The sequence below is a fragment of the Lepisma saccharinum genome, chromosome 2 (genome assembly GCF_977018435.1).
Source record: "Lepisma saccharinum chromosome 2, izLepSacc3.1, whole genome shotgun sequence".
Classification (NCBI taxonomy): domain Eukaryota; kingdom Metazoa; phylum Arthropoda; class Insecta; order Zygentoma; family Lepismatidae; genus Lepisma; species Lepisma saccharinum.
In genome coordinates this window covers 118,896,495-118,968,583 of record NC_139230.1, presented here as the reverse complement: position 1 = coordinate 118,968,583, position 72,089 = coordinate 118,896,495, and positions in this window count along the sequence as shown.

The window sequence follows — 72,089 nt, the reverse complement described above, 5'->3', positions numbered from 1 at the left end:
TAGCATTTTTGAATTCGTTATTACGAAAAACTGAATCGGATTCAAAACTTTTTAAAGGTTGTTCAAAACTATACAAAACCCATAGATCATCCTGGCATAGGAATTTTTCGAATTCAAAACAAGTGCTGCTATAGTAGCATTTTTGAATTTGAATTTGTTGAAGTAGTCCTTCGGATTCAAAACTTTCTGAAGGTTGTTGAAAACGATACATAACCTTGACTACGAAATGGCATCGTTTCCGTTGAATTTGGTGAAAGTGCTACTGAGGCGTCAACCTGTAGTAGCATTTTTGAATTCGTTATTACGAAAAACTGAATCGGATTCAAAACTTTTTAAAGGTTGTTCAAAACTATACAAAACCCATAGATCATCCTGGCATAGGAATTTTTCGAATTCAAAACAAGTGCTGCTATAGTAGCATTTTTGAATTTGAATTTTTGAAGTTGTCCTTCGGATTCAAAACTTTCTGAAGGTTGTTGAAAACGATACATAACCTAGACTACGAAATGGCATCGTTTCCGTTGAATTTGGTGAAAGTGCTACTGAGGCGTCAACCTGTAGTAGCATTTTTGAATTCGTTATTACGAAAAACTGAATCGGATTCAAAACTTTTTAAAGGTTGTTCAAAACTATACAAAACCCATAGATCATCCTGGCATAGGAATTTTTCGAATTCAAAACAAGTGCTGCTATAGTAGCATTTTTGAATTTGAATTTTTGAAGTTGTCCTTCGGATTCAAAACTTTCTGAAGGTTGTTGAAAACGATACATAACCTAGACTACGAAATGGCATCGTTTCCGTTGAATTTGGTGAAAGTGCTACTGAGGCGTCAACCTGTAGTAGCATTTTTGAATTCGTTATTACGAAAAACTGAATCGGATTCAAAACTTTTTAAAGGTTGTTCAAAACTATACAAAACCCATAGATCATCCTGGCATAGGAATTTTTCGAATTCAAAACAAGTGCTGCTATAGTAGCATTTTTGAATTTGAATTTTTGAAGTTGTCCTTCGGATTCAAAACTTTCTGAAGGTTGTTGAAAACGATACATAACCTAGACTACGAAATGGCATCGTTTCCGTTGAATTTGGTGAAAGTGCTACTGAGGCGTCAACCTGTAGTAGCATTTTTGAATTCGTTATTACGAAAAACTGAATCGGATTCAAAACTTTTTCAAGGTTGTTCAAAACTATACAAAACCCATAGATCATCCTGGCATAGGAATTTTTCGAATTCAAAACAAGTGCTGCTATAGTAGCATTTTTGAATTTGAATTTTTGAAGTTGTCCTTCGGATTCAAAACTTTCTGAAGGTTGTTCAAAACGATACCTAACCTAGACTACGAAATGGCATCGTTTCCGTTGAATTTGGTGAAAGTGCTACTGAGGCGTGAACCTGTAGTAGCATTTTTGAATTCGTTATTACGAAAAACTGAATCGGATTCAAAACTTGGCATCGTTTCCGTTGAATTTGGTGAAAGTGCTACTGAGGCGTCAACCTGTAGTAGCATTTTTGAATTCGTTATTACGAAAAACTGAATCGGATTCAAAACTTTTTAAAGGTTGTTCAAAACTATACAAAACCCATAGATCATCCTGGCATAGGAATTTTTCGAATTCAAAACAAGTGCTGCTATAGTAGCATTTTTGAATTTGAATTTGTTGAAGTAGTCCTTCGGATTCAAAACTTTCTGAAGGTTGTTCAAAACGATACATATCCTACACTACGAAATGGCATCGTTTCCGTTGAATTTGGTGAAAGTGCTACTGAGGCGTCAACCTGTAGTAGCATTTTTGAATTCGTTATTACGAAAAACTGAATCGGATTCAAAACTTTTTCAAGGTTGTTCAAAACTATACAAAACCCATAGATCATCCTGGCATAGGAATTTTTCGAATTCAAAACAAGTGCTGCTATAGTAGCATTTTTGAATTTGAATTTTTGAAGTTGTCCTTCGGATTCAAAACTTTCTGAAGGTTGTTCAAAACGATACATAACCTAGACTACGAATGGCATCGTTTCCGTTGAATTTGGTGAAAGTGCTACTGAGGCGTGAACCTGTAGTAGCAATTTTGAATTCGTTATTACGAAAAACTGAATCGGATTCAAAACTTTTTAAAGGTTGTTCAAAACTATACAAAACCCATAGATCATCCTGGCATAGGAATTTTTCGAATTCAAAACAAGTGCTGCTATAGTAGCATTTTTGAATTTGAATTTTTGAAGTTGTCCTTCGGATTCAAAACTTTCTGAAGGTTGTTCAAAACGATACATAACCTAGACTACGAAATGGCATCGTTTCCGTTGAATTTGGTGAAAGTGCTACTGAGGCGTCAACCTGTAGTAGCATTTTTGAATTCGTTATTACGAAAAACTGAATCGGATTCAAAACTTTTTAAAGGTTGTTCAAAACTATACAAAACCCATAGATCATCCTGGCATAGGAATTTTTCGAATTCAAAACAAGTGCTGCTATAGTAGCATTTTTGAATTTGAATTTTTGAAGTTGTCCTTCGGATTCAAAACTTTCTGAAGGTTGTTCAAAACGATACATAACCTAGACTACGAAATGGCATCGTTTCCGTTGAATTTGGTGAAAGTGCTACTGAGGCGTCAACCTGTAGTAGCATTTTTGAATTCGTTATTACGAAAAACTGAATCGGATTCAAAACTTTTTAAAGGTTGTTCAAAACTATACAAAACCCATAGATCATCCTGGCATAGGAATTTTTCGAATTCAAAACAAGTGCTGCTATAGTAGCATTTTTGAATTTGAATTTGTTGAAGTAGTCCTTCGGATTCAAAACTTTCTGAAGGTTGTTCAAAACGATACATAACCTAGACTACGAAATGGCATCGTTTCCGTTGAATTTGGTGAAAGTGCTACTGAGGCGTCAACCTGTAGTAGCATTTTTGAATTCGTTATTACGAAAAACTGAATCGGATTCAAAACTTTTTAAAGGTTGTTCAAAACTATACAAAACCCATAGATCATCCTGGCATAGGAATTTTTCGAATTCAAAACAAGTGCTGGTATAGTAGCATTTTTGAATTTGAATTTTTGAAGTTGTCCTTCGGATTCAAAACTTTCTGAAGGTTGTTCAAAACGATACATAACCTAGACTACGAAATGGCATCGTTTCCGTTGAATTTGGTGAAAGTGCTACTGAGGCGTCAACCTGTAGTAGCATTTTTGAATTCGTTATTACGAAAAACTGAATCGGATTCAAAACTTTTTAAAGGTTGTTCAAAACTATACAAAACCCATAGATCATCCTGGCATAGGAATTTTTCGAATTCAAAACAAGTGCTGCTATAGTAGCATTTTTGAATTTGAATTTGTTGAAGTAGTCCTTCGGATTCAAAACTTTCTGAAGGTTGTTGAAAACGATACATAACCTTGACTACGAAATGGCATCGTTTCCGTTGAATTTGGTGAAAGTGCTACTGAGGCGTCAACCTGTAGTAGCATTTTTGAATTCGTTATTACGAAAAACTGAATCGGATTCAAAACTTTTTAAAGGTTGTTCAAAACTATACAAAACCCATAGATCATCCTGGCATAGGAATTTTTCGAATTCAAAACAAGTGCTGCTATAGTAGCATTTTTGAATTTGAATTTTTGAAGTTGTCCTTCGGATTCAAAACTTTCTGAAGGTTGTTGAAAACGATACATAACCTAGACTACGAAATGGCATCGTTTCCGTTGAATTTGGTGAAAGTGCTACTGAGGCGTCAACCTGTAGTAGCATTTTTGAATTCGTTATTACGAAAAACTGAATCGGATTCAAAACTTTTTAAAGGTTGTTCAAAACTATACAAAACCCATAGATCATCCTGGCATAGGAATTTTTCGAATTCAAAACAAGTGCTGCTATAGTAGCATTTTTGAATTTGAATTTTTGAAGTTGTCCTTCGGATTCAAAACTTTCTGAAGGTTGTTGAAAACGATACATAACCTAGACTACGAAATGGCATCGTTTCCGTTGAATTTGGTGAAAGTGCTACTGAGGCGTCAACCTGTAGTAGCATTTTTGAATTCGTTATTACGAAAAACTGAATCGGATTCAAAACTTTTTAAAGGTTGTTCAAAACTATACAAAACCCATAGATCATCCTGGCATAGGAATTTTTCGAATTCAAAACAAGTGCTGCTATAGTAGCATTTTTGAATTTGAATTTTTGAAGTTGTCCTTCGGATTCAAAACTTTCTGAAGGTTGTTGAAAACGATACATAACCTAGACTACGAAATGGCATCGTTTCCGTTGAATTTGGTGAAAGTGCTACTGAGGCGTCAACCTGTAGTAGCATTTTTGAATTCGTTATTACGAAAAACTGAATCGGATTCAAAACTTTTTCAAGGTTGTTCAAAACTATACAAAACCCATAGATCATCCTGGCATAGGAATTTTTCGAATTCAAAACAAGTGCTGCTATAGTAGCATTTTTGAATTTGAATTTTTGAAGTTGTCCTTCGGATTCAAAACTTTCTGAAGGTTGTTCAAAACGATACCTAACCTAGACTACGAAATGGCATCGTTTCCGTTGAATTTGGTGAAAGTGCTACTGAGGCGTGAACCTGTAGTAGCATTTTTGAATTCGTTATTACGAAAAACTGAATCGGATTCAAAACTTGGCATCGTTTCCGTTGAATTTGGTGAAAGTGCTACTGAGGCGTCAACCTGTAGTAGCATTTTTGAATTCGTTATTACGAAAAACTGAATCGGATTCAAAACTTTTTAAAGGTTGTTCAAAACTATACAAAACCCATAGATCATCCTGGCATAGGAATTTTTCGAATTCAAAACAAGTGCTGCTATAGTAGCATTTTTGAATTTGAATTTGTTGAAGTAGTCCTTCGGATTCAAAACTTTCTGAAGGTTGTTCAAAACGATACATATCCTACACTACGAAATGGCATCGTTTCCGTTGAATTTGGTGAAAGTGCTACTGAGGCGTCAACCTGTAGTAGCATTTTTGAATTCGTTATTACGAAAAACTGAATCGGATTCAAAACTTTTTCAAGGTTGTTCAAAACTATACAAAACCCATAGATCATCCTGGCATAGGAATTTTTCGAATTCAAAACAAGTGCTGCTATAGTAGCATTTTTGAATTTGAATTTGTTGAAGTAGTCCTTCGGATTCAAAACTTTCTGAAGGTTGTTCAAAACGATACATAACCTAGACTACGAAATGGCATCGTTTCCGTTGAATTTGGTGAAAGTGCTACTGAGGCGTCAACCTGTAGTAGCATTTTTGAATTCGTTATTACGAAAAACTGAATCGGATTCAAAACTTTTTAAAGGTTGTTCAAAACTATACAAAACCCATAGATCATCCTGGCATAGGAATTTTTCGAATTCAAAACAAGTGCTGGTATAGTAGCATTTTTGAATTTGAATTTTTGAAGTTGTCCTTCGGATTCAAAACTTTCTGAAGGTTGTTCAAAACGATACATAACCTAGACTACGAAATGGCATCGTTTCCGTTGAATTTGGTGAAAGTGCTACTGAGGCGTCAACCTGTAGTAGCATTTTTGAATTCGTTATTACGAAAAACTGAATCGGATTCAAAACTTTTTAAAGGTTGTTCAAAACTATACAAAACCCATAGATCATCCTGGCATAGGAATTTTTCGAATTCAAAACAAGTGCTGCTATAGTAGCATTTTTGAATTTGAATTTGTTGAAGTAGTCCTTCGGATTCAAAACTTTCTGAAGGTTGTTGAAAACGATACATAACCTTGACTACGAAATGGCATCGTTTCCGTTGAATTTGGTGAAAGTGCTACTGAGGCGTCAACCTGTAGTAGCATTTTTGAATTCGTTATTACGAAAAACTGAATCGGATTCAAAACTTTTTAAAGGTTGTTCAAAACTATACAAAACCCATAGATCATCCTGGCATAGGAATTTTTCGAATTCAAAACAAGTGCTGCTATAGTAGCATTTTTGAATTTGAATTTTTGAAGTTGTCCTTCGGATTCAAAACTTTCTGAAGGTTGTTGAAAACGATACATAACCTAGACTACGAAATGGCATCGTTTCCGTTGAATTTGGTGAAAGTGCTACTGAGGCGTCAACCTGTAGTAGCATTTTTGAATTCGTTATTACGAAAAACTGAATCGGATTCAAAACTTTTTAAAGGTTGTTCAAAACTATACAAAACCCATAGATCATCCTGGCATAGGAATTTTTCGAATTCAAAACAAGTGCTGCTATAGTAGCATTTTTGAATTTGAATTTTTGAAGTTGTCCTTCGGATTCAAAACTTTCTGAAGGTTGTTGAAAACGATACATAACCTAGACTACGAAATGGCATCGTTTCCGTTGAATTTGGTGAAAGTGCTACTGAGGCGTCAACCTGTAGTAGCATTTTTGAATTCGTTATTACGAAAAACTGAATCGGATTCAAAACTTTTTAAAGGTTGTTCAAAACTATACAAAACCCATAGATCATCCTGGCATAGGAATTTTTCGAATTCAAAACAAGTGCTGCTATAGTAGCATTTTTGAATTTGAATTTTTGAAGTTGTCCTTCGGATTCAAAACTTTCTGAAGGTTGTTGAAAACGATACATAACCTAGACTACGAAATGGCATCGTTTCCGTTGAATTTGGTGAAAGTGCTACTGAGGCGTCAACCTGTAGTAGCATTTTTGAATTCGTTATTACGAAAAACTGAATCGGATTCAAAACTTTTTCAAGGTTGTTCAAAACTATACAAAACCCATAGATCATCCTGGCATAGGAATTTTTCGAATTCAAAACAAGTGCTGCTATAGTAGCATTTTTGAATTTGAATTTTTGAAGTTGTCCTTCGGATTCAAAACTTTCTGAAGGTTGTTCAAAACGATACCTAACCTAGACTACGAAATGGCATCGTTTCCGTTGAATTTGGTGAAAGTGCTACTGAGGCGTGAACCTGTAGTAGCATTTTTGAATTCGTTATTACGAAAAACTGAATCGGATTCAAAACTTGGCATCGTTTCCGTTGAATTTGGTGAAAGTGCTACTGAGGCGTCAACCTGTAGTAGCATTTTTGAATTCGTTATTACGAAAAACTGAATCGGATTCAAAACTTTTTAAAGGTTGTTCAAAACTATACAAAACCCATAGATCATCCTGGCATAGGAATTTTTCGAATTCAAAACAAGTGCTGCTATAGTAGCATTTTTGAATTTGAATTTGTTGAAGTAGTCCTTCGGATTCAAAACTTTCTGAAGGTTGTTCAAAACGATACATATCCTACACTACGAAATGGCATCGTTTCCGTTGAATTTGGTGAAAGTGCTACTGAGGCGTCAACCTGTAGTAGCATTTTTGAATTCGTTATTACGAAAAACTGAATCGGATTCAAAACTTTTTCAAGGTTGTTCAAAACTATACAAAACCCATAGATCATCCTGGCATAGGAATTTTTCGAATTCAAAACAAGTGCTGCTATAGTAGCATTTTTGAATTTGAATTTTTGAAGTTGTCCTTCGGATTCAAAACTTTCTGAAGGTTGTTCAAAACGATACATAACCTAGACTACGAATGGCATCGTTTCCGTTGAATTTGGTGAAAGTGCTACTGAGGCGTGAACCTGTAGTAGCAATTTTGAATTCGTTATTACGAAAAACTGAATCGGATTCAAAACTTTTTAAAGGTTGTTCAAAACTATACAAAACCCATAGATCATCCTGGCATAGGAATTTTTCGAATTCAAAACAAGTGCTGCTATAGTAGCATTTTTGAATTTGAATTTTTGAAGTTGTCCTTCGGATTCAAAACTTTCTGAAGATTGTTCAAAACGATACATAACCTAGACTACGAAATGGCATCGTTTCCGTTGAATTTGGTGAAAGTGCTACTGAGGCGTCAACCTGTAGTAGCATTTTTGAATTCGTTATTACGAAAAACTGAATCGGATTCAAAACTTTTTAAAGGTTGTTCAAAACTATACAAAACCCATAGATCATCCTGGCATAGGAATTTTTCGAATTCAAAACAAGTGCTGCTATAGTAGCATTTTTGAATTTGAATTTTTGAAGTTGTCCTTCGGATTCAAAACTTTCTGAAGGTTGTTCAAAACGATACATAACCTAGACTACGAAATGGCATCGTTTCCGTTGAATTTGGTGAAAGTGCTACTGAGGCGTCAACCTGTAGTAGCATTTTTGAATTCGTTATTACGAAAAACTGAATCGGATTCAAAACTTTTTAAGGGTTGTTCAAAACTATACAAAACCCATAGATCATCATGGCATAGGAATTTTTTGAATTCAAAATGGTGCTACTACAGGTTGACAGACATGCGTGCCAGTGCTGGCAGCGAACTAGGTCTTCAGCTAAATCCCGTTACTGCTTGAACATGTTATAAAACATTAGGTAATGAAACTGGTGTCTGACAAGTACTTTTTTTTGCAACTAGATGGCGAGTATTTACACATACATACTTCTATTTGTTAGTAACCCCCCTTTTTTTCTTCTCTCCCTCTTCTCGAAAAGTGTAATATGCAAGTGTATGTACACTTCGCAACATCTTATTTGACCGCCCTCAAAAATTTCAAAGTCCAGAATTCGTAAATTTGGCAGCATAGCGCTTCAGAGCCAACTAAGAGTAGCCAACTTTCCAACATTTCTTCTTCCTAAATGAAAACGCTTGTGATTTTTTTTTCATTCTTTCACATTCCATAAAGTAAAGATACCCTAAAGCAGTTATAAAATATATGAGTAGACAAAAAAATGTTAAGTAGAAATACGAATGTTGAAAATATTTCGGTAAATGTTTACTATCTTTCGGACACCTATAACTTCTGAGTTTCGTCAATTTTTGACATTTGTACTTACCTATCTGCTTCGCGGATCATTTTTTAACGTGTATTCACGTTTTTTTTTATCATTTTTTTTAAAAAAAAGTGTTATTGTAACTGAAGAAACGTACGTTTCCGCAAATGGTTTGTGGGGCTATGTCAATAGTTCGTGGGGCTATGCGAGAATGGTGTGTGGGGCTATGCGTGAATGGTGTGTGGGGCTATGCGAGAATCGTGTGTGGGGCTACGCATATTTTTTTTTCGAAACCAATTTTTAACTATTGTAACCTATTGTGACCCTACCTAACCTAACTTTACCGGAAATGGTTCGTGGGGCTATGTACCAATGGTTCGTGGGGCTATGCGTCAATGGTTGAATTTCCGCTATGAAACATTCCCACATCACACAAAACACCTTCCAGATGTTAGACAATACTACAGGAACTTATTACGGTAAGTAGTTTCTTCTGTAGAAATGAAGAAATCTGTCCGAAGGATAGTAAACTATTACCAAATTTTTAGTAAAGATAGCTTGCACAACACCAAACGATTCTCCAAAGTGTATTTTTTTCTTGGTTCTTTGCGAAAAATGGTTCGAAACTCCGGCACAATGTTGCTTCAACTGAGATTAACGTGTTTTACTGAGCTTTCTCTTTTCTTTACTGTTTTCATCAAGATCGAAACATCGTAGGTTCAAATCCCACCCTTTCCTTATTATTTTTTCCTTTTTATTTACCGAGTACGAAGTGTTCTAATAACGGAATATAATATTATATGATATTACTGTAAATATTTATGCGATGCATGCTCAGTGGCGGCGATTGGGTTTCAAAACAGACGGGGCAAGGTGGGGGAGGGGGAGAGGGAGGGCAAGGACAGTTTCTTTCCTTGGTAGATAATGTTTAGCATAGTGCTGGGTCATCTGCCCCTCCACACTTCATAATCGTCACCACTGTGCATGCCTCAAGTAATGCTCTACTAATGTTTTTAATCTTTCAGTGATTGGCAGGATTTAAAAAAATACTTTTCCTTTCATTCAGCTGTTATAAGTTAACACATATTAAGAACTTACATGTCAACTTTCTCCATACGGAAATGCTGGACATAAATCGCAAAAATATCCACGGAAATATCCAAGAAACGTAGATAAGCATTCTCGTCCAAAGCCGTTTACTTCCCGAAAAAGATTTTGCAAAGAAGTAAGTTTGAACCCATGACCTTTCATTCCATAAGCAAACGATTACCCTACACCACACGGTTCACGTTATTTTATGCACTCGGTTCGGATCCCACTTTAAACTGTAGGTCCAGTCCCGATTAGCCTTACTATGTATAAAGTTCACTTAAAACACCAAATCAACCAATTAGTCTCCTTTCAGAGTGGGCTTCTATGATACTGTAGTCGGCCAGCATCCGAAAATACAGTTCAGCTTCGCATATACCAGAGTGTAATTGCATTTAATATTGTGACTAAATTTGACTTTAAAACTACAGATTAAAGCGATAATAGTGTCCAGAAAAGAACCTCAAAGTAGATCTTCACACAAAGTATTTTAATCCATTGCCAAACATTTCAGTTAAGAATAATATTATGCTTTTCCATTCACCGTATTTTCGATTCATAGTGAATTTGCTAAAAGGACCATGTCAAGAAATCTAAATATGTAAATTTTACTAGTAAATGCATTTAAAATTCACGAAACAACAGGGGAGGAGAAAAACAAACCTCAAAAATAAGTAAAAATGCAACAAAAACTGTTAACAATACCGACAAATAAAATAAAAAGCAAAAAAAGCCCGGAAAATGCAAAAAAAAAAAAATGTAAAATATAAAGTGTTTTCCGGCTCTAACTGAAGGGAAACGGACATGATATGAGGTTTAGCATTGTTTTTAAGGGTCAGAAGAAATGTTGATTTTTCATCAACTTCCGGACCCTAATTAGTATTTATGACCATTGAAAGAGTTGGAGGTAGCTTACTTAAAATTTTCTTGCTGAGGGATCGTATCGTCCCATATCTCCATTTCATAATAAAGAAAAACATCAAGTTCATATTTTGAAAATGACTTGGAGTTTTCCACCACGAAAATATGTTTTGCATAGTTTGAAGTTCGTTAGTATTATCTTTCAAGGTTTCTATTGTTTTAATTTCACACATATTTTATATATCAAATGTTCCTCTCTCTTTTCATAGAGTCTTTGGAAAAAAGCTGAAGTTTCTTGTCAAACGGGGTCTGGTTCAAATGACTCCTTTTCGATCTCCTGTTCCTACTTTAAAAAAACAACATAATACTTCGTAACTAAACGATTGCTTGTTCAAAACACGGAATTTTTACACAATTTACAAAATATGACAAAACGCCAATAGACATGTTCATCATTTTTCCCTTTGAGCGTTTCTCGATTTTTTCTGTATTCCTTTCCTCATGAATATTGCCATGAGGAAAATATAGATATGACATTATGTGTGAATTGGTTTCTTCAAACTGGTAGCAAATTTTAACATGACCTACCTGGAAAAGAGGTAGCGTGCTTGATTCTTACGACGGAGGTCGTAGGTTCGATTCTCCACCTAGGCAGGATTTTTTTCCGGAGTACAGGAGTATATCGTTGGGTGTAAAATTTATCCACCGTGCTAAGAAATTAACATTGGTCTCTGTATTTCACGAGAAGAAAGGAAATAGTAAGAGAAAGTTATTTCGATGATAGGAGGAAGTCACATTACAAGTGGAATGCGCAGAATCAAGTTACATAGAGCTAAGTCTGTAATGGTGGTTTCGAATATTGCAAAGTTAGTGCGGAAAGTTTGTTATATCTGATACTCGTACTTTCTGTTCAAAGAAGACAAACAATTTAGATACAAAGCAGTGACGAATTAACGATCATAATGAGGTTTTGTATTTTTTGTTTGTCACTCACTATATAAATACTTATTAGTAGGGACATGGAATTTTCGCGAAGAGCGAAATGTGAAAAAAAGATGCAATTTTGAACATTCTGCACGTAACTACACCCCCAATGATGAAATATGCATGAGTTTTATTCGCGAAGTAATGCGAAATGTGTGCTTTCCACGAAATGAAAGCTTTTTCGCGAAATAACCGTGAAATATCATCAAGTTAAGTAGAAATCATGCAAAAACCGGCAATCGAGGTTGCGCGCAAACTGTCGATTTATAACGAAACGTTTGCCTAAAGTTTCTTACCACTTGCTGCTGAAGAACGTTTTATCTTCGATCACATCAGGAAGACGCTGCAAATTGGGATTTCCCATGCACATAATCTCAGTTCGAAAACTTCGCTCCCTGTCAAGCTGCATTCCTCTCTTCCCCCGAATATGCATTTCAGAAATGAAGTGATTTTCTGTTGATGTTTTAGTTTGGTTGGACGGCTAAGTACTTGTGTATGTGTACAGTATATAAAAATGAAGAAATAGTTTATCAATTTATAGCTCTTTGTATGTTGTTTCCTCTCGTGATGAAAAAGTGTGTGCAAATTTTTTTTTCCACCGCTGGTATATGCAGCTGATCTAACATTTTATTTACCGCTCTCCTCAGTTTTTACCTGCAGGTTCGTACCTGCATAGCGTGCTCCTAAGAGAGTCACGTAGTCGCTCAGTGTCCTAAGCGTCGATCCTCTGGAAACCAGCCCCGCAAGGGGCCGGTTAATATACCCGCTGACAATGTACCGATGGTATATGAACCAACTGTGCTACCCTTACGGACTAAACCAAGAGATTCAGTTCCACCAGTTGCAGAAGTCCCTGCGTCAGGAGATAACAACGGAGAGAACACGGATAGCCCCAGAATCATCGACGAGGAGACAGGTACCAGACAGGAAGTTAGTGTGAAGAATGCACCAACAGGAAGGGAAGAGATGGAGCAGCCAACATTGACCACTTCGGAGGAGATGCATCACATACCCCCGCCCCCACCCCCAAGTTACCTCTCCTAGGAAATCACGGTCAAGATCTGTATCAAGGTTACGGTCAGTGGCGGAAGAGTTCATGGTGCTACGTAGAAAGAAGAAGAAAAATAATGAATGCGTAAGTTCCACAATAGTTCATAACGAATTTAGAGTAGAACCTGGTACCCCAAAACAAGATGTTTCAAAGGTTAGTTTAACAAGTAATTCAGGGAATGCAACTAAAGAGAAACCTTCGACGAGTAACAAACTTACCCCAGATTTATTTAGTGGAAAGCATAGTTAATGCATTCTAGGCAGAAATCAGAGTTTAGTAATGTTGAAGAATGTAAGTAAGTTTAGTTTTCTTTTGTGGACAGTTATAATCATGCAAACATATACCTTGGCATCTATAAATTTGAATCAAATGCAAAGTAAGACCAAAATAATTGCTCTCAATGACTTTCTCATTAAATCGTCTATTGATGTGGCCCTCTTACAAGATGTAGCCATAGACGATTTTTCTGTACTGAGCATGTTTAAAGTATACAACAATTTTACTCCCTTTGCACAAGGGACTGCCATAGCATGTAGGCGACACTTGGATTTACGTAATGTAGTGCCCCATCCCACGGGCAGACAAATAAGTGCCAAATTAGGCTCAGTGTTTCTCTGTAATGTGTATGCTCCGTCAGGAAACCAAAACAGACGGGAAAGAGAAGATTTTTTTTCAACAGTTGTAGGGAACGAGTTGACATCCCACACACTAGACACTATACTAGTGGGAGATTTTAACTGCGTAATTCGTTCACAAGATCAAAATCCAGGATACAACTTCTCACGTGCGCTCTATGAATTAACGCAGGGGTTACAACTGCGTGACGCTTGGATACACACCAATGGCGAAAGTCAAGGTTACACACATATCACCTCCAATAGTGCGTCAAGGATCGATAGGTTTTATGTCGCACCAAGATGTCAGGAATATATAATTAGGTTTCAAAATTTTCCAGTATGCTTTAGTGATCATAGTGTCCCAATTCTCAAAATAAATTTAGATTTGATCAAACCCCGACAAGGTAGCGGATACTGGCTTTTAAATAACACATTATTACGCAATGGTAGTTATGTCCAGCTAATCAGGGAAACGTGGAACGAACTCAAGGCCTCTCGGCCAGTGCAAAAGACCCTAATCGAGTGGTGGGAAACTCGAGCTAAGCCTAATTTCGTCAGGTCAGTAAATTCTTCAGTGCAGAGGTTAGTAGAGATCAAAGAAACAAATATAATTTTTTGTATGCAGTCTTGAATGATCTCCATCGTTTAACACTGCAAGGTAATTTCGATCGTCCCTATGCAAATGAAATAAAAGCGCAATTACTTGCTATACATAGGAAACGAAAATCTGCAGCAATAATAAAGAGCAAGATTCTTCCTATAGACCCAGACGAGCAAGCCACAATAAGTCACATTCTTCAAGAACATAAACACGCCAGGAGTCACGTTATTCATAAATTAACTTTAGATTCCGGTGAAGTTGTCACCAGCGCTCATAGTATACACCACAGGTTTTTGCAATACTATAAAAATCTTCTTGGTCAAGCCTTTAATCCAACAGAAACGCAATGCAATTTTTTGAACTACCTCCCTGCGTCACTGACAGAAAATGAAAGAACTGAGCTCACACAACCGTTTAGTAAAAAGGAGGTTCATGATGCAGTATTCAAAGCTCCGAGGAATAAAACTACAGCCGAAGATGGATTACCATCAGAATTCTATCAATGTTTCTGGGATCTAATAGGAGACGAATTAACGGAATGGGTCAACGAAGTGTTGACAACAGGGACCATAGGGAAGACCAGTAGCACGGGAGTTATAGTGTTAGTTCCCAAAAAGGCAAATCCAAAGTTCGTCACAGATTTTAGGCCAATTTCCATATTGAGCAGTGACATCAAACTTATAAGTAGGTGCATAAATCAGCGTTTAAAAAAAATATATGGTTAAACTTATTGGCAATTTACAGTTCGCTTGTAATACGTCCCAAAGTATACATCACTTGCTACAAACGATAAGAGACGTAATTATTACCAAACAAAATAAGAATGCATCAGAGGCAATTCTATCTTTAGATTTTTCTCAAGCATTTGACAGAGTGAGCCACGAATATCTGTACAAAGTCTTAGAAGCATATGGCTTCGGAGACACTTTTCTTAATTGGATAAAAACATTATATAATCATATGCTGCTAAAACTCAAAATGAATGGTTTCTTGACAACAAGTTTTAAAATGCGACGAGGTGTACTACAAGGTAGTCCCTTGAGTAGCACATTGTACGTCCTCACAATAGCCCCCTTTTTGTTTAGTATCCAGCATCATTTACAGGGCATTTCTATGGCTTCCACCACAATACAAGTTGGCAGTTTCATGGACGACGTCACGATTTTTCTCAAGGATGAAAGAGATCTGTGCAGTGTTAAAAGCCAAATACATACTTTTGAGCTCACATCAGGAGCAAAACTAAACAATCGAAAGTCATTCCTAATGCCCCTTGGCAAGGAGAATCCTTTCACAAACAATACGGAGATCCCTGTAGATAAGAAAATAAAAGTTTTAGGTATAAACTTCTATGCAAATATCGATGAAACGATCGAAGCCAATAGTAAACTCACGTGCGAGAGGGCAATCTACGTCCTCAGAGTGAACAAGATGCGCTCTCTGAGTTTAAAAGCACGAGTAGGATTTATCAACGTTTTTGCTCTCTCTAAACTTTGGTATGTAGCAAAAATCTTGCCCTTCAAAACACAGCACTTAGCCAAGGTCAACAAAGCTGTTGGCTGCTTCTTGTGGCACGATACAATTTTCCGGGTGGCAATAGATGAGGTCACGTTACCAGAGAAGACAGGTGGGGGTTGGCACTAATACACGCGAACACACAGGCAAGAGCATTGTTTGTACAGACTGGCCTTCAAACAGCTTTCTCACTGCACGAGTCAACGACCCAAGCATGTATACAGACGATAATACGGAACATTCCATTAGAAGCTCCCATCGATATCCACAGTATCCCCAAAGGTTTTTTTTTTTATAAGGACATCGCTTTACAGGCATGCTACCAGTTATTACGACATGAGACAATTACACCATCTGTTAAAATGTTATATAGTGAAATCAATAGTTTCAAGCACACAGTACCACGAATAGTCAGGGATTTCAATACACATAATTGGCCACAAATATGGGAAAATGTCTCCGCCAAACACCTTTCAAAAACTGGCCAATCAATATGGTATAAAGTGGTTCATCGTGTTATAGGACATACCAATGAGATATAGAGATAGGACATACCAATATGGAATCAGTGACTCTCCTAACTGTATATCATGCAACGTGCCTGACTCTTTAGCCCACAAGATAACAAAGTGTCGCAACTCCTCCACGGCATGGAACAAACAACGAGCAGTACAATGGCTGATAACAGAATACTTATTATATATATTTCACAATGACGAGAGCAGTTTTCAGAAATAATTCAGTATATTCTTGCAAGAACAATATGAAAAAATTCCTCTCCAAGCAAGGAAGTAATGGTATGCAAATTTCTTATTAGTGCTTTATACTTAATTTAGGTGAAACAAAAATGTAAAGGATAACCAGATAGAAATACAAATTGTAATAGCAGTAATACACTTATGTCAAGAACAATGTAATTCCATAACTTGTATATCTGAATGAGACAATAAAAAAAAAGCGGGTTAAGGCGTTCACTCGTCTTAATATCGTTCGCTGCGGGACGGCGTAGGTTCGAATCCGGCTCTGGTCGGAATTTATTCGGCCTACGTATAGGGCCGGTGGCAACCCACCATCGTGAGGAAATTAGGAAGCTCCGAGTGAGTGAGCGTAACCCGGTCAAGAAGACCTACAACAACGGCTTGGGGTTCGTCGGGCTGATCACCCGTCACCCCAATACTAAGACCTCCACGCTATTACAGGTGACGGAGGAATAGTGTGGGAGGAGACCAGCAGTCGGTAGGTAAGCCAAGGCCCGCCATGGGCTGTAGCGCTGTGGGGTTATTATGTTATGAACAATAACTAAAAAGAAAAGTTTTAACTTTAAAACCTGGAAATCTCAAACTTCTAAGGGAAAATATGCGCAGAAGGGACGCCCCTCAAGTGTGCATCGGATTCATTTTTTAAATATTCTAATATCAGCGGCAACTGTTCAGCAAACAAAAAAGAAAAAGAAAAAAAAGAAAGAGGAGAGTGTGGGATTTTAAACCGCGACGATTTGATGGAAAATAAGGATAGCACTGTCTAACCAACTGCTCTACGTTAATGTAATAACGTTATGCGCTTAAAAAACATGTTGACGTTTATGAACATTCCCACCTTTTTGTGTTTCAAGCACATTTTCTCGACAAGTCGTATAAAATATATGTTTTTGAGAACTGTTCGATATTATTCAAGGTATTGTAAATAATAGTCCTCCTTCGTAGCCGAGCGGGGTGAGTTCCGTGGAAGCCTTCAGAGAGAGCGGACGCGGAAACTAGTTGCTCCATGAAGGTCAGTGAAAAGTTGCCTTCAGGAAACAACGAGCGGGAGTGCCGTGTGCGTGTTGCTTGTGGCGTTTGGTGCAGTTGGCTGGCGAGTAAGTAGAATTGGAAAAGTACTTTAGAATAGTAAAAAGATGAATATTATTAGACAAAATACCATCCAGATACGTTTTCCGTTCGGGGCACCGAAGCCGTCGGCGCGAGAAATTCATGACTTTATTCATGGACAATTTCAACTCCACGTAGATGAGATCTTGGGAATACAAATACCTACGCATTTTCGATGTGTTTTCGTAAAATGTATCAGAGAAGTTATAATGACGCGAATATTAGAGAAATGTGGTCCGGAAACAAACTTTTGTTATGATAATGGTGAAACTGTAAAAGTGCTTTTGAGTGATGCGGGGAGGGAAAGAAAAGCGGTAAGAGTGTTTAACTTACCACTAGAACTAGATGATGACTGTGTGAAAGAAAAAATGACGGAATTTGGGAAGGTGGAATGTATAGACAAAGAAACGTGGTCTGAAAACTTTAAATATCAAGTTTACAACGGGGTGAGAATAGTAAAATTGGAACTGAAAAAACCGATTCCGTCGTTCATTACAGTAAAATCTCATCAATGCCATGTGATATACGACGGACAGCCGAGAACGTGCAGGGTGTGTGGAAAAGAAGGACACGATAGCTGGCAATGTGATAGTCGTCAGATAACAACGCTTCGTGTGAATAAAAACCGAGAGAGAAATTATAGTGATATAGTAGTGGAAAGGGGGAGTTCCTCGAACGTGAAAAATCAGTTCCAATCAGATAATAATCAAAACAGGTCGGAAGGTCTACAAAATGTGATAAAAGAACAAATGAAAGATAAGGGGATAAAGAATGTGCCAAGTGACACCCGCCCGGTGGAAATGTTCCCACCGGTAAATACGGAGACTACAAAGGAAGAACACAACCAGAAAATATTACCGATGGACACAAAACAACCGGGAACTTCCCACCTAGACAAACAAGAGGAAAAAGGAAGTGAAGAAATGCAGGATGACCAGATGCAGGACGAAGGAAACTCAGTTGATCTTCCTCCCATCCCAGCTGCAAAGGACAACGTCCCAAAAGAGGAGGACAAGGGACCATCAAAAGACTGTGAGCTGGAAAGTGAATTGAATACAGAAGAAGAAAGTGACGAAAGTGTGACTTCAGTGTCAAAGTGGAAAAAATCTCAGCAGGTGGGTGCAAAAAAACGGACGAAAAATACCTCGAAAGGTAGCGAGAACACAGTACCGAAGAGGAGATCAGTGAGAGAGGTAGGAGGTATGAATAGATGAATAGAGTAATGAACAGAAGAAGTAAACCCTAAAAAGGGAAATTTAATTTGATATTTCATTTGTTGTTTGCATTTTTTTTTCAACGTTATGAGGGACGATCGGAAAGTACTATTAACTGTGTGCTATATTATTAATTTATTATTGGTATATACCACTAGAATATGTACTATTAATATTAATGGAATCTTTTCGCCTGTAAAATGTAAAATGTTAGAAGAATTTGTACGGGTACACTCCATAGACCTATTGTTTTTGCAGGAAGTTTGTATGTGTGACTTTCCATCAATATATGGTTACGAAGCGATAGTTAATACTGGTATCAATGGCCGTGGGACAGCAACACTTGTTAGAAACGGCCTAACCATTACTAATGTAAAAAAGTTAGTAGATGGGAGAGGCATTAGCTTTCAAAGTAAGAACTATACTTTTGTGAATATTTATGCCCCATCAGGCAATCAAAATAGACAGTTACGTGAACAATTTTATAATCAGGACATTTTATATTTGCTACCGTTAAATGAATCTAAAATAATATTTGGGGGTGATTTTAATCAGGTATTAAATCCCAGCGATTGTTTAGGAGCTTTATCTAAAGAGTCCAGCTCTTGCAACATTAATTGAAGAATTGCATTTGAAAGATATTTGGTTACAGAAGAGACAGGTTATAATATTTACATATTTTAATGATAAATCTGGATCGAGAATCGATAGGTTATATACAAATACAGATCAAATAAAAAATATAACATCCATAGAAGCATTGCCAGCGCCCTTTACTGATGATATGGCAGTAAAAATGGCAATAAACCTGGAAGAAACAAAACTAGTCTTCATATTGGAAGCTAAATATACAGTTATTAGAGCTTCCACATATCAATGAAATATTTGCACAAAAATGGGCCGACTGGTGTAAACAACAAAAGCATTACAGTAATCATAATGACTGGTGGGTTCGATATGTAAAACCAAAATTAAAAACATTTTTCTGCTGGTATGGAAAAGAAAATGCAAAAGACAGAAACGGATTGATCAACTTTTATTACCAGTGTTTACACGAGGCATGTCAAGGGAGAGATGTCACCAAAAATTACCAAGCCATACAGCAGTATAAAGCCAAAATCTTAACACTCCAGAGGCAACAAATGGAAGGCATAACAATAAGAACCAATTCCAAGAATTTAATTCAAGATGAAAGAACTTCGATGTATCACTATGTACAGATGCAAAAACAACAAAAAACACTCATGATAAACAATCTTGTGGATTCAGGTGGAGAATCGCATTCGAGTCAGCCAGGAATCATGCAAACATTTTATGACTATTATGGGGAGCTTTATCAAACCGGGGAGGGGAAATCAGAAGCAAGAGAGACAATACTGAATTCTTTAACTAATGGTTTGCAAGAAGAGGATAGACAACTTTTAGATACTGAAGTAACAATAGAAGAAGTATATGAAGCGTTACAAGCATGCAATCTTAAAGGAGCACCAGGAAAAGATGGTATTGGTTACAAGTTTTATTTGCAGTTTTTTGAGATTATAAAATATGAACTAATCAAAATCATACAAGATGCCTTTAAAAATGGGAAAGTTTTACAAAATGAAGGCATCATCATATTGATACCGAAAAAAACACATGCAAAACAAGTAGACGACTACAGACCAATAACATTACTAAATTGTGACTATAAAATAATGGCAAAGATCTTAGCAAATAGGTTAAAGTTAATTTTACCACGGATACTCAGCGAGAAACAAACATGCATTGGCAAAAAGCATAACATATTCAGTGCAGTTGGAGGGATTCGCGATCTGATATCCTATTATCTGGTGCAGAAACTTGATGCATGTGTGCTTGCTTTTGATTTCAAAAAAGCGTTTGATTTAGTGTCGCATGACTACCTGTTTGAGGTGCTAAAGGCATATAGATTCAGTGATAAATTTATTAATATTTTGAAAGGTTTCTATCAACAGGCAACATCTCGGATAATGGTCAATGGATTCCTGTCGTCCCCAATAAATATAACAAGATCAATTCGGCAAGGATGTCCACTAAGTATGCTCTTGTTTGCTTTAACCCTGGATCCTTTGCTGCAATATATCAGGAAAACTACTCCCGACGCGATACACGCCTTTAAAGGAAACCAAGTGTTTGCTTTTGCAGATGATTTATCTGCTTGTATCACCACAAACGAGCAAATGGAAAAAATGATGGCAGCGATACATATATACTGCCGTGCTAGTGGAGCCAAAATAAATATGGAAAAATCAAAGGCGCTACCCTTTGGCACATGGGATCAAAAATATCCAGATATAGGGATCCCATATGTACAGGAAATTAAAATCTTAGGAATAATTTTTCACAGGGACGAGGAACAAATGTTAGAATCCAATTGGCAAAAAATAGCGAGAGACATTCGCATACAATGTTATAAAATGCGAAGCAGACAGTTGAACATGATACAACGAGTGTGGTTTTTGCAAACATATATGTTTAGTAAATTAAACTATACGGCCCAAGTGATCCCAATCAATCAAAAATACCTCAGAATAATGAATTCAGCAATTGGTTGGTTTATGTGGTATGGCCATTTTTTTCGAATACCACTACCAAATCTATGGCAAATGAAACTAAAAGGAGGATTGGAGCTCACAAATATTGAGATCAAATGCAAATCCCTATTCCTGGCAAGATCCTATACGCTCTATGGCATTGAAGATTCCATTACATCATTATGGATACAGTTATGGACGGAGGAATTTCCACCCCAAAATCCGCCAGATCTACGCAGATTGCAAAACGGACCGATATATCTACGAAGTTTGATGCAAGAATTCAGTTATGTGGTGCTTCCGCCAAAAGGTGAAGATGTAAAACTCTCTCAATACTTATATACACTGTTTCACAAACAGTTGCAGATACCGACTCACCGCATTGAAAAATATTTTCCCAATAACAGATGGCAAAATATTTGGAAAAATTTAAATAAGAAATTTTTGGATACATCAGTGTATAGTGTTTGGTACAATGTAATACATGATATTATACCAACTAATGAACGCTTACATAATATCAAGAGACAAACAACTAATAAGTGCCACATATGTGGAGAGATAGACACCACTGAGCATAGAATAGTAACATGTAATGGAGTACAGGAAATTTGGAAATGCCTAACGACATATCTAGGACAAATATGTCGAACATCACCCCAATACTTTCAACCGTCGATGTGTACAAAACCAGATTTCAAATATTTTCCAGAAAAGAAAAACAATGCAGTAATTTGGTTAATAGCTAATACAATATATTATGTATTTTGTAAAAAGTATGAGAGCAATAGCATTTTGTTCACACAGTATTTAAAAAGAACTAGATGGAAAATGTTATAATATCCAAAAATGTATGAGTATTTTGGAAACTACCTCAGTGTTGTTTAGAAAACAATAATTATGTACTTGTGGTGTGAAAGTGTAAACAGGTATTAAATATATGAAGAAATGTATATTTATATTACAGGTACAAATGCATATTTATGCCAGAAATATTGTATCAGATAGCCAAAAATGGGACTCTTACTATAATACCTACTATGTTAAAAATTCTATACAATACTTTAACAGAATGTATGTAAGAAAACAGACATATTTTGTATATATGCTGATAAAATAAAATTTTGTTAAAAAAAATGAAAAAAAAAGCGGGTTAAGGCGTTCACTCGTCTTGAGATCGTTCGCTGCGGGACGGCGTAGGTTCGAATTCGGCTCTGGTCGGAATTTATTCGGCCTACGTATAGGGCCGGTGGCAACCCACCATCGTGAGGAAATTGGGGAGCTCCGAATGAGCGGTAACCCGGCCGAGAAGACCTACAACGGCTGGGGCTTCTTTCTGCACAAACTTGATGGCAATTTCCTCCTGGTGGAGAAAAACTCTATTCAGTGTTTCAAACCCCTCAAATTTCAAGTCGAGCAAGCAGAATCGTAAATATCCTTCAAGGTTATTTTTTCCAATTTATTATTTCTGTTTGATTGCGTATTATTATAGAGGTTTATAGTTTCTAAGTTCATGGAAAGTGTTAAATTGAAAACGTATCACCGCAGCGTTTTTCGGCTAGTGGAAGGACCTACTCAAAGTTGGCTACTCTCACCTGGAGCTGTAGTGCAATGTTGCTAAGTTTACGATTTCGGGACTTAGAATTCTTTCAGGGCGGTCAAATAAGATGTTGTGAAGTGTACAAACATTGAGGCATTGCTAAATGTTACTAGCTCGGAGAAAGTTACGCATGCCCAGTTATGAAAGCTATATTAGTACTCTCTATTGCAACTAGATGGCGAGCGCTGTCATATGTATATACACACACGCACACGCATGCTTCTATTCTGTTTTCATGTTTCTCCAAGTACAATTATTTGCTACTAGATGGCAATACTGTGTAAAAAATAACCTTTTTCTCTTCGGAGGCTCTGTAATATGCAGGTATCAACAAGCAATGCTCTGTTATAAATATTATTGATTTGCAAAACAGTGTTGTTCGGAAAATCCGAAGGTTCCCGAGGTTAGCATGTTTTTGTTTGTACAGGTTGCTTAAGGTTACATGATTTATTGCAAGGCAAAGATATTGGCTAGTTAGGGAAAGTTATGTTAATAAATATTGTCTTGGGGGGAATGTTAACCCGTCCCTCTCTCTCTCTCTTTTCTCCTTCTAAAAAATCAGAGACATAAAAGCTGAATGAAATGCATGAATGGCGAGGTCACATTGTGCGAAGAGAAATCAATATTAGCCTGTAACACTGCCATATGTGGTGTGCGAAGAGGGGATCGATGACAGTTCGTGACATGACACGCTAAAGAGATTCAACTTGGAATAAAGATTGTTATCTGTTTCTTTGCGTGTAATAAAGAAAGATAATAAGTAATAGATTTTGTCTTACAGTTTTCTTAACCCAGTCTTCACTTGCAAATTATTAAAACACTCATATCTCGAAAACCATACAACGTAGAATCGTGCGGTTTCTTTTATTCGGTTCGTCTCAACGTACTCTTTTAAAGTCCAAAGACCAAAGTCGACATAGCTTATCATAAAAAATAGTTTATATTTTAAGAATTAGTAAAAATATAATATATTAAAAAAATAAAAATATCCCAAAAGAAAAAATGCCAATGAATGTATTTGGCTATAAGAAGCAACATATTCCCCAAATAGAGAGAAGTTCAGACAGCAGCATGCAAGTGATTTCCGATCTTCATCGTAAATTGAGAGGGTTGGTCATTATTCAACTTAATATTATGTGGTACGAGTTGATAAGAATACCGGAAAGCAACTATACGTTTTTAACAACAACCATCCATCATATGAAATCCCTGTGACAGGAAAGATTCAAATAAGTATCTCTCCACCCATTTCAGCAGTTGTTCACATAAGTCGAATTTTGTACAGGATTAAACACAATAATATGATTCCCAATACAATATATGATGTGGAAGCAGGTGATTTCCTCTATGCTGAAATAATTTGCGATTATGATAAACTAATTCCTCTTTTTATCGAAATAAGAATAATTTATCCTCTTATGAATATATAAATACCGAAACAAAAAAAAATAATGAATAAAAAATAAAAATAAAAATAAATAAATAAATAAAACAAAACAAAATGGACATATTTGGAAAGAGAAGACGACAGGAGATTCCAGATAATTCCAACGAGATTGCTAGTTTAGATGCACGTCTAAAGAAACTTAAATCAGATTTATTAATATTACAAAATTTTTTGAATGTTAGCTTACATGCTGAAATTACCAATCTACAGTCTGAATTAATTAATCCAATAGTAAAAATTGATGGAAACTCAAATCTTTACTTCAAAAATATACTAATTTACCGTCTCTCGATAATGTTGAAAATTTAAAAGAGAATTTAGCTAAATTAAAAAATGATCTTGAGAAATTTCGTCAAATTCACACAACTACCTCGGAACATCTAAAGCGAGAACTAAATAACCAAGCGAATACTATTCGTACCGAACTACTTTACATAATTGAAACTATCAAGACTCAAGATCAATATGAACTGCTTAATGCAAGTATTCTTGAATTACGGGAGCAATTTTTATCTTTTGAAATTCCCTCATTAGAATATATTAAATCCGAACTGCAAACAGACCAATTACATGCAGCTATAACAGAAGTTCAATCCAAACTACAAATATTAGAAGATTTTATCAATAATTACCTTCATCTTCCGAATTAAATGCCATTGCTCGCAGTGTTGCAAGCACCAAAATGCGATTAGAAATTTACGAAGATTTTGGAAAGATACAGGGTACCATAGCTCATATTGAAGATACTTTGGCAACCATGAGAAACGAATTGACGAATGTACAGGCAACTCTGGAATTTTAAGTTGCCAAGCATAACCGAATCTTTAAATGTAATTCAACGACAGATCACAAAATTAGAGAATCTCAACACTGAATGTGAACTATCTTATTTTCACCATCTCATAGACGACAGACAGAACAAATTGCAAATAATGCAACATTCTACCCCGACTCAAGATGACACACAGCAACTTAAAAATGCCTTAACCAGTGTAGCATCTGCTACAGAATTAGATGTAGTTAAGCAAGCTTTAACCTCACTTCAAAAATCAGTATCCAATTTACCCACTTCCCAGGAGATGAGATCTGTAAAAAGAGCAGTAAATAGAATAATGAAGTCGGAGGACATTAAGAATATTCAAGCGGAAAATTCCATAATTCAAGTTACTATTGCTACTTTGCCTACCAATCAGATTGTGAATGAATTACATGCATTGTTTGTAGAAATCAGAAGGCAGGTATTCGATCTTACAAACCAGAGCACTAAATTGAAACTTGTAGAAAGTTTACTGGAGATTACATCCAACATTAGAGAACAAATTGCTACCCTCGAAACAAGCCAGGAATCTGCTTTATCAAGTTTCACATCAGAACTTCACGATCTCAAAGAACAATTTAAACAATTGTATGTCGATGTGAAAATCAAATCCAGCTACGATGAAGTGGTACGCACCATAAACGAATATCAAGAAACGGTATTAAGCAGATTATACGATCTCGAATTACGTCAATTTTTCACTGTTGAGATAGTTAGGCTTGAGAGTGTACCAAATGTACGAGGGCACAAGACTTATGTTAATGCAGGAAACGTTTACAAAATGTACCCTCACAGTCAGTCTCATGAATTTTTCCTTGATGGCGAAATTATTTTTTTTTAAATTTAGCTATGTGAAGAAGGGAAAGCATGTGGAAGTACCAAATTTCACCATACAGAGAAAAGATGGCATCTGCAGAGCACTACAGATTGGGACGAATCTGGAAATAAATATAAAATAAATGAGGATCAAGAATTATCTGCTTTCCCTGTGCAAGCTAATGACAAATTATTATTTGAAGTGAAGCAATTATACCCCGAGGATAATCCATTTTATGTCATATTTTCTTACAGAATCCGATGTCAAGACAAGATATAGTTAATGAATTACACAGACCAGCTCGTCGTAACTACAAACGACTGAGTGTGGTAACGAAAGGTGTGAATGATTTGTTTCAGGCTGATCTGATTGAGATAGCTACAGGGACTTTAAAAAATTTGGATAAGATAAATCATGGTTACAAATATATGCTTACAGTTATTGATACTTTAGCAAATATGCATGGGCTGTTCCCTTAAAATCCAAGACTGGTACTTGTGTTACCGAGGCTTTTAAGTCGATATTTAGTGAGGAAGGATACCAAAATATTTACAGACAGATAGAAGGAAAGAATTTTACAATTCTACATTTGCTAAGTTAATGCAACAACATAATATTAAACATTATTCTACATACAGTGATCTGAAAGCTAGTATAGTGGAACGATTCAACAGAACATTAAAAAATCGCATGTAGAGACAATTTACTCTACAATCAATTATAAATGGGTACACATTTTACCCGAGCTAGTTCATGATTATAACAATACAGTACAAAATACTATTCACATGAAACCTGCTGAGGTAACCAAATCTGATGAGCAAAGATTGATTTCTACTGTTTATTGTAAAAAGTATACATACGCTACCTAAAAGCCAAAGTTTAAAATAGGGGATCAGGTAAGGGGAGAAGGGTTTTACTAAAAATTGGAGTACGGAGTTATTTTCAGTGGTTCAAGTTTTAACAGGGAATAGAAAAACATATATAATAAAAGATAATCATAACAAAATATTGAAAGGGAGATTTTATGAAGAAGAACGTAGTAAAACAAAATATCGAGATACATATCTAATCGAGAAAATATTAAAGAAGAAAAATAATAAATTGTATGTGAAATGGTTAGGTCTGCCAGACAAAAGTTGGATAGAAGCAAACCAGGTGATTCCTTGACACCAACATGGAATGTGGTACAGCGTTTACCAGATGTAGTGGAAGCTAATAAAAAAATGGAGAGTTGTTACCTGATAACATAAGATGTCTCATTGAAGGCCCATCAGGTTGTGGAAAAAACCACTTTGCTGGTTGATAATTTCTTGCTTGCCCCCAATTGGCTAGTTTGGATAAATAGACACTTGTATGTATTCTCAAAAAGTTTAGAACAACCGAAATACCAACAACTCATGAAGTTGTACGAGGGACTGGGCATAGCTACATTTGCATCAACAATAAAACCTCTCGACCAATGTTTGAAAAATTCTGTTGTGGTGTTTGATGATGTTATTCTGGAAAATCAGAATGAAATTAGAAATGTTTTTACACAGGGTAGTCACAAAGAAATAGACTGCTTTTATTTAGCTCAAACTTATTCAAAAATTCCCAAACAATTACTACGAGATAATACAAATTAATCTGTTTGTTTCATCAAGATCATTCTAATTTGAAACATGTATACGATGATTATGTGGGAGGAAACTTAAATTAATACCAATTTTCAAAATTCTGTTCATCTTGTTGGAACAGCGGCGATTTTGGATTTGTCACTATCGACATGACTCGTAAACCAAACAATGGGAAGTTTAGAAATAAAATCAACGACATTTAAACGTTGAAACGATATAAAATAACCATTAATCAAAAAAAGAATATGACGAAACATAAAATTGAAGATAATTCGAAATTACGAGAGTGCTTGTCCAAACGTTTCAAAGGTTGGAAATCAGAGAATCGAGGTTTATACGAACAACACAAGCGTCAAGACCAACCTATTATCGATGCAATCAGTGGTCTCGGTAAAGAGATTAAGAGTGTTACAGAACAATATAAAAACCTCATCAATGAATTGGTACCTCATACTGCTAAAAATTATGCAGATTTCCCCCCTACGCCATTATCTAGTATCCACACTCCTCTGGTACTTAAGGAAACACCTACTAAAGCAGCTATAGAAGAATCAGAGAAAATCGAGTTGGGTCCCCTGGCAAGGGATTATTTGAGTACTGGAAAATACGAAAAAGATGAAGTATTGGAATTATATCCAACTATGGAGGGTAATGAAGGTGTAGTATGGAAAATTGGCAAATCTAAAGTAACATTCGAAGGGACAACATAAAAATTAATTTGGGTGGGAGAAACAGCTGGTCCAGATATCCTAATAACGTAGGACTATGGGAGCTCATTACCAAAAAACAACGAAAAAAAATTACAGAAGATGATTATCAAAGTTACTCTGAAATTTTGACACTCTCTGATGCTTTGTACCAAAATAACGATGCCAGTCAAAAGCTTGTGAAATCGAGCAGCGGGGATAAATACAAAAATCTCATTAAACCTATCTGATATCAACTAAAAACCGGTAGTGGTATAAAACAATACAATAATCTACCTAAGGAATTTGTATGGGTAAACGATGTGAGAAAACTTATAGATAGGTTGATTGTTATAGCAGGGGAGGAAAATGCAGGGAACAATAATTTCTATAATGAGAAAATGGGTATTGTAAACATGATTATTGACAAATTAGCTAATTTTATTGTAAACGATCCTAAAGGTATAGGATACTTAATTAAAATTATCAATACTTTACCTCCTAAATTCTGGAATATATCAGAGGGTCGAGGTTTGTTAAATGATATTATTAATAAACTTCCGTTCGAGTTACACGTACCTGGTTACCAATCTTGTGGTCCTGGTACAAAACTTGAGAAATGAATAGAAAGAGGGGACAGGGATATTAATCCTCTGGATGCAGCTTGTAAAGAACTTGATATTGCATACAACACGCACAAAGATCTGAATGACCGTCATGTGGCTGATCAAAAAATGGAAGAGGCAGCTTTTGGAAGATTAACAAGCAGAGATGCATCACTGGGTGAAAAAATAACAGCATTGGGTACAACAATTGCTATGAATACAAAACAAAAATTAGGGTGGGGTTTGTAATATAAATAATAATAATAATAATAATACAACATGAAACCAAAAGGAATTGTATACTAAATACCATATCACGATCTTAAAAATTTAAAACTTAATTCGATTTTAACTAAAAAACAACAACAAAAAAAGAGGCAATGTATAGCCAAAGGAAATGGAATGAAATTATTACTCAGTACGCCACAATTGAAACGATTGCAAAATACAAGAAAGAAAACACATAGTGATGGATTTATATTCAGCATTCCAGCTATCCTGGCAGCTTTGAGGGCAGTTGGGAGCTTAGCTGGTGGCAGTGCTGCTATAGCCAAAACTGTAATTGATTCGAAAAAAATAAGGTAGAACTAGAAGAGCAAAAACGTCATAATCTTGCCATGGAGAAAAAATAGGCAAAGGTGTGAAGTCCAGAGCACTCAGAAAATTAAAAGAAAAGAAGAGGCTCTTACCAACCAAGATATTGGATCTTTAATTAAAATATGTAAAATTAAACACTTCAGGGGGGTTTTCATGTCTGATTCTCTTCCTAAAGATAGTCCTCACTCTCGAGAATGTGGCGTGGTGAATTTGGACAAGTCCGAAAACGTTGGTACTCATTGGATATGCTATTATAAACAAAATGACAATGCTTTTATTTTCGATTCTTTCGGAGGAGTACCCCCTACAGAATTAATTTGTTACTTGAAACATGTTAAAATTTATTACAACGACGATCGTATTCAAGATTTCGATCAAATTATATGTGGCCATGTTTGTATTACGATGCTCAGAATTTTAAATAAAATACCAAACTTCAAATTAAAAGATTTTCAAAAATATATATTAAATATGGGAATTTTTAATCTCTCCAGCGAGACTTCGGTTTTGAAACTACATCTTCACGATGATATTATCTATTCAAAATACATAGCTCTAAGAGCCTTCTACAGTATATATCTGATTCCGAATGTAATTACCTACAACAATACTATATTAGTAGGTAATGAAAAAATAATTATTCCTCCTGGACAGTATAACTTATCTACTTTACAACTTGAACTTCCAACCACTGTCTTGCTTTCTCAAAATTCTGTAACACACAAAGTAGAGATTGTAACTACCAATGAAACAGTGGACTTATCTACCATGGGATAACTTTTAGGATTTGAGAACAATAGCAAATTAGAACCAGGTATTAGGCACTTAGGTAAATTTATACCAAAATTCTTAGGTATTGAGACATTGAATATTCACTGCAACATTGCCAAAGGTATGATTATCAAAGCAAAAGAAAATTCGATTGGTAGCCACAAGCAAACAGGTATCATTGCTACATTTAAACCAAATTCAGAATTTATGGAACCCATCTTCTATTCCCCAATATCACCAGTCTATTTCCCTGTTTCTATTGACAAAGTTAATTACATAGAGATAACAATTACAAATGAGAAAAATGAAATCATCGATTTTGCTTGTGATAATAGCACTGCAATAATAGAAACTAATTTTTAAAATATATAAATAAATACCAAATGGAAAATATCGAAAGTTATGAATTACAGCCCTTCCCACCAAACAGAAGAACATTTGCAAATTTGAATCAGCCCAACAAAGAGATACAGTATGACATCACCGTAGGGGATGAGTTTATTCATCCACATAGATCAGATCTGTATATAAAATTTGATATTGTAAAACAAAGTAATGGTGAAGAATATCCCCCACCCGGGGCTAATGTAAAACTTATAGATAGTTTTTTCCATTCTTATTATCTCAAATTGAAATTAGGAAGCATGGTACAGTCATTGACAGGTTTGATTGCCCTGGAATTATATCCACTACAGTGGGGACATTGAAACTGTCCAAATCAGAGAGTGCATATTATAAAATTGGTGGGTTCGAAGCTGGAACAAAAATTCAAGCAAAAGGTAACACAGTACTGTTCCCCATGAGATTGCTATTTGGATTTTTCTCTGATTATAAAGAAATTATGTGGAAAGGTGGTTTGAGTGTCATATTTCGCAGAGCACCCAATGATCATAATGCCATCATGAGATACAAAACTTTGAATGCAGATGGAACAGCTAATGAGGCTAGTTTACCCAAAGCTGCGAAATCTGTGATACCGTCTATGAAGTTACGAATGCCTATAGTTGAATATGAGTCCAATTATGCTCTCAAATACAAGGCCAACATTTTGAAAAATCCTCTTATTCCGATTCAATTTTATACTTATCAATGCATTCAGAAGCCTATGGAAGGTAAATTTTTTGAATTTGACAATACTAATCAGTTCCAATCTTGCAATATGGCATGCCTGAGTTTGTAGCTGTGTTGTTTCAAACAGGGAGAGATGACAATCAGGAAAGAGATAGCAGCCAGTTTGATAACTAAAATTTAAAATGTGTATCTGAAGAATGGCAGAAATGAGGTGTTCCCTCGTGAAAATTACAATTTAAACATTGCAGAACAAGATTATTTGAAGTTATATGAAGCAAATAGTGTCTTTAAACGAATAACTGAAGGAAACATAGACATGTATTATAATCCACATGAGTTCATAATTCACAGACCAATGTTTTTTAATAAATGAGTCAAAAAGAAAATTGGTAGTTATACATGATCGAACTAATATAAAATTGATATGTGAGTTTTTTAAACTCTACCGGAAAATACTACATGTGCTATATTAATAGTAGAGAAGTCACATGTATATGATGTAAAGAATGAGAGAGTGATAGAACAATTTTAATTAGAATAGAATAGAATATAAAATTTTATTATTTTATTATTTACTTCAGAGCCTTAGGCTCGATAAAAATATATGAATAATTATATATAACATTAAAAAATTAAATATAAATATTTTTATCAACTTTTTAATTTACGTTTATTACAATGTTTTGTGTCAACATTTTCATAGTGTCCATATTCTCTAGTATGGATGTTACAATCTAATATTTCTAATTTATTATCATGGCCATCGAGGGCTATTTTATTTTTAATTGTATTATAAATAGTATTATTTTTGTTGGTAAGATAATATGCAGACATTATTTTTTCTTTATTATTTTCAAAAAAACAATTTTTAAAAATCATCCATTGTCAGTCTTACTATATTCGGTTGTTTTATACCCTTAGCTTTTTTAATTTCTTCTTCTTTTTCATCTATTTTGATACAATACATTTTTGCTCTGAGTCCAGCAAATTCTGATATTATAGATCCTGCTGCTTCATCTTTCATTTTCCCAGGGATCATCTTGTTATCAACACTGTATAATAAATTATATAATGAACAATCTTTTGGATAGTTACCAAAATCAAAATGTTCTTTCATATCTAGTAAATCTTTGTACAAATCCTCTGTTTCTAGTTCATATATAAAACTATCTGTATCCATGTATGCTACTTTTATGTTTTCGTATCTAGCTTCCATCACATCATAATGAAATTTATACATTTCTAATTTAGATAATTCAAGAATTGTAACACCCACAGCTATTGGCACATCACACACTACATCGATGTTACTTCTTTCAATAAGAGTCATATTTTCAGTAATTTCTATAAAACTTTTGTATGTAGGATCAGCAATAAGTTTCAAAAGTTTTTTTCCAATGGGTCACCAAACTACACCTCCATCGATTTTTTTTGTTTTCTAAAAATTTTCCATATATGGCATTCATTATTAATTTATAAAGATCTTTCAAAACTTTAGAATTTGTTTGTATTCGATTGTTTGTATTTTTCACAATATATTGAGCTAACCATTTTGTTTGATCAAATTTTAAACCCCTATGGATTTATGTAAATATTATACTTTGCTTTTCATAATATTGTAACATTCGATAATGAAGTACATAATTATTTTTGTTTTCGAATGTTAACATTAATCTTGTTTCTTCTGTACCTGGAACCTTTTGAGATACTGGTGCCATAGCTAATCCGTTGTGTTTCTCATGACACCATGGTGGGTATAGCATATCACTTTCCAATAGACAACCTTTTGGATGATCTTCAGGCCATTTAAGAAAATCCCTGCTTTCAAGTTCTTCCTGGGTCATCCATTCGAATTACCAATGGGTAGTGATTGTGTCATAACACACCCATATAAATTGTTCATATCAATATAGTGAATATATTTAGATTTTTTATTAGCATCATAATCAGATAAATATTTATTGTTTGCTTTTATATATCTCAAAGGACACTGTACTATACCACCACGTATAGCAGATTCAACAAATGTAAACTGTTTACTATCTTCGAGAAGACCAATTTCAAATCCAGTATTTAAAGGCATAGCTTGCCAAGATAAACCAGATGTTGTACACATAAAAACAGGATCCAAATTATATATTTCAAAACAATTTTTTCGAAAAGTAACGAACACATCAGCCAACAAGAGAACATCTAATTTCAAATAATAATCATGATAATCTCCCATTGCTTCGCAACCTAGCATGTCCCAAATTGTGTGTGCAAGTTGATAATCCTCCTCGCTACATTCTTTATCTTGAAGATGGTTATAAAATGCTTCTCTCGGTGGTAACTCTCTCTCTTCAAATTTTTCAATATCATCCATGTATTGATAAGGGTAGACTCCTTTTCTCATTAGCAAATTTATATCATATTGCCCAAATTCTTTTTTGGTATCAATAAATTTGTCTACGGTTAATTGTTTGACCAGAGTAGCTAAACTGCTGGAAAGAAACTGATATGAATCCAAAAATTTAAGAACACCTGTTCTTTTATTTTCTAATCTGATAGTTTTCTCTAAATAATAATATATTTTTCTTTAGTCTGTGATATAACATAAATATTGTCTGCATCATAATCTAATTCTTTAATAAATAAATGTGTATCAATTTTTTTTGAATTGTGAATAATTACTGGAAAAAAAATGGTTTTTGTATTTTCAAGTTACATGAATTACAAATCGTATGGATATATTCTCCATTAAAATGGTTGTGGTGTAGATTTTTTTCATTATCTAAATCAAAATTACTTTTACAGTACACACATTGTATGGCATTATTATATTCCCGTTGTTGTTCTGGTGTAAGATCCTTCATTGGTTTTTCTGTATGTAAGAATTTTTACCCACTTTCGAAGTGTTTCAATAAATTTTTTGGCTGCATCGTCACCTCGATATATAAACGGTTCTCTTAAGTTATCTGGTATCTGGATCCCATAAGTATTTATTAATTTTAGTCCAAAACTACAAGCTTCATGCTTAGCTATATGTCTTGTATGTACTTGAATCTTGGTTAAAGTTGTTTGCAATTAGCTTTTGTATTGTTTCCAAATCAGCAGAGATTATAAATGGATGTTTTAGCAGTGTCTTAAACATAAAAAAATTTATACTTTTCTTTGGAAAATTGTAAGTTACATGAGGTGGAGTATTACAATTTCTAATATGTTGCTCTAATTGTTGTTCGCTTGATATTTTACCCCTTCCATAAAATGTTTTCAGACATCTATCACATATAGTAATTTTACCATGATGTGGTGTTACTTGACTTTTTGTCAATTTTTGGAGATCCTGTATCAGACAGTAGTGTTTTTTGTTATTTTTTAACATATAATAAATTTATAGTATGTTTATCATGTGGTGATGAATAATTCTGTTTGAGTACATAAATATCATAATTTTTTTCATTATAACCATAAACATGAACAGCTATCAATTTATTATTGTGTTATTTGTACTGTTTTTCAAATTGCTCGATAGCATTGATGTCTACTGGATATTTTATTCCTTTCATAGCTTTTTTAAATTCTATTTCAAATTTTTTATATTGAGAAACACGATATTCATGATCTTTAGCTAGATGAAAATGTGCTATGATACACCAAAGAAAGCATTTATTGTCATCATTTTGAATATTCAATACACCTTTTTTGTTTCTGATCTGTTCTGGTAATCTAAAATAACTAGATCCACTTCCCCCTCCAAGGGGGTGATATTTTGCTATTTTCAATTCAAGTTTATGGTCTGTATCACAAAGTGACCATCCTGAATTTATTTTTTCAAAATGTTCATGTTTTAACTTAAGTTCTTCACAAAAGCTATCATAAATATCACTCTAATTGATGTTTGTTACTATAGTGTAGAATTTTTGTAAGAGTATAATGATAAAAAAATGTCTTCTTGATTATTAGAAGAATTTCTATAGTTTGATGATAAAATAAAATTTATTTTCAGAGAGAATACTGTAAGTTTACTATTTATTTTATTTATAATTTGGGGTTTAAGTTTAGTTAGAAAATGGGGAACATCTAATGCTTCATTATTTATATCAGTTGTATCATATATAATATGATTTAAAAAATTTTGATTATTCATTTTTTTATAATTAAGTTTTGGAATTAGTTTTAAATATACATTTTTTCTTTTGGTTTCTTAAATTAATTTTAAAAATTTATAAAATTTGAGATTGTGTATATATATACACAAAAACATTTTTTTTAAGATGACATATTTTTAATTAAAATAATTAAAAAATATGTTATTTAAAAAACAAAAAATATAAAAATATACTATATACTGTAATAAATATTTGTCTTTTTATATGTTAGTATACAAATCTATATACTTTTTGGTAATTAACAAACCTTTTCTCTGTTTACTTTGATCAAAAATCTTTTTTTAAATTTTAACACTTGGAAGATATGAGAATATGCAAGTACGGTATCTTCGGTTCAGATATAAATGAACCGAATGTATACTGGGGTATTTTGCAAAAATTTTTAAAATTAACTCACATGAGTCAATTATTTTTTACAGTTAAAAAAGTAATAGATTTCGCTTTAGTTATTTGAAAAAAGTAAAATTTTAAAAATTTGGTGTCATAGGGGAAATTATCTAAATCTTAGAATTTTTATACAATAAAATTGAAATTTAAGCTCTTGCGTAAAACAAATTTTCAGTTTTTTACACTTGGAAAATCAGCTAAAATCATGATTTTCAGTTAAATTACACTAAGAGAGCTCACTATGAAATTGTTAGATTTTGGGGGGTGGCCGCTCGTGCCCCCTTTTTAACTACTTTAGGCGTAGAGCTGACAACTCTGCACTGTAAAAAGACATGTCAAGAAAACAGTTAATCATTGGATGAAACAATGAGTTTCATGTTTAAGATAATTCTATCATATGTATAATTAATGCAGTTGCTTATAAAAATAAAAATGGTCCAAAATGCTTCAAAGTAATTTAAAATATGAGGCGTTGCGGATACGAAGAGCGAACTCAACAAAGTGCATTGTGAGGGAAATGCGTTTCAAGTTGCCTGACACAGTGCGAACTCCGTAAAAAACTTTGAAAATCACCCATGAAACATTCCGATTTACTGTTACCAAGTTTTTGTGGAGCTCGAACTGTGCCTGACACCTTGAAACGCATTTCCCTCACCATGTACCTTTGTTGAGTTCGCCCTTCGTATCCGCAATGCCTCATATCGTCTCTAGGAAAAAACATTCAAACTAAAACCACGAATTTCATACTAAATAGAAGACATTTTTACCACATACTTGAAATTAGTTTGAGAAAATCTAAAATAAGAGGAATTCCTATCCCTGTTCTCGTGTTGATATTTCCTTGCAAATAAGAGGCTGTCGCGGTCTATTGCCGGTCTATACATTGAAGAAACAATGCTTTACACTCCGAAGTCGATACCAAAGGTTCATGGATGTCTTCAGGATTTTTTTCCAGGGAGGGGCAAGCAAGGTATTTTTTTTCAGGAGGCGGGCAAACAAGGTGCATGTTCTCCCATAACAGTGTTGTGTCCTCAAAAACCATTGCTTTAATTTGAAGTTATCATGATCATGCAATAATTAACATATATTATTGTAGCTAAAATGCAATTGCGCGATATATGTAATTTTTGGTTAACTTTCATTTTCCAGGTGGGTCGTGCCCTTGCCTTTCTTTCGGACATTCATGCAAAGATTCTATTTTTATTTCGCTTGTACCACCTTCGGTTAATCGCGATGATAAAAAATGTGATAGGTGATGGAAGTGGTATAAAGACAAATGACCCATCCACATTTTCTAATCCAACATTAGACTTCGCAGTGTATTACGCTAACTAATTTGCCACGGGATCGGCATCTTCGTGTTTGTCTGCTCATCAAATGATTCATTAGTTATTCAAACTATATAGGTAGCAAAGTTATATAAAATAACGAAACAGAAAAAGAAATCCACTTGACGTCTTGTAGTACTACAGGGTGTCCCACAAACGGCGCAACTGGGAATTAAGAGTGGCGTTACTTTTTAACCGAAACCTGTACATACAAGTCATACACAAATGTTAGCGCTGTTCAAGTAGATATTTTTAAACATAGAAACAACAAACGGGGTGCAGTGTTGTTGATGCAGTGTTGCCAAATGTAAGTGAAAGTGTAAATTTATTTTTCCACAAAGCATGGAAAATTGCATGTCAAACATTCGTACGGAAATTTGGACGTCAATTTCCACCTTGGGTAGGTGGACTATTTCGCCATCTATAGTTCAGAGAAGAAAACCGATCGTTTTCGCGTATAGCCAATCCTGAAATGCCTCGTAAAGGCGTACCGGTCCAAATGGGTGTTTTAAAAAAATATGAGGTACAGTGGCAACACTGTTGATGTTTGAAAGCAACAAAAGGTGTGTTTAGTGATGGTCTATGACATGGAAATACTGGAAACAGGAAAAAAAATAAAATGAAAATTATGGTGAAAAAGTGTTACTTACCTACTCCTGGCAACCATGCAATGCGAAAATTTCCCACCGAACGAGAAGAAAAGAATCAGTTAGTTGTGTACTCAGAACTGTTTGAGCCGTGCATTTCGCATTGTTCGTAGGGGAAGATTAGAATTGTTCTGTGAAATGAAGTACTCTTTGGAAGAGAGGGTGTTCATTGTGGAACATTAGTTTTGTTCAAAATCGTACGCTAGTGTAAAAACTGTGTTTCCGAAGAAATATCCGAATAACAGTGTTCCAGAAAATTCGACGATATATCGACTTGTTTCCAGATTTCGTGAAACAGGATCAGTTATTGACAAACCCTACCACAGACAACCACCAGTTTTGACAAAAGGTGTGCTGCAGGATGTGGAGCAGAGAATATCACAATCTCCCAGGAAATCTGTTAGTAAACTTGCTGCACAGTCAGGTGTATCAAAAACAACAATTCACCGAGCGTTAAAACAATTGCACCTACGTGCATATAAGGTACAGGCTGTGTAAGAACTGAAGGAAGCAGACAAAGGTGCACGTGTAAGATACTGCCAGTGGTTTAGAAATTTTATTAGAGACAATGGTGTGAATATTTTGGACAAGGTTTTTTTCATGGATGAAGCATGGTTCCCCTTAAATGGATATGTCAACAGGTAAAATTCTCGACACTGGTCAAGTAACAATCCCCATTTGTTACATGAACAATCACTTCATCCACAAAAGATCGGTGTGTGGTGCGCGATTTCGCGGAGAAAAATAATCGGTCCATTCTTTTTCAACACAACAGTTTACGGAACAGTTTATCGTGACCTTATCACACAGTTTATTTCTCTGTTGGAACGTGATGAACGTGATTGTTGGTTTCAACAAGACTCCACAAGATGTCACACGTCTAATGAAACTTTAGACATGTTGGCAGCGTTTTTTGGCGATCACATTATAAGCAAAAACGTATGGCCCAGTCGCTCCCCGGATCTGACGTCTCCAGATTTTTTTCTGTAGGGTTATTTGAAACAAACAGTTAACATTAATAACCCAAGAACACTTGATGATCTAAAAATAAACATTTGCACAGCCATTAACAATATAAACCAATCAACCTTGCATAAAGTTGCTTCCAACATGATAAAACGTGTTGATGAATGCCTCAGGGAAAATGGTTGTCATTTTCAACATCTTTTGTAAAGCTACACTGCCTGTTACGCGCATTGCATGGTTGCCAGGAGTAGGTAAGTAACACTTTTTTCACCATAATTTTCATTTTCTTTTTTTCCTGTTTCCAGTATTTCCATGTCATAGACCATCACTAAACACACCTTTTGTTGCCTTCAAAACATCAACAGTGTTGCCACTGTACCTCATATTTTTTTAAAAAACACCCATTTGGACCGGTACGCCTTTACGAGGCATTTCAGGATTGGCTATACGCGAAAACGATCGGTTTTCTTCTCTGAACTATAGATGGCGAAATAGGCCACCTACCCAAGGTGGAAATTGACGTCCAAATTTCCGTACGAATGTTTGACATGCAATTTTCCATGCTTTGTGGAAAAATAAATTTACACTTTCACTTACATTTGGCAACACTGCATGAACAAAACTGCACCCCGTTTGTTGTTTCTATGTTTAAAAATATCTACTTGGACAGGGCTAACATTTGGTGTATGACTTATGTATGTACAGGTTTCGGTTACAAAGTAACGCCACTCTTAATTCCCAGTTGCGCCGTTCGTGGGACACCCTGTATCATCAAATAACAATTTCATGCTCTCAAATCCCCACAGAAAATTTCTTGTGGCATTAGTTTTACGGAATGGCCTTGGGGAATAAAGATCGCCCATTTCCTGGTTCAGGTCGAAACAATTCAGGTGCCTTATCGAAGCTGCTCTTGAGCACGCAGGGTTTCTAACCTACTTCGCCGTAATTCAGTTGTTGTATCTTGTTTAATATGCTGTATTGTACAATCAACAGCAAATGAATTAGAAGAAAAAAGATTTTCTCGACGAAAATGAGTTGGCAATACTGCGACCACCGAGGCATTTGTGATAAGACGCTTGAGGAGGGTCGAGAAAACTTTCCTGAAAAAGCGCAACCCCAGTAACGAAGGTCATGCTACACGTGGATTGGCAATTTTCGGGAGCATGCTGTCTGTCTACACAATTCTACCCAAATACCTCTTTGAAAATGAATCTTCTGCTCGCATTTTATTTTTCAAATGTAGTTCTGACATTGTAGTAATTTTGCAATTATTTTTATTTGTTCTTATTTTGCTTTGCTTTTATATCACCTTTATAATTAATCGAAACTATGAAGATGGATGATAAATAGAGTAAATTGATGAAGAGACACCTAAAAAATATATTTACAGACCAGGACTCGAACCCGGAACCTAAAGCGGATAGGTTGGGGGGAAGACCGTCAATAACTCCCGGCCACGAACTGGCTTATAATTTTTGTAATTTCTCAGGAGTATTTTTTGTTCTGTTCATGCATAATGCCTGTTTTCGGAAACTTAATTTATAAGTGACACACTTTGTTCGGTGGGGATAAGTCACGTATTGTTTGAGAGGAGGGACACAAGTCGTTCATATACTAGATACAATCATGGACTATACTTGAAATGGCCTCCCCGATGGCGCGGTTGTTACGTCGTCGCCTAGTTATCAAGGGGTCCCGGGTTCGATACACGGTGGAGGCACAAGTGGTTCGGATTCCACTTCAAACTGTAGGTCCAGTTCCGATTATCCTTACTGTGCATAAAGTGGACTCAAAACACCAAATCAATCAATCATATACTTGAACTGTGACGTGCTAAACACTACTTTCGGAGATCAGATGGACATGGCAATTTTGATATACAAGTTGCATTTTCTCTACTTAGATTATTTATGTTCAAATTTTATCCTGATAGATAATCTCGCAACAACGAAAAATGTTTAAATTGACTCGAATTCACAATTACTCATATTGTGTTTATAAATGAATAGTGTGGCTTCAAAAATTAATAATAAATGAATTTATTTCCTTACATGGGCAAAACTTACACCGTAAGTAGCAGCAACTGTCCAAGTTTATATAACTTTATTTAAATTTGTATAAAGAGAGAAATCGAGAGGGTTCAATTGCCCCTTTGTGCCCCCTTGCCGGTGCTCTTGGACGTCTGGAAGAAATAGTGCACGAAAGACGTGAAAACTAAATCCATCTTGAGTATCCTTTTGTCTTGCTACTCTTAGATTCTGCAACCTTTCTTTCTATAGTCCAATGTTTGCCTTCCTTACCTCCTTGAATTGATTTCTGTACAAGTTTGAGGGCTAATCTCCCCTGCCCCCTGTGGTTGTGCCACTGCACCTTCTTCCGCCGTTGTGGCTTTGTGAACTCTCATCGGCTTCAAAATACTTCATTTTCTTCAAGAGCATAATATCGTTTAATAACCGGCGATATGATTCCTCTACCCTAAATTTCTGGATTAAAGTATAATAATATAGGGGCATGGAAATCTGGAAGGGGGGCGAGGATGGCCACCTCTCCCCTTTAGAAAACGAATGTCAGCTAAAAGTATATATTTCACACGTATAATTTGATGTCATAGTAATTTACATTAATTATTATAATGGGGATGCAGGAATGCGATAGTTTCGAATTCAAGTGGTGTTTCTTGAGGGGGCAACACTATTATCGGGTTAATATGCATATGCATATGGCATATTTCCCTGCGTCTAAAATATCGACAGATGTCCATGATTAGGGGGGGGGGGCATTTGCCCCCCCTTGCACCCCGTGCGCACGCCTATTGCTACTCATTTCTACACTAGTTGGAAGCTTTATTCAATTTCGAGCCAAAAATGTAATTTAATATCAAATCAGGGTTGTTAAACGTCCACGAACCCATAAATTCTAATGGGTTCTATTGGGTTCCGCAACAAGACCGGAACCTTTTTTATCGCACAATTTATATTCGGTCCAAGTTGCGTATTCTTTCATTTCTATATGTAACTTAGACCGTCTTTAAATTGATCCGGAAAGAAGGTCCCTGTGCCGTATTTCAATTGATCCGGAGAAAAGGTTCCTGGAACGAATTGAAATACTTTAAACATAAAAAGGCTCTTTACCGTCCAGATCCATTTATGCTTGCTAATATTACCTGCTGAACCGGAATTGAATTGATTTAAAATTCCTGACCCTTTAACAACCCTGGTTGAAATTCATTTTTTACAAACAACCATATTTTTAACGGCTATTTCACATTAATCGCATACGATATACTGAGTTATTTTTCGTAATGTTCCAATGAAAGGTAAGAGATTTGGGCTATTCCTTTTTCTTCCTTGATGTTAAATAGATTATATTCGTCACGCGCCTATAACGTTACTAGCTAACATTTGTGAATTGTTCTTTCCTTGTAACGTTAACATCTACCATACTGAATTTATTTACGTCCCTTATGCAGATGGTATGTACCCAACTGCATTTTGTTCCGTTCCGCTACAGTGGTTTACATTTTGTTACTTTCCTATGTAACGTTAATTAACCATATTGCCTTTCACTTCATTCCGTTACGGAGGATTTCATTCATTACGTTCCTATGTACCGTTATTTACTACCATGTTGCATTTCGTTACGTTTTTGTAACGCTAGTACGTAAATAACATATTGCATTTTGTTACTACGTTCCTTGTAACGGTAGTACAGGGTGTGAAATAACCTTTTCCTAGGGGTCTGCAGGAAAAAGTATCAACAATTAAGAAATTATGGTAATACAAAATGTTTACTACGACAATTGTGGTTACAAAAACAAAATTAAAAGTTAGTTCACGACAAAGCACCTTGCTTCAAGGCAAATGCTAAAACCAAGACCTTCTTCGGCAAAGTGGCATTGACTTCTTCAGCAGTTCTGAATGGCCGGGTGCATCACCGGACCTGAATGCAGCGGAGCACTTTGGGGCTATTCTGAAGGACGCAGTTGAGTCCTTGATGATAGTGGAACGCGGACCGGACCGCTATTCCCGGCCAACACTCCTTGCACATCTGGAACAAGTCCTCCGTGACATGGAATGGAATACGGACTGTTTGCGAATCTTCTGAGCTCCTACCCTGATCGTCTTCGTGCTGTGAGAGAAGCAAACGGCGGACATACTAACTTTTAATTTTGTTTTTGTAACCACAATTGTCGTAGTAAACATTTGGTATTACCATAATTTATTAATTGTTGTTACTTTTTACTGTGGACCCCTAGCAAAAGGTTATTTCTCACCCTGTATATACCATATGACGTATTACGTTATGTTCCAATGTGTTCATTTCGTTCCGTTCCTTTAAAACGTTAATATCTACCATAATACATTTTGTTACGTTCCTTGAAACGTCAATCTATAACATATTGCATTTCGTTACGTTACATGGGTACCAGCAGTTGAACCATACTCTTCCTCCTACAAAATGGAACTTACCGTGTAACGCAAATTGGGTACGTTACGACTCCCTGCCGGAATCTGCACATAACGACCTTTCAGCAGAGTCGTCGGAAGGGTGTGTACTGTTAAATATAAAGAAATTAAGGAACCACTGATCCTAGAAAGATGAAATTTACTTTTAATGGAAAGAGGACATCTTTCAGAGTCCGACAAATTTCGAACAATCCTTCTATGCCAATTGGAAACGGAGATATGAGCATTTGAAAAAAAATCTAAAAAGAAACAATATTAATCAAATTCCATTTCAAAAACTTTCCAAAGGGCTCCAAACTTTCCAAAATATGGTTCATAGGGGTCTACGATAAAAAATAAATAAACTAGATAGGTCCAGTCCCACTTAGTCTCCCTGTACATAAAGCCCTATCCCGATCAGTCTCTTTGTGTCTAAATTTTACATCAAACATGAAATCTGACAGGTGTCATCACTGTGGAAAACTATAGAACAGCATTCTATATGAACAACCTCTTTTGGATTCGGTATCGACTTTAGGTTCAGCCCCGAGCAGTCTCTCTTTGTTGCATAAACTTCACATGCAATCGGACTAGCGTCACCACTGTGGAGACACACATACAGACTTTAAATAAGGATGTAACAAGGAACTCTTGTGCCTCGTATCTCTGGTATGCAGACTCCTAATACGGAACCGCTGTAACTGCAACTGATCTCATATGCAGGCTTCGAAAACACTTTGTAAATATCATAACAATGACTCAGCTGGTATAACCCTATAATGAACTGGGGAATTGTCCTTGCAGAAAACTCTCCTCTCGGCATTAGCTACTTATGTCTCTCTTTATGAACCCTTGGTTTAATATATATATTTCACTTGGACATCGTTTCTTCAGTTCATTGTAATTATCTCAGATATTCTCAGTGTGTGTATATATCAGAGTGTGGACATCAAATGGAGATCGGAAATTTTGTAAGTACCTCACATCTATGTATATTGAAAACATAACATCTTTCTCTGTATATAATATATTTTATTATCGGAACTTCACATATTTTGATACACCACCACAATCTTACCCAAAATCAATGTTTCGAACAAGTACATTTTAGCCTTGTAATTAAGGGGTCTCGGGTTCGATACCCAGATCCCAAATTAAACTCAAGGTCCAGTTCTTATTAGCCTTACAGTACATAAAGTGTACATAAACACCAAATCAATCAAGTACATTTTAATTTGTGAACACGTCAATTAACTATTTTTACAAAAAGGTAAACATATATTTACAATACTTGTTTCGGTTATGCACCATAATCATACAAAACGCAATATGTACAGTCACGGACATTTCCGACTTGTAACGATTGCATTCAAAATTTATACCAGTATTACAAGCCTTAAATGTCCGTGACTACCTCGCACAGAAAACTGAACAGCTGTTAATGTATTAGTGATTGTTAGTTTATTCGTTCAGTTTTCTTTTTTTTTTCAACATTTCCACCAACCGTTCCTGCATCTCTTTCCCGTTCTTCCTGTTTTCTTATTTTCTGGTCTCTCACTCCTTACATCTTTAAATAGTTCCATCAACTCCAAGCATATTCTTAAAGATAAATGCCAAGGTACATATTGCCCTCTCTGTATGTTTTCTACGAAATCACCAAACACTGCCGCATTTCTTTTCATCTCAATAATAAAGCTGAATATCTTGACCAATGTGTCCATCTGCACTTCAAAATCTTTACACGTCTCTTCTAATTGCCGCAATAAATCTTCGGCGAACCCGTTTTCTTCGCAGACGTAGCTAGTGACGTGCTTTTCTACTTATCGGCTGTTGACCTTGCTCCATAAATGTCTTCTCTCTCCTGCACTGTCCGTCTCCTCTTTTTCGTCACCATACAATAAACTGAACCCTAGTGGAAGTGTAGCCATCTGAAAATAGAAAATATATTAGTTTTATTTCACAATATTGTTTGTACGTAATTATATATTCATACAAATATTTATTTTCAGCAACAGCTGGTACAAAACGGGGTAGCTCTTTTCACTGCATACCTTGAACACCAGGTCCGTGTTCAAGATGAGGCAACCTCTGGAGAATTTATGGCAATCGTAAACGATTTCCTGGAGGAACAGAGGGTGTTGGACCAGGAGCAACGAAATTACTTCGTTGGATTCGGTGACGAGCTAGCCGAATTTCTCAGTCGAGGTTATGCCCGAGCGGACGAATTTTTCACGCGGCATAACCAGATCCGACGGAGGTTCCTGTCAGCCGTTGAAGAGCAGCATAAAAGGTAATCATCATTATTTTCCGAATTTTATACTTATGTAACATAGACTGCCATTTTACTGATTCCTTACATCATTATTTTCAGAATTATCTGAAAATATCATATACTATAATTATAACTGCTTTCATCTTTTCAGAATACGGCGTAGAAATGAGGAGGGGCCGATCGCCTGCGGCTCTTGGTGGCCCCCCGATGTCCTCCGGAACGCAAACAGAGATCCTCCTCCATCTCCTCCTGTGATAGACCTAGATGCAGAGGAGGTAGGGGAAGGCAAATATATGGCAACACAAGTAATATTTCATTTTCGCAACTTTCAAGTTGACCCGTTCTCGGCTTTTGATGTATCCGTTTCCTCTATTATCTAAGGAAACTCACGATGGGGGCCTCTGTTCCTCGCAAACTGGTCTTCGAGTTTGGAGATGCTGGAAAGAAAAACATACTTCTCTCTTACATCCTCAAGACGTAATGGATTGTCACAATAATCATTCAATTCTTCCAAATCTAATACAGAACCTTTTATTCCTAATGCCTCATTTACCGACTCTGCCAGATTCATACTGCTCTGAAACTATTGGAATATTTCTCCCAATGATGACACGGATTCCTGATAATATTTCCGGAATATCCGCATCAATGTTGCGACATCGCAATCTTCGACAATCATATATTTTTTATGGCATCCTACCCTGTACAGCCGTGGAATTTTCTCATCCAGCAATTGATCTAAATTTTCGTACCGAGCCAATTCGACACCGGTACGATAACTGTTTATTTTTCATCAGCCATTATGTTTTGTGACTACACAACGAGGAGGAACATGCAGATCCGATATATCAACATACTCGGAATTCAATTCGGATTCTGTGTCCATACATATGCATTCTGTTGAAGAAATTCCTGAGACTACAATAAAAGGTCCTGCATTATACCTGTGAGCTGCTACTTCATCGGCTACACGGTCGGTCCACACACGATACGGTAAGTGACCGTATACAGGCGCTCTCTCGAGCTGGTAATGTGTCTCACATAAACCTGTTCTGTGGTTCTTTATAAACTGCATATTGATATGGAAACCATTACTTTCTAGTTCCATGAAGGTTTCAGCTAGAAAATCTCTATTGTAAAATGTAACCAAAAGATCTTACAGGGCTATCAAAAATGAACAATTCTGTATTATTACTCGCCAATATTTTTGTTGTGCTACCTTTCATTTTTATGGAACCAGAAACCGTCACAGGATATGCGAGACACATTGTATTGCCGGGAGAACGCTCTGTATAGCCATACAGAGGATTACACTTTACGTTCTTCTGAACACCACTACCGTCGATATTGTTTCTCCTGCCATCCGCGAAATTGGCGTTCCGTAAGATATTTAGGAACACTCACGTACGGTTTATCTTTTACCCCTACTTCCGTTGGCAATCCTAAGAATATTGACGATCGTGGTGACCATGGATAAGTCGGCAGTGTTCGGTGGTGACCTTGTGCTGTTACAGCCTCTCGCAAGGAATCGGATAATTTCATACCGACCATACCGCCGACAAATTTCACCACCCAGGACACAATACCCATTATCTACTCACCTTCGAATACTGCAACTTAGATACCTGCCTGGATCAAACTGATGAAACCCAACTGACGAATCTGCAAAACCTAACAGCGAATTCTCCTGACAAAGCTGTAGACTTTATGTATCTGCAAAACCTAACAGGTACTTCTGCTGGCAAAGCAGTAGAAGTTATGCTACGTACACGGTATGTTCTTCTTCTATACACCTTCCTCCTAACTGGCGTTACCACCATATCCTATGCGCATTTTTCACGCAGAGCATCCAACGCCCACGTTCCTCACCTATCTTCTTCCTTTCCAAGTACAATGTATACCACCTTCCCTTCCGAGAAATACATTACCCCTTTCCCTTTCTTTCTCGAACACCTTCTTTTCCTTTTGTCTTCCTCCACCACATCCTACACAGGGAACATCTTTCTTACGTATTCTCTCTATAACCACTCACGGTCAACACGTTCAACGAATCTCTTCTATGGATTCTGTCGCACCACAACACCCACCTACCCTTCCTATCTTCTTCCTTTCCCGGTACACTGTGTACCGTCGTCTCTTCCGAGAAATACACTTTTTTTTTACTCTATTCCCTTTCTTTACACCCGGCTTCTCCGACACCTTTTCTTTCTTTTGCTCTTCCTCCATCACACAGGTAAATAATTTCTCGCGTCTTCTCTTTTATCCCGTCAAGGTCAACAAGTTCAACCAGATACTCATCTGTTTTCCCTTAAAGAAATTTCTCTACCGACCATTCTTCTCTCACACCCCGAGAATTTCAGACACCAACGCTAGCTCGTCAAACCCATTACCGGCACAATTCCTATAAAACCAACCGTCAACTCTAGAAAATCAACCGTCACCACAAAACCCACTACACACATTTCCTCCTTCCCAACAACCAACCACAATCCTCCACACAATACCCGTCAATTTTCTGACGTCACAAATCAAACTCCTCCACCAAAGATAAACCCCGCCCATTTTATGACGTCACAAATCGTCAACAGGACACAGTTACAAAAAACAATTTTGCCCACTGAATTTAGGAAACACACATAACAAAAGGTGTGAAAGACATGGCGAACGAGGGTGTGTTACTACTACACCCGTTTCGCTTTCAGTGCCCTTCCCCTTCTATCTTGCCCCTCAAGTGCTCGGCACAGAATACCATCGAAATTTCCCTTTTCTAAAAAAAAAATCCCTCAATTTGCAATGAAGTATGGGTTTGCCTCGACTTGCTAACACACCGATCGCTGCGTTCATGGCTTTCCTAAATGATGCAACTTCTCCTGGCACGGCGCCCAAGCCAAATGCCCCAATCAGCGTCCTCTACGCGACTGCTGTAACAGCGTAACATAGAGAACAGAACTCGCATTGTGCCCGCCCCGAGAGCGGATCAGTCTACGCGTATTGACATCACTGATCGCACGCTTCTACACCACATCTCTTGGTGAAGCGGCGGGGAACACTTGAATGTTTCGAAGGAGATAGAATTCAATAAATAAGTGTAATAATAATCATTTGCAGTACAGATTTAGGTGTGCACGTACGAATGTGCGAATAGGCAGAAGCCGCTACTGCTTCCAGGTAGAGAAAGGGTTAGACGTCTTGTCCTTAAATTGCGAGATACTAAAAGGCAATATAAGGGCAGAACGTGGAAGAATTACGGAAGAAGAACTTTTGCGTGTGAATCAAAATTTCATAAAACGAGGCCAGGAATTTGTAAATGTAGGTGCACATCACTTTGAACAACTCTTAACTCTTATAACAACGGGTTAGTGCTCGTTTTGCAATATTAATATAAATATAACCATGCTAAAGATATGTGGCATACTAGTATAATTGAGGTTCGTTCACATAGAGGTGCTGACTGTGCCAATGACCATTATTTAGTAATTGCTAAATTAAGAGAAAGACTCGCAGTAATAAATCATAAGCAACAAAATATAAAAGTTATAAAATTTAATACAGGAAAATTTGATGATGAAAGAATTAAGAAAGATTACCAAATTAAATTATCAAATAGATTCGATGTTTAGCAGGATTTAAATGATGATGAAAATGTAAATGAAACAGACGTAAATAAGAACTTGGAGCACATAGGTAATGCAAAAGAATCAGCAGCTAAAGAAATTATAGAATACCATAAACCAAGAAAAAGTAAGCCATGGTTTGATGATGAATGTCATAATCTAATAGAAATAAGAAATCAAGCTAGACTTAGGTGGTTAAATAACTCTGATGATACAAATCTAAGCAATTATAATAGAATAAAGCGAGAATTTAACCGTACGTTTAGAAGTAAAAAATGAGATGACTTGCAAAGTAAAATTAACGAAATTGAAAGAAACAGCAAACACAAAAATATCAGGGATTTATATAAAGGTGTAAATGAATTTAGAAAGTAGTGGCAACCTAAAGTAAACTTGAAAAAATTAAAAAGAGGGTGATTTTTGGCTAACCCAAGGGATATTTTAAATAGATGGAAGTTTGAGTTGTTGTTTTAAGTCCACTTTATGCACAGTAAGGCTAATCGAGACTGGACCTACAGTTTAAAGTGGGATCCGACCCACTTGTGCCTCCACCGGGTATCGAACCCGGGACCTCTTGATTACAAGGCAATGACGCTACCACTGCGCCATGGGGGAGGTCCAAAAATAGATGGAAGAACTACTTTAATGACCTTTTAAATGTTCATGTCGGCGATAAATCAGAAGTAAATGAAGAACACACAGCAAATCCTTTAGTTCCAGAACATAACTTGACTGAAGTTAAAGATGCTATTAAAAGGCTAAAGAATAAAAAAGCACGTGGCATTTATTTAATACCAGCTGAGTTAATTGAATATGGTGGAAATTCTTAATATGTCAAATTCATAGATTAATTTGTTTAATATGGAATAAAGAAGAAATCCCTCAACAGTGGAAAGAATCCATAATTGTTAATGTGTTTAGAAAAGCTTATAAAATGAAGTGCAATAATTACCGTGGAATTTCTCTACTCTCAACAACATATACAATATTATCTAACATTCTTTTAACATGACTAACCCCATATGCTAATGCAATTATAGGTGATTATCAATGTGGATTTAAACGTATCAGATCAACTACAGATCAAATTTTTCACATCAGACAGACACTTGAGAAGAAGTGGGAATATAATCAAAATGTCCATCAGCTATTCATTGATTTAAAAAAAGCATATGATTCGGTCAAAAGAAATAAATTATATAATGACCTTAATAATATTATTAATATATATTAATATTAGTCGAGTTTGGAATAGCTAAGAAGCTTGTTAATATGATAAAAGTATGCACCAGTGAAACAGAAAGTAAAATTCGTGTGGGTATTAATGTGTCTGACAAATTTACAATTCATGATGGGTTAAAACAAGGAGAAGAATTATCTCCATTGCTCTTTAAATTTTGCCTTCGAATATGCTGTTAGGAAGGTAAAACAAACTAAGGAAGGACTAAAATTAAATGTTGAGACTCAGTTGTGTTAGCATATGCAGATGATGTAGACTTATTAGAGGATGATATAAATACAATTAAGAATAATGCTAAAATATTTTTCAAAACTGCTAAAGAGGTAGGTTTGGAATTTAACAAAGAGAAAAATAAATATATGCTTACAGGGTGAAATCTAATTATTGATAACAACTCGTTTGAACCAGTTTCCAAATTCAAATACTTGGGAGTATATTAACAAATGAAAATGATATTAAGGAGGAAATGAAAAAGAGGTTTAATTCAGGAAATGCATATTACTTTTCTATTCATAAACTTTTGTCTTCTCGTTTAATATCTAAGAAACTAAAAGTTAAAATATACAAAACAGTAAATTTGCCATTAGCATTATATGGGTGTGAAACTTGGTACCTTACATTGAAAGAGGAACATAAATTGAGAGTGTTTGAAAATAAGATCCTTAGGAAAATATTTGGACCTAAAAGGGATGACGAGACAGGTGAGTGGAGAAGGTTACATAATTTGGAACTACATAATATGTATTCATGTCCAGATATTATTAGAATAATTAAATCAAGAAGACTTAGGTGGGTAGGCCATGTGGCACGAATAGGAGAGGAAAGGGAAGTTTAGAGGATTCTTGTTGAATACCTGATGGTAAGAGACCAGTAGGAAGGCCAAGACGAAGATGGAGGGACAACGTTGAGATGGACCTAAAACAAATCGGTAGGGATGGAAAATAGTATATAGATCTTGCTCAGGATAGGGACAGATGGAAGGCCTGTGTTTCTGCAGCCATGAACCTTCGGATTTAAGAAGGCTAGAGAGTTAGTTAGTTAGTTATGCTAAAGATATATCCATAAAATGAACGGGATATTACTGGTCGAAAATGTCGACATCTCCGCTAGCGCCGCTTGCTACATTTCTCCCCCATCTCTCGGCCTCGCAAGGAACTAGACGAACGGTGTATGGGGTGGGGGGTTGTCCTCAATGATTTCGCTCACTGCATGAAAGCTAAGTAAAAGAAACCAAATAATGAATCTTAGTTCCACATTTTCGGATTTGGCCCCCCTTCTAAAAAGAATTCTGCTTCGCTAGATTTCTACCTATGGAAGTAAATCAAGGCCATCGTGTCTTCAGTGAAAATTCGGGATGTGGAATAACTTATGCAACGAATCATTGACGCACGTGACAGCATTGCCGCAGACACTTAAGCAGGATTTTGCAGAGTAGCGTAACTAACACGCTTTGCGAACCCACCCTGAAACTTGTAGTTGTGCGAGCCTACTCGTTTAAAAAAAAGCAAGCATCCTTTCGGGCCTCCCCGATGGCTCAGTGGTCAGTTCAGCGGAAGTGTCCGCGAGAGCAACATCGCCGTGCCTCTGCTCGTGAACCGGTGAGTCATCGGGACACTGGCGTGCTAGACGACGCGATACGCGTAAATTTGCAAGTTACGTAAAGTTGTTGAATTGAAGGGAAAATGGACATTCGTCGCGTAAATACGCTAAAGTTATGGATTTCAAGTGTGAAGAAGTGCCCATCATCGCTGATGGTTCATCGTTGGATACGGGATACTCTTGCATTGACTGAAGACCAGGTATTAAGTATTGAACTGGACCAATACCGTAAGTGTGTATATATTAATTTAGTGACGCGTGTATTAGGCGAACAGTTAATTAATAAGTTTGAAGGAAAGTTAGTGTATTGTGATGAGGATGATGAACATGAAATTAGATTAGACTGGGCTGATAGGACAACTACACTAGTGAGATTACATGTTATACCCATGGAAATAACCGATAACCATATCTGTACAGTGCTTGCGAAGTATGGTGAAATTAAGACCCCTCCGGTGGACGAGCGATATTCGGATGAGCATATTTATAAAACTCGTACAGGCATTAAGTTGGTGAGAATGATTCTGAATAAGCCAATCCCGTCCTATGTATCAATACAGGGCATGCAATATTGGGTAACATATTATGGACAGAAACCTACCTGTAAAATATGTGAAGACACTCAACACACAGCACGGTTTTGTCCCCAACGACGTGGTGCTATGGGTGAGCGAATGATACAAGATAATATTGGAGCATGTTCTACTCCTGTAGAAATCCAGCCTAAGCAGTCATATGCAGCAAAGGTACATAGACCACCTAGCCAAGGTTCAGCGCATGAGACGGAGATAAAGGCTGACACACAATTTACAGTGTTGCCAACTCCAATGCAGTTGCAAGAAAAAACTGTGAACAATGAACGCGATAAAAATCTGCAAATAGAGCCGAAAAAATCTGATGTTTTAGAACACCAACTGGACCCTACCAAGGAAACACCTCTACCTGTGTCTATGAACAGCAAATCGTGGGCGGAAGAGGTGGCATCTTTAGACAACCTCCGCAGTGACGTACGGGATAACGTTTTGGTGACTGACAGTCTGGAAACAACTGATCAAGAGATGCGCGAGTCTGACACTACGAGTAATCGTGAAATGGAGACTGACACGTACGAAGCAGGAGGATCCCATACAATGGAAGATCAACAAAGCAAGGTTCAGTTTGGTGAAACCGCAACAGGAACGAAGGACAATGCCAAAAGAAAATCAAATGTGAAGAGACTCCAGGAACAGAAGCAGTTGAAGAAGAAAAAAGTACAACAAAATGTGGCACCTAATCCCTACCACAAGAAGAATGTGAAGCAGCAGATAATAGCCCCCTCCCCAGTGCGTATAACCAGATCCCAAAGTGTGACAAATTTGGCCCCGAGTGTTGATTTACAACCTGTGATCGGATCCAAATTCAGTGTTTCCCCTAGTGTGTCTAGTGAATGTGTGGGTGCAAGTAAAAATGAAAGTCAGAAATAGTATGTGTAAAATGAGTAAAGGTATTTGATGTTTGATCAGGTGATTGGTGAAATATTTCATGCATAGCCAGAGTATAACGTATAGCTATTTTTTTCCTTTTAAGAATCTTTGTGTGTAAGGTAGACCTAAAAACAGTAAAACAATGTATATATTTAACAGTATTGTAAAAGCATGTGTTTACATATCCATAGTGATGCTTACCACCATTAGACTTGCTAGTATAAACATAAACAAACTACAAAACAAAACAAAACAAAGTGCATTGGGGGACTTTCTAGTTCAGTCCGCTATAGATATTGCTCTCATTCAAGAAGTAGCAATAACTAATTATAAGTTACCCTCTAGTTATATTGTCTATAGTAGTAATGCACCCCTTTTCAGTCCGATAAATCAATTGATTGGAAAAGATCGATCAAAGATCAATTGATGACGCAGCAGTTTTTTTGATGACGTCATAAAAGGGGCGGGGCTTATTTTGTAAGGTTGATTTTGATTGGTTGTGACGTCAGAAATGGGCGTGGCTTATTTTGTGAGGAGTGTTTTGATTGGTTGGAGGAATTCGGGTTTTTCCCGCGGTAGTTTCCGGTGTCTGAAAACAGATGGCGTTGATGAGTCAGAAAGTCTGGGGAGGAGGAAAAGTACGCGGTGACGGTTGGTTTTCTCGGAATTGGAGTACGTGTTTTCGGTGTCTGAAAACAGATGGCGTTGATGAGTCACAGGTTTTTCCAGTGACGGTTGGTCGGTAGTTTCCGGTGTCTGAAAACAGATGGCGTTGATGAGTCAGAAAGTCTGGGGTGGGGGGGAGGAAAAGTAGGCGACGCGGTGACGGTTGGTTTTCTCGGAATTGGAGTACGTGTTTTCGGGGTCTGAAAACAGATGGCGTTGATGAGTCAGAAATTCTCGGAATTTGGGTGTTTCCGTTGTTTGAAGAGAGATGGCGTTCATGAGTCATTGTTGGGAGGAGGTGTTTTTCTCGGGCGACCGTTGATGAGTTTGAAATTCTAGGAATTGGGTGTGGTCTGAAACATGCCCGAACATGTTATAGATTGATGAGTCATTCTGGGGAGGAGATGTTTTTCTCGGGCGGCCGTTGATGAATTTGAGTGATGGAGAAACGGCAAAAAGAGAAAAAGGAGAGAGAGCGTCTAGATGTAAAGAAAATAAACAGAGTAAAAAAAGTAGGTTTCACGGAGGGGGTGACTGTGCATAGCGTACCAGGGCAGGAAGAAGATAGGAGAGGCACGTGGGCGTTGGATGCTCTGCGCAAAACAATGCGCGCCGAATATAATTCGAAAATACGTCACGGAGACAGTACTATATAAAAAAGAAAAATTGTGTACGTACCGCAAAACTGTTGATCGAAGCCTACCGACCGGAGATCATAACCGAGACTGGCACATCTGTTGTGAGAGTGAAGAAAATTGAAAAGGTAAGAGACAAATATTTAGTTTTAATGTTCTACCTAGAACAATGCAAATCGCTGGTCAAATACTATTATCACCTTCACACAGTGAGAATCGTAAACATAAATACATCTTTCTTTTGAAGCAGACAGCTTGAAAGGTGTGAAAATAAAAAACGGTACCTGTGTCATTAACAGTTTAATGCAGAAGAGGATGACGTTTAACAGTGATCGATGGTGGGGGGGTCGGCTCCCGGTCCTCTTCTGCTGGGGGTGGGAGAGGGGGCGTATAGCGTCCATCCTCCTCTTCTTCAACCACATCTTCTTCCTGCTCTGACAAAACAGGAGAAACAGTAGAAGAAATAGAAGGAGAAACAGGAGGCACCAGTTGGCGCTGCCGATTGGCTATATCGTCATTTCGGTTACGCATTCTGAAAAACAAAATATAAGAATTAGAATATATTCCGTTCCATGTAGATATCGGCTAGAAAGAAAAGTTATCAGATATGTAGCATATATAATCGGAAAAACAGCATGCTATAATAAACGATGTTATCAGAAATAAACTGAAAAATAATTACCTAGCTCTATACCGACGGAGATTGGCGTGGAGCCTTTCCCTGTTCCGGGTACGTCGATCCCGGAAAATAGCGGAGGCACGCTGTTGGGCCTCCTCAATTCTATTCTCTTCCTCCAGGTACCGCTCAATGTACCTCGTAGCCTCTGCGAAATGCGCAGCGCCTTCAGTGCCTGCCTGATGTCGATAATAAGCATTTCGCAGAGCCTCCCCGTGATGGATTATGTGTTCCTGAAAATATGTGTGAATTAATATATGAAAGTGATTAATTTGTGTAAAACATAATTAACATATTTTCTGTCTAATTTCAGATGTCGACACTCCCCCTTGGATTCAGTTTGGTGTACGGCGATGTCAAGGAGACGACAGCAAGTCCGACAGAACGAAGGAACTTATGGAGCAAAACACATGCAAGACAGGTTGAAAAACACATCGGCAATTATGTGAATTTCTGTGAAGAAAATGGACTGGCAGAAGAGTTATTGGCAAAATTAGAAGAGACATGTAAAGATATCGAGGTATCGGTGGACTGTTTGGTCAAAATATTTACTTACATTGTTGACAAGAAACGAGATGCGCCAGTGTTTGGCGATTTTGTAGAGAATATACAAAGAGCGCAATATGTACCTTCCCATCTATCTTTAAGAATATGTTTCGAATTGATGGAGGTGTTTAAAGGTGTGAGAAATGAGAAGGGTGAAAATAAGAAGACAGGGGAAACAGGGGAAAATATACATGAACGAATGATGGAGATGTTGAAAAAAAGAAAACTGAACGAGTAACAAACACATACTAATACACTAACATCTACCAGTAGTGTAACAAAGTATGTAAAAATATCTAATAACCTGTAGTACGAGTTGAAATAAAAAGTTTGTATATGTAGAAAACTTGTAATTTTCTGTAGAAGTTCAATGTGTTAATAAAAGGTTTTGTACAGAACAATATTGTTTTTGTATATAAATAGTATTATATTAGAATGAATAAGACAGGATAAAAACCCCAAAAGTTAAATGAAAAAAGTACCACGAATCCTGAAATTAACTATGTTTTGATAAAAGAGGTACCGGATTCGAAACCCTCCAGACATGGTTCGAATCCTGGAATTGCCAATGTTTGCATAAAGAAAACCCGGATTCGAATCCCACTCAGGTATGGTTGCGAATGTCGACGGAGACCCAGGATTCGAATCCTGCAATTAACTAAGGTTCCCTAAAAACATGTTTGATTCTGCTCAGGTATGGTTGTGAAATGTAAACGGGTACTTACAACATGTAATAAATCTTGGCCATCCATGTTGCTGCCCAGATGAAAAGGAGATGAACTGGAGGGAAGGATGGCTGCAGAAGGAATTCTATCCACTTCCTTATAGAGACACACATCTGCAATTATTTTTTGCAACGTACGTTAGAAGTCTGCATATGAGATCACGACGTTTTTGTGAGACACAACAGTTCCTTGATAATTTTCACAGAAGTTCCTTGTTCCGTGTCAGCACATGTTCTTCGAACAAGACTTCCTTATAGAGACGGACATCTGGTATCATTTTTTGCAACGCGGCCCAGATGAAAAGGATATGAACTGGAGGGAAGGATGGCTGCAGAAGGAATTCTATCCACTTCCTTATAGAGACACACATCTGCAATTATTTTTTGCAACGTACGTTAGAAGTCTGCATATGAGATCACGACGTTTTTGTGAGGCACAACAGTTCCTTGATGATTTCACAGAAGTTCCTTGTTCCGTGTCAGCACATGTCTACGAACAAGACTTCCTTATAGAGACGGACATCTGGTATCATTTTTTGCAACGCGGTTTCCTAATTTCTTTATTTGTAATCGTAGACCCACCTTCCGACCACTCTAACGAAAGGTCTCGACGTGCAGATTACGAATATGTAATCAGATCCGCTCTACGTCAATTAGGGGAGGAGCTAGAGCGATTTAAAAATTTCGTTTTTTTTTTTGTTTTTTTTTTCGGAAATTTTTAAAATCGCTGCAGCTCGGCTCCTAATTGAGCTAGGAGGGTGATCGATAGCTTGTCGGACTCGGAGTGAAGTCCTCTTTCCGGTGAACCAGGTTTCATTGTTCTAGGACCGGTGGTTTCCTACTTTCTTTATTTTCAACCGTAGACCCACCTTCCGACCACTCTAACGAAAGGTCTCGACGTGCAGATTACGAATATATAATCAGATTCGCTCTACGTCAATTAGGGGAGGAGCTAGAGCGATTTGAATATTTCGATTTTTTTTACCTTTTTTTCTGCGAAAATTTAAAATCGCTGTAGCTCGGCTCCTAATTGAGCTAGGAGGGTGATCGATAGCTTGTCGGACTCGGAGTGAAGTTCTCTTTCCGGTGAACCAGGTTTCATTGTTCTAGGACCGGTGGTTTCCTACTTTCTTTATTTTCAACCGTAGACCCACCTTCCGACCACTTTAACGAAAGGTCTCGACGTGCAGATTACGAATATATAATCAGATTCGCTCTACGTCAATTAGGGGAGGAGCTTGAGCGATTTGAATATTTCGATTTTTTTTACCTTTTTTTCTGCGAAAATTTAAAATCGCTGTAGCTCGGCTCCTAATTGAGCTAGGAGGGTGATCGATAGCTTGTCGGACTCGGAGTGAAGTTCTCTTTCCGGTGAACCAGGTTTCATTGTTCTAGGACCGGTGGTTTCCTACTTTCTTTATTTTCAACCGTAGACCCACCTTCCGACCACTCTAACGAAAGGTCTCGACGTGCAGATTACGAATATATAATCAGATTCGCTCTACGTCAATTAGGGGAGGAGCTAGAGCGATCTGATTTCTGAGAATTTTACATGAGTTGTCATATCTGCCAGGAAAACATCTGGTGAAGACGGTTAACTAGCCGCAGTAGAACCGTTAGGAACGGGAATAACCGCTTTGTCATGCTTGCGTATATAAAGAAAGGCGTTCTCTCCACAACACAGTGTTCGTGAAACAGTCATCGTACGATCATGGATGTACAGTTATCCGCTGACGATCTGTTAGCACGTTATCGTGATGGATATTACACAACACATGGACAGTTGCGGGAAGTGTTGACGATCATTGCGCAAAAAATCATCGCGGGAGAAAGTATCTCCCTAGTAGAGGAGTATGACCGTCTACTACAGACCGTGACATCATTCGTACCCGATCTTACCGGAGAAGGATGGAGAGATATTTCCGAAGAGTCGCCAGGCCCGTCATCGACACCTGATCCTGTATCCAGAGTTGCCGAGGAGAAGCAGATAGCCGTCACATCACCAGGAACTTCCAGAAACACCGCATCCGGATCAGACCCGGAACCTTTACCAGGACCGTCATGGAGACCGGACCCTTTACCCTCAGCAGAACCGTTATCCCAAAATGCTTCTGTATCAGATAGAAGAGGTAAGAAAAGAAAACGTGATACAGTGCCTCGTGAACAAATAGGGAACATAATATTACATAACATTCAAGAACGTGAATATCCCAAATTCCGTTCCAAAGGACGTCGTGTGGAATTCAGTTTCTCGCACCCTCCAGAAAATGTCGATCCTCACACATGGATCCGTGAAGGTGTCGAAAATCTTCTCACCTACGTTAAGAAAGACACCAAGGATGAAGACAAGATAGGTTTAACTCTATCTAACATATCTGACCCCACCGTGAAAGAAATTTACATTGGGTGGCATAGGTGTGACCAGTTACAAAGTGATATGGTGTGGAACATCATGTACAAAATATTGCAAAGTGCGAAAACCTTCACTGCTACAGATCGCTTACTTTTGCGAGCTGATCATGTCAACATACCTGTCGGAGGTGGGGGTAAGCGAACATATTGTTTACCTAATTACATGTTAAGCACGCAAAAAAAGAGCATCGTCGCTGTGCCGAATAGGAAAAAACCACTCTGTTTAGCTGAAGCTTTGGTAATAGGAAAAGCCCATGCTGATAATGATCCGTCCTATTCACAGTATCGAAAAAATAGAAATCTTCTTAAACCTGTTTTCGAACTTATGCGGAAAGCAGATGTAGATCTGACAGACAATGCGTGTGCCGGAAGCGGAATTCCTGAACTGAGAAAATTTCAACAAGTTCTCACAGATCATAAAATTATTGTATACAACAATCTTCGTGATGCTAAAGATGTTCTGTTTGAAGGACAGGTTGAACATGTTTCAAAATTTATATACCTTCTGTATGATAATACCAGACAACATTATGATGTGATAGTGAACCGTGTTGGAGCATTTGCAGCAAAACAAGAATGTCATGGGTGTAACCAGCTCATATTTGGTAAACCTCATAGTCACATGTGTAAGCAATTATGTTGTATGTGCCGTGCAACTCCACCGTGTGTACCTGAACCCGGTGTCCGTAGAACATGTCAGACATGTCACCGAAATTTCAGAAATGAACAGTGTTTCACAAATCATGTTTCTACACCATTCCGAAACGGTACTGTCTGTAGCGAAATCCAACAGTGTCCCCGATGTTTCAGAATTATTCTCACAAACAATAGATATGAGAAAGTACATAGATGCAACATGAAATATTGTACTGTGTGTAATTGTGTGAAACCTGTAAATCATTTCTGCTACATGCCTATACCGAAACCTAAACAGAACTCAAAATTTCTATTTGTGTTTTACGATTTCGAATGCTACACCGATATTCCTTATTCTGAGAAAGAAAAAACTTTTCTTCATGTTCCGAATCTTATCGTGGTGCAAACAGCCTGTCACGCATGTCACAAAAAAGAGGATTTAACAGCTCCATGTTCTGTTTGTGGAACAAGGCAGTTTATATTCTGGGATGACCCTGTAGATACATTCCTGTCCTACCTGGAATTGCAACATAAGTTTTCCAACATAACCATCTGTGCACACAATGCACGAGGTTACGATTGTACATTTCTATTACGGAGAATGCTGGAAAGAGAAATGAAACCTCGTGTTATCTTAGATGGTACCAAAATTGTCTGCATAACATACCAAAATCTCCATTTTGTAGACAGTCTCAACTATGTTCAGTCAAATCTTGCAGGATTTTCAAAACTGTTTGGTTTACCTGTGCAGAAAGGATATTATCCGCATTTGTGGAACACTTACAAGAATAGAAATTACATAGGACCACCACCTCCTCCTTCTGCATACGGATATGAATATATGAAAACGGTTGAAGATCAACACCGTTTCATGTCCTGGTACAACAATGAATGTGAAAAAAATATACCTTTTAACAACAAAAACGAACTTCTCCAATATTGCATCAAGGATGTGACCCTGTTGAGACAAGGATGTCTAAAGTTGAGACAGAATTTTCTAGACATATGCAAAATAGACATTTTCAGGGACTGCATCACGATAGCATCTGTCTGTTCATTAATTTACAGACAGAAATTTATGCCGTCTAACACTATTGGAATAATCCCTGAAGGAGGTTACCATCATGCAGATCAGATGTCCAAGTTCGCATTGAAATGGTTAACCTACGTGGAAGAACAGAATCATCTAATACTTCTTCACGGTGGACGTACTCGTGAAAAATATGTCATAGGAGGACGTTACAAAGTGGACGGCTATCACGAGGAGACGCAGACAGTGTACGAGGCGCTTGGATGCTACTGGCATGGTTGTCAACGCTGCATATCAATTAACAGAGATATGTATCCGAAAAACGACGACGAAGAAGAAACAGATCAGGATAGTAACAGTCAGAAATATAACGACATGTTGAACACAGCAGCATTCAGATACGAGACAACATGTCGTAAACTTGAGGCACTACGTTCTGAAGGATACCGTGTCGTTACAATGTGGGAATGTGATTTTAACAAAACATTGAAAGCCGATCCTGAACTCGATAGACATCTATCGACGCATCCTATCGTCTGCTGCATTCCTTTAAATCCACGAGACGCCTTATATGGAGGAAGAGTTGAAACAGTCAGGACGTATTACAAAATCAAGGAAAATGAGAAATTACAGTACTATGATTTTACAAGTTTGTACCCTTATGTCAACAAATACTGTGCCTATCCTGTCGGTCATCCTACCATATTTCTAGGAACTTCTATTCCTTCGGTGAATGAGGTTTTGATGATGGAGGGGCTCATAAAATGTACTATTCTGCCACCAAAAGCCCTTTTACATCCTGTTTTACCTACAAAAATGCACGGAAAACTGATGTTTGTCTTGTGTAACGAATGTGCTATCAGATTAAAATGTGAAGGTACGTGCAGCCATTCCGATGAACAACGCACACTTTCGGGGACTTGGGTCATCGCCGAGGTGCGTAAAGCTTACAGTTTAGGCTACAGAGTACTGTCAGTGTCGGAAGTGTGGAAGTATGAAACATCGATGTACGACCCTGTCACAAAAACTGGAGGACTTTTTGCTGGTTATGTCAACACCTTCTTGAAAATAAAACAGGAAGCGAGCGGCTGGCCTTCATGGTGTCAGAACGACGAGGATAAAAAGAAGTACATACAGAAATATTTCGATAAGGAGGGTATTCTATTGGAAGAAAACAGTATCGATGTCAATCCTGGTAAACGTACTCTGGCTAAACTTTGCCTTAATTCTTTATGGGGCAAGTTCTGCCAACGGGACAACCTTTCCCAGACGACCATCATCAAGGAATGACTGATCCAAATATAATGATCGGAGGAGTCGTATTCATCAATCAGGACACCGTTTTAGTGAACTGGAAATATGTTGAAGAGGCTGTCAGTCTGAACAGGAAAGTAAATGTTCCTATCGGAGCCTTCACAACATGCCATGCTCGTCTGAAACTGTACGAACTTCTCGAAAAGTTGGGTGATAGGATATGTTATTGTGATACAGACTCTGTAATTTACGTAGATAGTTCTGAAATGGAGTATCACCCACAGACAGGTGACGCACTAGGAGAACTCACCGATGAATTGGCAGATTTCGGACCCGATGCAGTTTGTGAACAGTTTGTCTCAACGGGACCGAAAAGTTACAGCATGAAAATAACAAAACCGTTCTCCGAACCGCAGTATATCTGTAAAGTGAAAGGAATCACATTGAATACCTCCACATCGGAATTGGTCAATTTCGATACCACGTGCGATATGATAAACAATGAAAAACCTGAAGTTATGGTCGAAAATATTTTCAGGATCAGAAGAACAAAACAGTTCCAAGTAATCAGTACATATGAAAAAAAGCTGTTTCAGCCTGTACTGTTGAAACGACGTTTCGACGATGAACATTTATCGTATCCCTTCGGATACTGTGCTGACTAAAATATGGCTTTAGTGGTCCAGAGTTTGAACCCTTCTTCGGACCGTCAGTGTATAAAATGTGTTTACAATGTGCCAGATCTTCATTTTTCTTCAAATCTCCAGTATAAAAGTGGAAAAACTACTTTTGTGACAAATATGGTCGACTCCATCGTTCATCTCGTCGATGGAACCGTGAAGAAAATCATATGGTGTTACGATCAGGAGAACAGTATTCCGCAAAATCTTCGAGATGTGCAATATCATAAAGGTATCGTCGATTGGCAGTCGTGGAACGGAAAAACCCCTACTCTTATAATCCTGGATGATCTTATGATGGTTGCTCAAGGAGAAAAAGTCGCTGACCTTTTCACGAAAGGCAGTCATCACAAAAACATTTCGGTGGTGTTCATAACACAGAATCTTTTTCATCAAGGGAAAAATTGCAGAGACATATCGCTGAACGTAAAACATTTCGTTATTTTTAAGAATCCGCGAGATATGAACCAATTCACTGTGTTTGCACGACAAATTCATCCTCACCGCATGAAGGAACTCGAAAAAGTATATATAGATGCTACCACTCAACCTTTCAGTTATTTGTATATTGATCTTTCACAGTCAACACCGGATCCTTTACGTTATCAGACAGACATTTTTAACCAGAATTACTCAACTGCATATCTTCCTCAGGAATGTTTAAAACATCGAGATGAGGAGAACGAGGAAGACACGTACCAAATCACGTTCTAACAGGAATTCGACTTCTTTCAAGAAAAATTCCCCTTTTTTGCACGTGTTGAAAAATTCACCGACCAAACTCCGTAAATCGTTGCTGAAAAGTGCTCCGAAGAAGACAATCCGTTTCATCAGCGAATGCTGCCTGAACGTTTTAAAAGGAAACGTGAAGATTAAACCGTCCACAAAACGTCGTCTGGCCCCTTACAAGACGGTCTTACGCAATCTCGTGAAACCGAAAGTGAACATCGAAAATAGAAGAAAACTTCTTGTGCAGAAAGGAGGATTTCTACCCTTACTTCTAGGGTCTTTGTTATCGGGTCTTCTCGGTACTCTCATTCCTCATTGAAAAATGGCATCTTCTTACAAAAAGATGATCGTCCTTTCACCGGAACAACTAGCACGTATTCGCGGTTCCGACTTGTCTGTAACTCAAAAATTATCCGTTCTGGATAAGAAAATGAATGATATTCTGAAAATGAAAAATATAACAGACGATCAAAAATGGCGGCTTTATAGAAAAGAACTGGACGAGTATTTATGGCTGAGTCGAAAATCCCAAGAACCATTACAAATTCCTATTGTTCAAGATAACGACGGTTCTTCTACTATTTCGCCAGGATCGACGTATTTTCCTCCGAACCTAGCAGAGACGTTACCCCGTAATACACGTCATCAGTTACAAAATATCATCGACGAGTACCAATCTACGGCTCAACATTTGATAGACGAACGTCAGGAAAAAACACTTCCTGATCCGAAGACGTTGAACTTCTCAGCGTCGTCAACGGAAAGCCCTGGACCGTCTCATCGACAGAAACAGAAAAAGAAGAAGAAAGTGGCCGTCCGTGTTTCCAGAAAAACTACACCTTTTCTGAGAACACCTGACGCATACAAGCTGGTTCCTTTGAGAAAAAGCCGTAGACAGAGAGATCAGTCATGGGAGTCCCTAAGTTAAAACACGATAAAATCCTCACCAAAATATATTACGATCCCCGACACCGTGCTTCATTCTCATCTGTAGATCGTTTATGGAACGCGGTACGGGATAAAAATATATCCCGCAATACGGTGAAAAAATGGCTGATGCACCAGGAAACGTACACTCTCCACAAACCTGCGAGAAAAAGGTTCCTCCGGAATCATTACAATGTGTGGAACATAGACATGCTTTGGGAAGCTGATCTCAACGACATGACTTCGATACAAAAACATAACGATGGATACAGATATCTTCTGACAGTGATCGATGTATTCTCAAAATATGCCTTTGCATTACCGCTAAAAAATAAAACAAGCAATTCGGTAACCGAAGCTTTCAAAACTATTTTCGGACGAAGCAGACGAAAACCCGTCACACTACAGACCGACCAAGGAACAGAATTCACGAATTCTACATTCCAGAAGTTCTTAAAAAATGAAAATGTAAATTTTTCGATCGCTTCAAATTATCCTGCGAAAGCAAGTGTAGTGGAACGTTTCAACAGAACATTGAAAGAACGAATGTGGAAATATTTCACATCGAAACAAACAAGACGTTACGTAGACATTTTACCGCAACTTCTCGAAGGTTACAATACAACTATCCACAGTTCCATAGGAATGCCACCTCGAGATGTGAACGAGTCTAACGTTTACATCGTGTGGAAACGTCTCAACAAACCTGACAAACATATTTCACAACCGTCTTCAGATCTGAATGTTGGTGATTTCGTACGAATCTCTGTCGTCAAAGGACATTTCGAGAAGGGATACGAACAATCGTGGTCACGAGAACTTTTCAAAATCCACTCCCTTGTTCAGCGATCACCTGTACCTGTATACATATTAGACGATTTAAATGAAGAACCTGTAAAAGGTACATTTTACAAACATGAACTGCAAAAAGTTTTTTCGGATCCTGACGAAGAGTATAAAATTGATAAGATTTTGAACAGCCGGGGAAAAGGTAAAAATTTGGAATACCTGGTTCGCTGGCTCGGATATCCACCTAGTTTCGATTCGTGGATCAAGGCATCTTCCGTAAAACAGTTATCAGAAAAATAATTTCCAAAACATATTTATATCAAAATATATCGTCACCACGATCCAGTGAATTCTTTGTGTTCGACGAGAATGGACGATAATTTCTATGTTTACCTTCCGTCATCTACATCGGAGAATTATTTTCCGAACAACACGCTGACCCATTTCAACGTAAAACTTGCAAAACGGATCGATCTGTCTCCAGAATTGTGGGAAGTCGGATTAGCAGAACTGCATTATTCAACTCTATACGACAATGTTTTGGAAACAGATTACGGAACGGTGACCTTTCCTGTTCGGACGTATGCAAGTGCTGAGGACCTGATCTCTACCATCGAAGAATCCCTCCCCAACGACCTGGAAATACGGAGAAACGTTCTTAAGCAATTCTGGCATTTTCTGTTGGAAGCGCAATGGGACGCATCGGGATCTTCTGTTTCTACGGATAATACACTCTATATTAACGAGCAGCCATTTTATTTTCCTGCAGCAACATATACAATAGAGGAGTTCATTCAGTTCCTGAAAACAAACCCTGCTAACGCCGTTGTTCCTACTCATCTCAGATTTTTCTTTAAAGAGGCTGTGAACAAACATCTGTCCGTGATAGGGGTTCCCGATCCTGAATCGGAAGGTGTTCCAACAAATACTGTTACACCCATAGACGAAACTGATGACTACGCTAAATTTCGATATGACGTATTGAAATCTATTTATTCTACGCACGTAGTATCCAATAACGTCGTGGATAGAAGCCCCTACATATTCATTTATTCCGATCTCGTGAAACAGCAATTGGTCGGAGGAGAAATGCTACGTCTTTTACGTCTTGCCCGAAAACAGTATTCGGAAACAGAATCATCTTGCACAGTACCCGTAGCCCATCATACATTTAATCCGATTCATTACGTTTCTCTGGATAAAGGTTCTTTCGAAACAATAGAAATTGCGATGTATGATAGAAAAGGATATTTTCTGCCTTTGAGAAACGGCTCCGTACCTACAATAGCTGTTTTACATTTTCGTAGGAAAGCAAAGTCTTTTTAAAAAACAGTAAGGAATCATTTTGCTCAGTCTATGTCGAAAAGCTGATGAATCACCATGAATTCGCAGACCGAATATTACAGTAATCAGATCCGTGGGGGAATTGGACCCATCTATCGTTCAACTAGAATTCAAAAAGGGAGAGGATTGGGGTCTCTCTTCGCAGGACTCTTTAGAATGGTGAAACCTCTACTCTGGAGTGGTGCAAAAGCGATCGGAAAAGAAGCTTTGAAAACAGGCGCTAACATTGTCACCGACATTGCAACAAGCCAGCAAACTCCGAGAACTATCGTTCGTCAACGTGTACGTGAAGCGGGTCAAAATCTTCAAAGTAAAGCACAACGGAAAATCGACTCTCTGGTAGGTTCCGGTATAAGAACAAAACCAGCAACAAAAATTGCTCAGTCGATGTTAAAACGTTCAGCCACCCGTATTAGAACATCTACGATCCGTAAAAAAAGCGCATCCAAAAAGCGGAGAAAAACATCCACAAAATCTAGGACAACACGCAAAAGGAAAATTAAACAGAAGGCGGCAGGAAAAGATATTTTTGGATAATGATGGAGAATAACACTTGCATGATCTCACAGTTCGATCTTTTCAGCAAAAAACCTATTCAGCAAAATGTCGAAAAAACTTACACGGTCGCCTACAAGCCTATCACTTCCATCGATAATCAGAACATACTTCAATTTGCCGTTCCGCCGGCAGGAACAGATTTTCTAGATCTTTCATCTGCCTATCTCCGTCTGCTAACGCAGATGGTCAATCAAGATGGGTCTCCCATGAGTGCTTCCGAACCTTCCAACGCTCTCACAAAAAACTGCGGGGTCGTAAATTATCCTCTCCATTCACTTTTTTCACAAGTTACAGTGGCTCTCAACGGTATCGCTGTAACAGTTGCCGATAACAATTACGCATATAAATCAATCTTCGAAGCAGAAATCAATTACGGCAGCGATGCTGCGAACACGCATCTCACAAATGCCTTGTGGTACTTGGACACACCTGGACATCAAGATGCAATCACAGCCGACAACAAAGGTTTCACCACCAGAAAAGACTTTTTCCAGCACGTTCCGACAACCGGAAATCCTACGGAAGTGTCTGCCGTAGTCGAACTTATGGGAAAACTGCACATAGATTTTTTCCACCAGCCTAAATACCTGATCAACGGTGTTGAAGTACGTATCGATCTAGCCAGGTCACGTGATGCTTTTTACATCTGGGGAGATCAAACTTCACCAACCACCAGATTAAAAATTTTAAAGGCTGTTCTCGAAATATATCACATCATTCCTACTCCTACCACCAGTTTGGCCATAGACAGAGCACTCTCTTACGCTCCTGCCCATTATCCGTTCACCAGAAGCGTCATCAAAGCTTATTCTTACGTTGCCGGAACGCAGCAGATTTCGATCGATAATGCTTTTCAAGGTCCTTTTCCGAATGTTGTTCTTTTTGCTATGGTATCCACCGCCAGCTTTCTCGGAGACAGTAAGAAAAATCCGTTCGACTTTAGAAGTTTTAACCTATCTTCTTTCCATCTTGTGAAAAATGGAGAACTCGTACCTTACGAACCCTTGCGGGTCACCACAGGAGGAAACGGAGGATTGATAACACGTGCCTATCAAACTCTATTTTCCGGTACAGGCATTCACCACGCCAATTACGGACACCAGATAACAAGGAAGATGTTCGAGAACGGATCCTTTTTCCTGATTTTCGACATAACACCTGACTCTTCAGGAAACGACACGCACACCAGTCTCCAGGAACAAGGTATCATCGGAGCCGAGATGCAATTTTCTCCCCAGCTGTCGGAAAATATAACATGCCTTCTGTATGCTGAATTCGAATGTGCAGTAGATATAACAAAAGACAGAAGTGTTATCCTCCATCAGTGAGACCGACTTGTATATAAATATGTGTGCTCGTGTTTCTGGCTCGCAGTGTTATCGAGACAGTTCTGACGTAGACATTATACTACCTGTGATGGAAAAACCTACCAAAGTGATAACCCGTACTATTAAGCATAGTAGTGTTTCTTCGAAAGTGACAACTTCAAAACCTGTGAACATACCATCGTTTCCCGAACTACTTGACAGCAGCCCTGGGAGCATAGAAATGACCAAAGACAGAAATATTATTATAAACATATGAAAACATATGTAACGTGAGATGGGAAAACTCATCGAACTGATAACCTGTGATGATATTTATAATAGTGATTCTTTGGGAGTACTGTCTGCCAAACCTGTTGACACGCAACCGTCCCCCCAAATATTAGAAGAATATCATCTTGAGAGTATAGAGGTAACAGAACGCTGTACTCTCATTTTCCGTTTTCGAAAACATAGGCAGCATGAATACGTCGCAGATCAGGGAGATTCTATCTCGAAACTGTTCCACCAAGAACATTTTATACGGTGTTTACTCGAGAGATCTTTTACCTCGGACGTTTCCTACCCCTGCCTTGATAATCGCAAACACCGACACTTCCAACTTCCAGGGTACACACTGGGTGGCCTTCTATTTTGGCAAAAACAATATTGCTGAATATTTCGATTCATACGGATTTCATCCTTTCTATCCAGAATTCGTAACTTTCCTGAATCGTCATTCCTCGGTCTGGACTTACAACAACATTCCCTTACAGGGGGTGTTGGCCACGACGTGCGGACATTACTGTTGCGTGTATGCTTATTACAAAGCACGCCATGTTACGACCAAGGATTTCATTCAAGCATTTCCGCCCGGTGTCAGTAAAGATGGATATATCCTACACCGTTTTCGTCAGATCTTCAAATGTTTACCCCATTCCAAGTGCCCGAGAGGGGATCAATCGTGTTGCTCCATCCACACGATCCGGTGTCGTGTTATGCAAAAAGCTATATAAATGTGTGCTGCTGTAGCTTTCTCTCAGTGTCGTCGAGACAGCTCTAGTGAAAACATCATGGAGCCTACTAAGGATTCTACAATGGAAAAACACGATAAACTAGTGAAACGCATGACCCATCAGGATGATGCTTCCAAACGTAAAACCCGCAAACGTGTGCAGCCCCTCAAAATCGAAACTGTCCCTATCAAGAACGAACCGATGGACGAGGGGATAGATTTGACTACTGACTGTGATTTCATGAAACGGCGTAGGGAGATCGGCTTTTCCCCAGATACAATCGAATGTCCTGGACTACACAACGTAGAGGCGTGTTTAGATCTCTATCTTGCTAACACATATTTTCTGAACAAGGAAAAAAACAAGTTCGTGGCAATAGGATTCGAAAAGCAATCCCCTTTCAATTTGGTGTGGGAGTTTTCGCAACAGGGGAGATCACCCGTACGCATCGATTCTAAGCAGATTAGAGAACTGTGGGCTTTGAAATCTGACTTACTGAATTACGTCGAAACAGGTCGTCGATTCAATTACTTGGTTACAGGAAATATCACCGTCAGTGCTGTAAATTTTTTCGGGAAACGTTGTATCTCGATGTATCAGCATCATTCATCCGATGCTTTTATTTTCACAGCCTCTGAACTACACTTATTTTTGTGTAACCTTTTTTGGCCTCTGCAGAAATTAAAGAACGAACGTTATCATAAATTGCAAACCGAAATGGAGGCTTTTGTATATTGCATCAAGAAAAATATGGTTTCAGAAAAAAAAGAAGTGCCCAATTTAGTGAACTATTTTTATATTCTTTGGTACAACGAACTGATGATTGAAATATATTTTGAGAACAATCTTGGGCAGACATTGACATTGTAAATAAGTTCTGTTACTTTCATGTACCTGATGTTGTAAATAGCCATTGTAAATGAATCATTGTTCTTTTATGTATTGTACATCAACCGCTGTTATTTTATGTATTGTAATATAACCCTTCAGGTATTGTAAACCTTTCATATTCAATTGTAAATACAACATTTCTGTTATGCTATGTATTTAAACCCATATTACCGATTGTAAATAAAACATTTGTATATTTTAAAAAACTCTTTTATTTCTTGTACTTATTACAATAGAAACTGTACATCTTCCAGACATTTTCAACTGCACAGGTTTTTTTTACATTTTCACATTTGCTATGTTCTTTGCATCTTCCTGAAGTGTTTTTCACACTATTCAATTTTGGACATTCAAGTTCTTCGATGTTACGTACGGATATTTTAGTTTTACCTTTTTTTCCAAGTAATTTTTCAAACCATTTCACTTTCTCCGTACCTTTAACGTACACTATTTGATTCACAAGCACAACATATAACAGATCTCCTAATTTCTCATACGGCAGCCATCCATCTCCCCAGTTGAGACCGTGTTTGTTGGCACGGAGCCAGTAATTCACTCGGCGATACTTTTCACTCAAACAGTGTAAACCATATGGAGATTTCAATAAACAGTCAAACGCATTGTCAAAAGGAAATTTTAAAATTCCGACTTCTTTCCACACAAATTCTCCTCCTGCTCCTCGAAGACCTTGAACGTCCAAAAAACAGACATTCATTTTGTTCATCAGGTGAAAACTGTCAACGTATCTTCAATGCTACCCCGGCATACGGCGCACTTGTTCAATTGGGAAGCACAGGATCCGCAGGAAACAAAATGTCGACACGGGAGAATTACAACACTGCTAGGATTCTCAAAACATATTTTGCACACAGAATCCACACTAGGTTTATCGGACGTTTTCTCAAGAGTCTCTATACTGTCGCAATACTTGCAGCTCTTGGAGTTACGATGTAACGCCGCAACACTCTGTATAAAAGGACACTGGGGTACCAACATGTCATGTCCTAGAATCGGACAATCTTTGGATGTCCAATCGCAAAGTCCGTACGAACAATGAAAACATAATACTCTGTCGCTAAAGCCTGAATAGTAAAATCCTGCAGTCACTAATTCTTCCGGAGTCTGACGTAATCCTATAGGCCACTTTCTGTATGTTCTGTATCTCGAATTCACTGATAAGTAATTGATAACATACGGCTCGGCGTGAGTCCTGCAGACGTGATAAGTAAACACTCTCATACGTCATAAAAGGTGAAGTAATCGGATACTGTAGGTGACGGCGTCCCAGGTATCGGCGATAAAGGAACAGCCAGAGGATCGTCGGGGAACAGACGTCTGCGGACACCGAAACCTTCTGCAGGAACCACAGGGAAACAGGGATGTCCTTCTAATTTACGTAACAAAGGACGATCACAGCCAGAACACCACAAGGAATTTCTGTTCGCCAACAAAGACAACCACTCTTTCACTCTCTCCTTCAAAGCTTCACCGATCTTATCCTCTTCCTTCCTGCGACGTAGTTCGCACATACACCCGTGACTTGGAAATCCTGTTCTCTCGTCCGCTCTTCTTTTCCTCTCTTCTATCTCCTTCAACGTCTCGCAGTGATGATGGACTCCTTTTCCTAATCCGTTGAACAGGTAACATCCACACCAGGGAGATTCAGGTATCGCTACATACATAAACGGGAAATAACTCAGCACCCGATGCAGGGCCGTTCGATCGTTGTCCAGGTCGCCGCAAGATCGAACAAGTTCCCAGAACTCCTCGTAGCTAACCTCGTAGAAATTCACGCCATTATCAGACAGTCTTGTACCGCACACATCCATCCTCGCATGACGCTATTATCATGTATCACTTCTATTTATACCTTCTTTTTTTTCTACGTCACGATTTCCGTTAAACACACTTCAAATAGTCCTCTAGAAGACCGAGCCTAAAACATGTTCGAACATGTTCCTTTCAGACAGAAAACAACCACACCCGATTCCAAGAATTTCCAAGAATG